This window comes from Telopea speciosissima, chromosome 10, assembly GCF_018873765.1.
Source record: "Telopea speciosissima isolate NSW1024214 ecotype Mountain lineage chromosome 10, Tspe_v1, whole genome shotgun sequence".
NCBI lineage: Eukaryota > Viridiplantae > Streptophyta > Magnoliopsida > Proteales > Proteaceae > Telopea > Telopea speciosissima.
The window spans coordinates 20761158-20833246 of NC_057925.1; the positions used below are offsets into that span (position 1 = coordinate 20761158).

The following is a 72089-nucleotide window of genomic DNA, read 5'->3' on the forward strand; positions in this document are numbered from 1 at the left end:
CATCAGAGAAGCTGTTGAATTTGTTTATCTATGTTTCTTTTTCATGGTAGGATCCTATACGAGGTCAAATATATATATTAATAGGATTTAAGTCCAAAATGTAGCTTTTGGTGAAGCTGGCTGCAGAAATTTGAGTAGTTCCCCCCCTTCTCTTTATGCTTTTTATTTCTTCGTTTTTTTGGTTTAGTTTGGATAGAAGGCAAAGTAACTTGATCATGCAGACATAAAGGTGGATCTTTATCCTCTCAGGTTCTCTGCCTGGTATAGTTGTCCGGTGCCTCTAATAAGAGGGGGATGGACCCCACCTAGGTAGTGTGTTTGAGCAGGGGGTTAGGTTGTCATTTCCACCCCCTATGAGAGGAATCAGACAACTGTACCGGGCAGCGAACCTGAGAGGATAAAATTCCATAAAGGTACCTTTATTACCATGACTTCCAACTCTATCTTGTTTAGTAAATCCAATAGCAGCAACGGCGATGATAAAGATACTTCGTAGTCTGTCGAAAAAGAAAGGGATAGGGGGAGATGTGTATGGAATGTTGGTTTTGGGGGAGATGGGTTTGGGCTATGGTTATGTTCTATAAGATTAAAATTATCCATGGCAAAAATTGAAGGCTAATATAGTTATTTTCAAATATTTAACTAGACCTAATGATTTAAACTTAACAGTAAGGGCTTATTTGTAAGCCTCCCAATCATCCAGGGGGTGCACATAAAAGGTGAAACTACGGGGGTTGTTCTGTTATTGTTTCAAACACCAAGAGGATGCATGTAATTTGCTCCAAAAATAAAATTAATGCTTGGCCATAAAATTGAAATGGGCCACAAAATTTTACATTTGGCCCATCCAAATATCAATATCAATCCAATTATGTCGCTGAAATGGTGCTCCATGTGATCACCCTTAGATCCTAAACGAGCCTCCCGTTTGGTTGCCAAAGTAAGTTTGAAGGCCCATGACAGTCAACTTTGCTAGGCTTGAATCCATTGGACTAGGAGCATTTTCAAGGCATTGAGCTGGGGTAATATTTTAAATGGAAAAGGAACGCCACTTGGTCATGTGCTGTGGCGTATACTTGTGTCTAGACACAGTCGATTAGGTGCGAAATAACTGACACCCCCTGCCTTTCCAGTGGGGCAGGGCAGTCATTTTGCGCCCAACTATGTCTAGGCGTAGGTACACACCACAGCATACGACCCGATGGCGTTCTTTCTCCCTATTTTAAATGTAAGTTTAATTCCTCTGGTACGATGCTTATGTTTTCAAGGTTGTGATTTTCTTTAGTAAAAGACATTGAAAATAGGGAGAAAGTTCTCTGTCAGGGAGTGTGGCCTACACCAGCACTCCCATGAGTCTATCTCTCTCCTCCCCATATGAAAAGACACATCTACCCCCTTGTTTTGAGGAGGACAGAGATAGACACATGGGAGTGTTGGCATAGGCCACACTCTCGACAAAAAACTACTTCCCTTGAAAATAATATACTTTGGCTAGGACCTTTGTGGTGGATGAAGAAGAACAAAACTTCATCCTCCACAGAAACTACTGGTGAAAATGATGTGTTGGAATCTCTTGTTTGAAAAAAACAAAACATCGAAATAATCCTGACACTGGTTTAGGATACTATCCCAAACAATTTAAGGATGATGATATCATAAATAATTATTTAAATAATGAAAACAAATCTCGAATGCCATCTCGATGTTTTGAGTTTTATTGAAAAATTAAGTTTCTCAAATAGATTCGTCTCAACAAAATCTGGTGACTCGGACGAGTCAAATTTTGAAGGGAGAATAATGTTTTCACATTTTTAAAATACAATAAATATACATCCATTATTAAAAATTCATAAAAAACAATCAAGAAAAATGTGGGAAATTCAGAAAAAAAAATATGAGACAATCACATATGTATGAATTTTGATTGTTCAATCAATGGAAAAGACAAGAGTAACTATACATATAAGTGCTTTACCTAAAAAACACACTATACATGTAAGTGCTTATGTTTGTTGTGGGTAAAAATAGCTATAGCTAGCCCAAGGGCGACTAAGATAATCCCCCATCGGTGAGTACAGGGAAAACTGTGGTTCTTATAAGATTGGAGTCCTCACTCCCTCATGAGCCCTTTTAAAATCGTGAGGGTGACATTAAACATTTATTTTTTTTTCTTTTTTTGGTGAAAGACATTAAACATCCAGAGCGGATAATATCATCAGGCGTATTCCCTGACCTCATCATTGACATTGTCGGTGGGAATCCTTGCTTAGGCCAGTAAAGCAACAGATACTCTTCCCTCCACTGGAAAACTATGGTTCTTATAAGGAATGGAGTTCTCACTTCCTTATGAGACCTTTTAAAATCAGGAGAGGTGACATTAACCGTCTGGAGCGGTTAATATCATAAGATGTATTCCCTAACCTTATCATTGGCATCGACTTTGGGAACCCCTTCTCGGACTGGTAAAGCAACACACAGTCTTTCTTTCATTGGGGGGCCGCTGTTGAAGGTAGAAGATAACCATGGACAACTAAGATAATCCCACATCGGTGAGTGAAGGGCAAATCATGGTTCTTATAAGGATTGAAGTCCTCACTCTCTTCTCAGGTCTTTTTAAACCGAGAAGTGTGACATTAAAATGACTAAACTCGGCAAATTTTGGTTGACTAGAGTAAAAATGTATGGTTTACAACAATAATTTTAAGTAAAATCAGTTGAATCCACCGATTTGGTTTGATCAACTCCAACCTAATCCAAATACGATTCAACTCAAAATCAATAGAGACCGATCCGTCTACTCATATCCATTTGTTTTGGTAGAGAGAGAAAGAGCATTTTAAAATGTAAAGCGATAGAAGATTGAAGTTTAGAGATGTGGTTTAAGTTAAAGGTAGATGTTACCCATCCGTTAGCTAGCTTCCCCGCCGCCACGGGCTCTGAAACAACATTCATGGATGAAATAAGATGGGTTGTTGGCTTGAATTTTAAACCACTACTTCTACTTGGGTCAATGTCCCCATCCATTGCTTTACGTTAAATACTTGGTTTTCACTTGCAACATGCCCTGTGGCGACTTTTCATGTGGAAGAAGATATGGCGAACGTCAGAATGATGTGGGCCCTTGTATAGAGAAGTATAAAGTTGTCATGTTCCACAGGAATCTTATGGAGAATTTCTAATACAATAATTTTTTTTGGGAGAGGATTGCTACCAAGAACCATTTCCCACCAATTAGGTATTTTGCACACGAATCATTTAAAAGGAGGGTTTTAATGAGGACAGTGAGTGAGGTTCACAAGTAGGCTGTGAGAGGAGGGTATGTATAGATGAATTTTTTTTTTTTTTTGGTGAAGAGTATAGATGAATCTTTATCCCCTGCAATTCACTGTCTGGTCCAATTCCCCTAGTGCCCTTAACAAGGGGGGGGGGCACAATGACCATTCCACCCCTGTCCGAACACTCTGTCTAGGTGGGGTCCACCTCCTCTTATCATACGCACTAGGGAATTGGACTAGACGGGGAATTGCAGGAGATAATTTTCTATGCATAGATTTTTTGTTTTCAATTGAAACCCTTTTAACATCGAAATTAGCCTTTGAAATAGCTATCCAACCCCATTATACAAATGAAGTCCCATCAAAGTGAACTCTCCATTGAAACCCTTGATTTCATTGCTTAGATCAGACCCCCAAGGTTCGCATCCCTTCCTTATATGGTTGGTTGGCCATGATTTACAGAATAAGTAGATAATGAAAGAGAATACCAAATCATATTAGTTTGTTAGGGATTTTAACGTACAAAGTTGATGAGGTCCTTTGATAGCTAAAAATGTAGCCAATAAGGAAGAGAAGGCTTCCAATAAAGAGTTGTAGGTTGGGATGAAAGGAGCTGCCACTAAATCTTCACTCCTACTACAAGTTACAGTTCAAGAGGATGAATCGGTGTACAAGCTTACTGTGAGGTCATTGTCAATGGCGGGGAAGATGAATTACAGGTGTTTTGTTTGGAGATGTTCATGTATAGATATGATGTGCCTTCAAACCTTAAACATTGGATTGTGTTCTTACGCATAGATCATGTCATCATTTAACTCTATCAAGAATATATTGATTATAAAATGACTAAAAAACCCTTACCGTTCGCAACCAACGGATTGGAAAGTAGGGGTATATAAATTCCTATAGGCTTGATTTTCAAACCTCATTTTTATTACCTGACAAACTTTCTTTGGGTCCATTGGATCAATAAGCAAATAGTTGGACTGGTCATTTGATAACTTTATCCCTTATGGCTATGTTTGGAAGGCAAGAAAGATCTTATCAAAAGAAAAAACAAAAAACCGTGGTTAATGTTGATAGAGAGGCAAACCTAATCAAAAAATTTTTTTTCGGTAAAGACAAACCTAATTAATTAGGGTAATAGATGTTTCCCTCTTTTAGTTTTAACTATATCTGTTTATTGACGACTTTGACTTAGGCATATCTACTAGCAAATATAAAGAAAGCACGTGGCTTTCGCCGAACATTTGATAGTGACTTTTAAAACGCTTTCCTCCACTAGCCAGAACGTTCCATATACCCGAAAGTCCTTTTCGCTGGAACAATTTTGAACCAAACCAGAATGAAATCCCAAATGAAATCCAAATTAAACTCTCCTAAATGAAAATTTCAAATCAATTTTTAACCAATCACCTTTCAGTATTTGATAGTCTCTTCAACGCCACAACCTGAGAATCTGAGATACGCACTATCCGACCTGGCATTACAGAAACATGCATATCTTACCAATCACCTCCTTTCACATCATGCCACGTGGCACCGGCCCTCCAATCCCAACTCCTTCCTTCTCTCTCTTTCTCTCCAGTCCCAGTGTCTCAGAAAACCTACGTCAAACGATTTTACTGTGGAAAACCAAATTGAACCCTTTTGTAATCCTGCACTTGTTGATGCTGTCATCGGTGTTTTGGGCAATCTTGGGTTGTGGAAATTTCAGGGTGCTCTCATCGGTGTTTCGGGCAATATTGGGTTGTGGAAATATCTGGGTTGTGAAGAAAGTGATCATTTTTGGTTCGTCTCTGCAGATTTGGCAATGTTCAAGCGGGACTCCGAGCGCTTCATTGGACTGGGTATTGGTGTAGGGATCGTCTACTTCTTCATCGGAAATGTTTGATTGGAACGAAGAAGAGGTAAAAACTCTACTGCCCTTTTGGTTTTTATCAGTTGAAATAAGCGAATCCTATGAAAATTAGCTTCTTCTGTGTATGTTCTTGGTTTTTGGGGCGTTCCTTAATGGTTTATTGTTTAAAGATTCGTGGGTTTCTGATGGGAAGGGATAAGTGTACTGTAATTGTGATTTTCTTTAGTTCTTGGGCGTTTTCTAGATAGAGTTCAATTAAGAGAATGTTGAGACTTGAGGGTAGAAAAATATAGTGAGAGAGGCAAAGAATCTGCTAACAGGGGGAGAGCTAACTACTGTTTATTGGTTTTAAGTTTTGATTGTCAATTGAAACTAAATTTACAAGAACGTGGTTAAACTGACTCAAAAAGACTCTGATGCGTACCTACCTTAAATAACAATTTTACCTTCTGTTTAGCCCCTTTGAATACATCTTTTCTTCTTCCGCTGTATACTGTCTTTAACTCTAGTGTACAAGATAGGAAGAGGCTTAAGAGCACGGTGTCAGAAGACCTGAAGAATACCATCAAATAGAGTGGTCCACATATTTTTAAGGTATGGTCTTCTTAAAAGTAAGAAAAGGGGCTAATAGAACCAGGTAGGAGTTAAGTATATATGTAAAAATATTAAAGTTTCATTAGATCATATTGATTCATCTAGTATATTTCCTTGATTAAGATAGTTTAGCTCAATTTTCTGTTTAGTTAGCTATTACTGAAGCTCTAGCTATTTTAGGATTAAGAAATTTTTGAGAGAAGTCTCTATCAAGAAAATAAGAAAAATGCTGAGGAAACGTACTTATATTTAAGACCCTTCTGTTGGGCCTATTTTATTCATTCTAATAAAGTATCGGTAGCAAAAATAAAACAGGGACTGGGAATTTAGCATGAGTATGAACAGGAGGTGCAGGGTTATATGAACAGAAGGTGAAGGGTTAAATGTCTCAATTCTTTAATTTGAGGAGCCATATAAAAGTGTTCTTCCTCCTCTCCATACGGCTTAGTTGTACTTGAAACTATTATTTATGACTTTGTTCCATCTTGGACAAGGATAAGATTTAAATAATCCATATCGGTCTGCAGAGTGACAGTGATAAGATGATATCAGGATCCATATTTTCCAATTTCAAAACATCCTGAAATTTTTATGAGATAATATACATTCAAAAAAGATCGTACCATCCAAATTTCTCAATAAAATTCTCTGTACAAGGCCAGTTCTAATTTTCCCAAAATCAGGTTCCAGTCTGTGATCCCAGTAAATCAGTCTGAGTTCCTATATTTTACTACCCTATCAAATGAACTCAGATTGATACCAAATTTGGCAGAGACATTCCTTTAAATGTCATCCATGTTCTATAAAAATTTCACTTCGAAATTATAAGTCTATATGGAAGTACGAGCAATCTCCCATGATCAGACAGAATCTGCCTACACAGCGGAAGAATCAAACCCTAACTTTTCCCCCTTGTACGATCAATTTTATTTAACAACATACCTACTGTAATTTAATCTTAGACTTAGGATTGAAGTACTAACCTCGGTAAGTACTCAAAGAACCTCGTATTCCTTCTTCTGCTTCTTCCTCGGACCGCTCTCTCTTTCCCTTCTTCCTCTCTCACGGATTCTGTTTTCTTTCTTTTTTTCCTTTCCTACCCGCAAGCACGCTCTTTCTCCACCTCTTGGCCTCTTATAGTCTTCCCTCTCTTCCTTCTTCCCGTAAACTCTCTCTCTCTCCTTCCTTTCCTTATTTCACTCCAACTCCTTCTCTTTCCTTCTTTCTCTCCAACTCTTACTCACTTTCGATCAGTCTTTCCTTCTCTCTTATCGAAATCAAATTGGAGAGGAGTTTCACACGCACAACTCCCTCCTATTTTCTTCCTTTAGTTCCTTCTTTATCTCATATTCTTTCTTACTTACCTCCTTTCATCCTATGTGGAGTGCCCCAAAAATTTCTTTCCAGATCGTTTTGGACAAGGATCCTCCATGTTGTAAGAAGGAGAGAGAGAGAGAGAGAATATAGGGATAGAGAAGATGAGAAGAAAATAGGAAAAGGATTGGGCTCCCCTCTATTGTGTGAACAACCTTGTGGAGTTTTACTTGGAAAGAAATTCTTGGGGCACTCCACAAATGATGAAAGGAGGTAAGTAGAGAGAATATAGGATAGAGAAGATGAGAAGAAAATAGGAAAAGGATTGGGCTCCCCTCTATTGCGTGAACAACCTTGGAGAGTTTTACTTGGAAAGAAATTCTTGGGGCACTCCACAAATGATGAGAGGAGGTAAGTAGAGAGAATATGAGATAAATAAGGAACTAAAAGGAGAAAATGAGTTTGAGAGAAAATAGGAGGGAGTTGTGTGTGTGAAACTCCTCTCCAATTCAATTTTGATAAGAGTGATCGAAAGTGAGTAAGAGAAAGAGGAAAAAAAAAAGAAAACAGAATCCGTGAGGGAGGAAGAAGGGAAAGAGAGAGCAGTCCGAGGAAGAAGAAGAAGAAGGAATAGAAGGTTCTTTGAGTACTTACCGAGGTTAGTACTTCAATCCTAAGTCTAAAATTAAATTACAGCAGGTATGTTGTTAAATAAAATTGATCGTACAAGGGGGAGAAGTTAGGGTTTGATTCTTCCACTGTGTAGGCAGATTCTGTCTGATCATGGGAGATTGATCGTACTTCCATTTAGACTTATAATTTCGAAGTGAAATTTTTATAGAATGTGGATGACATGTAGAGGAATCTCTCTTCCAAATTTGGTATTGATCTGAGTTCGTTTGATAGGGTAGTAAAATATTGGAACTTGGACTGATGTACTGGGATCACAAACTGGAACCCGATTTTGGGAAAATCAGAACTGGACTTATACGAAGAATCTTAGTGAGAAATTTGGATGGTATGATCTTTTTTGAATGTATATTATCTCATAAAAATTTCAAGATGTTTTGAAATTGGAAAATATGGATTTTGATATCATCTTATCACTGTGTTGAGAAATAAACTGATTTCGGACATTGTCCCTTAGTGACTAGCACTGCACCATTATACATATCTTTAACTATGTCCACATATCTACTTGAAAAACTTTTATTATGTAACATTTGGCAAATTCTCTCTCTAAGGACTCTATCATAAGTTTTTTCTATGTCAATAAAGACTATATGGAGATCCTTCTCACATTATATAGATTTTTCTATTATTCTCCTAAGCAAATAAATAGTTTCCATGGTTGAGCTTTCTAGCATAAAGACTATTGCATATATCTTTAACTATAGTCTCATGGGCGGAGAAATCTCTCTCCCCCCCCCCCCCCCCAAAAAAAAAATATTGACTGCTGGTTTTCAGACAAAATTCTCCTATATTTGAGGCCAGTCTCTATCCCTATTTCTCTCCATTATGGCACCCTTTTTACCTCCTCTTTTCCCCCGACGATATTCCTATTTTTTCTCATATACTCTTTTGATATCCTGTTTCTCCCCTCCTTTCTTGCACTACTGATTTCTACTTTCTACCACTTTATATATCACATAGATACAGAAGGGAGAAATCAAGAAAGTTCCTTTATCTGCAAGGTTCTAAAGATCGGTTCCAGATTGCCCCAAATGGATCAGTCTTGTTTTGGGGATGATCTGATCTGGGATGGGAAAGGATCACTGATCTTTATTATTTTGTTAATATTTTATTAAATTGATCCAATCCAGTGGTCTGGATCGTCTGGATCTGTATTTCCAGTGAATGATTCGACCTCCGATACCAATTTTTATGTCCTTGTTTATTAGAGTGGTGAATGAGAAACTCCCTGCGCAATTGGATAAGACCCTGTATGTACTCTCTCTTTGAACCCCTTCCCAAGCTAGCCCATCTGTTAAGGAATTTGCATATCTAGGTCGCCACGAATATGAGATGCTCTTCTGGTTACATGGAGCTTTAGCTTTCCAAATGAGATAAGCTAGCTTGCTGAGCTTTAGCTTTATGAAATAATAATTAGCATTGGAATAATTTAAATTGACAAATAGAGGAATTCAAAGCCTGAGACAATGGAAATATTTTTAGAACTTGTCTTTCACACTTGATTGAATGATCTCTTCCTGTACTTCTTTCTTCGTTTGTAATGCTTATTGAATTCTTATATGATACCAGAATAGAGAGGAGGGAAAGGGATGGAAGAAGCATTTAATGTTTGAGGGGGTCGATAGGGGGAAGAGGGGCATGTGGATAGATGTATAGAAAACTTTACTTTTAACAGTTATCAACCTATCCCAACATATTTAAAAAATAAGAACTTTTATCCCCTTATTAGCATATTGTTTTAATTTACTGTCTGTATCCCTAATCTTAGCAGAAGGTGTAGTATAAGGGTGTAGTCTCTTCCTGGAAAAGTAGTAGAGATTTTTTTTCAATATTTTAGTATAAGGATTCGTTTTAGAATTTTATCTGGAGTAGGACTGCTGGAGTATATTCAAGATAGGCTTCCTTTTCTTATTAACAAGATAACATAACTCTATTCAATAGGCCCAAATGTCGGATGCAGGAAAGATCTATCTCTCAATATATAAAAGGATGTACCCAGTGCATGAGGCTCCTGCCACTGCAGGGTGTGGGGAGGGTCATAATGTACGCAGCCTTCCTCCCGCTTCGCGAAGAGGCTGTTTCCAATTCGAACCTGTGACCACTAGGTCACAATGGAGCAACCTTACCGTTGAACCGAGGACCTCATGGCTTTAAATAATTGAAATATGAATTTGTGTTAATCTGCTTCTTGTTATATTGTTATTACCCTTGTGGGTTTGAGTGGTTGTGTATATTGGATTTCGTTTGTGCATTCTAACTGAATAAAATGATTTTATTAATTGGTTTAGTGGACATATTCTTATTTATTGGTAAATCTTTGCCCCTTTTTTTTTCCTGGTAAAGTACTCCTATCGACTAATATGTTGGACAGACCTCCATAGTCATCCTAAACTAAAGTGATGCAGTGGCATTGTCGTGGCTGGACAGGTATGACCCAATTTGGAAACCCAGACCGAGGCGAACCCGGCGCAAATCGGGATTTTGGCCTAATAAGGGTTGGTAGAGGATAGCATTGTAATCTTTTTTTTTATTTTTTTATGTGTTATTTTGGTAGGATTTAGCTATTTAGGAGATTAGATTGACTAGTTAGCTTCCTAGTTTATTTCAGTTTCTATTTTCAGATTAAGTAGGAGAACATTTGAGAATTGAATGAAAATTGATTTGCCCGCATGGTTGTGAGCAGTGAGTGACCAGGTTGGTCGTTTGGTCTTCCCTTCCTTTGTTCTTCTGTGTTTTCTCCCGTCATCTTCCTTAGATCACGGGTACAATCTTCTTCCTTCCTCCCTTATTCTTCTTATCTTTCTTTATGTTGAGAGGATCAGAATTAGAGCTGAATGCTTGGATGGTCTAAGGTAGACCCCAAGCCATATATTTATAATAAGGAATGAAAATTACGTGGACAGAATTGTCCCTATTATAGCCGACATGGCTGTACATGAAATAAAACAATAAAAAGTCCAGAATACCCCCCATAGTATTCTAGCCCATACAATCCAACACTCCCCCTCAAGTTGGAGCATATATGTCGTGTATGCCCAACTTGACTAAGATAGGAAGAAACACTTTGCAACTTAGCCCCTTAGTGAACACATCGGCTAACTGATCAACAGACTTCACAAAGGGATCACAGATGAGTCCGGCTTCGAGCTTCTCCTTGATGAAATGTCGGTCAACCTCCACATGCTTAGTACGATCATGCTGGACAGGGTTATGAGCAATGTTAATGGCTGCTTTATTATCACAATAAAGCATCATAGGAAGATGGATAGCAACACCAATATCCTGCAACAATCCTCTAAGCCACAAAACTTCACAGATACCTTGTGCCATTGCACGGAACTCTGCTTCAACACTGGACCTTGCCACAACATTCTGCTTCTTGCTACGCCATGTGACAAGGTTTCCACCCATAAAAGTACAATAGCCAGAATGGATTTTCTGTCAGTAGAGCCAGCCTAATTGGCATCAGTATAAGCTTCAACCTTTAGATGACCATTGGGAGATAAAAAGATTCTTTTTCCTAGAGCAGACTTCAAATATTGCAAGATGTGAAAGACTGCCTCCATGTGAGAGGAATAAGGATCATGCATAAACTGGCTCACCAAACTTACAACAATGGCTATGTCTGGTCATGTGTGAGAGAGGTAGATTAGTTTGCCCACTAATCGTTGATAACGACCTTTGTCAACAGGTTCACCTTCTTTCTCCTTAAGTCTTGTAGTAGCTTCCATAGAAGTATTTGAAGGATGACAACCTAGCAACCCAGTTTCAGACAACAGATCTAGGATATATTTTCTTTGAGAAAGAAAGATGCCCTTTGAAGATCAAGCAACCTCTATCCCTAGAAAGTATTAGACTTCCCAGATCCTTTATTTCAAACTCATGGCCAAGGAAGATCTTCAACTTGTTGATCTCATCACCATCATTTCCGGTCACAACAATATCATCAACATAGACTATGAGGATAGTTACCTTATTACCAATATGTTTGATGAACAAGGTGTGATAAGCATTGCTTTGCTTGTATCCCACAGAAATCATAGCCTTTTGAAACCTGCCGAACCAAGCTCTAAGTGACTGCTTCAACCCATAGAGAGCACGCTTCAATTTATAAACTTTGCCCCTGGCAGTACTATCAGAGAAACCTGGTGGCATGTCCATATAGACCTCTTCCTCTAGCTCTCCATGGAGGAAGGCATTCTTTAAATCCAACTACTAAAGATCCCAGCCAAGATTCACAGCACAAGAGAACAATACCCTTACTGTGTTGAGTTTTGCTACTGGTGCAAAGGTCTCCTTGAAGTCAACTCCATATGTCTGAGTAAAGTCCTTTGCAACCAAACGTGCCTTGTATCGATCTACTGTTCCATCTGCCTTCTGTTTGACCATAAACACCCATTTACATCCTACTGGTTTTTTCCTTAGAGGAAGAGCCACAAGATCCCACGTATTATTTTTTTTCAATGCTCTCATTTCTTCCAACATTGCTGCCTTCCACTTTCCATCTGTAGATGCTTCCTGCCAATTTTTAGGAATTGAAACAAAAGAAAGAGAGGATACAAATGTACGAAAGGAAGGAGAAAGAGAACTATAAGAAACAAAGCGGGATATGGGATGTAGAGTACAAGTCCTAGTACCCTTGCGATGAGCAATAGGTAGGTCGAAAGAAGAGAGCCTACTAGGAGAGGAAGGATCTGGATCTTGAGCTGGCAACCGGATGGGTATGGGTGCTACAGTGGATAGAAGTTGCCCCCTTTTGGTGCCTCCCATTTTATAGGTGATCATATTGGAGTTGTCAATCCGCTTCTGAAATTCACCAATAGTTCTCTGGATTGGAGTCAGCTCCCCCTGAATAGGAACATCAACAACACTATTTTCCATGGTCTCCCCCTGTAAAGGATTCCCTTCGGATGAGGAGAGAACAGCTAGAGGAGTCTGGGCAGCAGCCAAAGGAGGCTGGGCAGCAGCCATAAGTGGCTGGACAACAACCGTAGGGGGTAAAAGAGGAGGAATCTCAAAAGATAACACATCTTCACTAGAACTCTCCCCTTGAAGAGGTGGTGAAGAATAATAGGAAAGGGTTTCATGAAAAATAACATCCATACTGACCAAAGTACGGCGGGAAGGGGGATGGTAACACTTATAATCCTTCTGGCTTGGAAAATAACCCAAGAAAATACAACGTAACCCTCAAGGTTCAAGTTTGCCTGGAGATTTTTCATCTTTAGCATAACACACACAACCAAACACTTTGGGAGACACAATAAAGGAGGAATTCCCTATTAAAACTTCAGCTGGACTACGAGAGTCAAGAACCTGAGAAGGTAATCGATTGATGAGAAAGGCTGCAGTGAGGACAACATCTCCCCAATATTGAGAGGGAATATGTCTAGTGTTAGAAGTTGTCGTTAAAGGGGGAGGGAAGTCGTGAATTAGCGCTAGAGCTAATTCACGATTTCCCTCTTAGGGGTATTTTAGTCTTTTGCTGTTTACCCTATTGTTATTTTAATATATTGAATGTTTTGGGGCAGGCCTTCATACGGCTGTGACTCCCAACTTGTTGCAGCACTTCTTCTTCTCCTCCTCCTCTCTTCTCCTCTCTTTCTCCTTCTTTCTCTTTAATTTATTAACATCTAGCAAACATCAAAGCTCCGGCCACCTCTAACAAGTGGCGGTTTTTCTTTCAGTCACACCATTCTGGGTAGGGGTGTCAACACAACTAGTTTAGTGAACAATGCCATGGTCAGCTAGGTATTTTTGAAATTAACATTCTTTATACTCTGTTCCATTATCACTTCTCAATATTTTGAGAGTAGCTTGGAACTGAGTTTTGACCATTTTATGAAAATGCCGAAAACATTCATAAACCTGATTTTTTGTGTGTAAAAGATACACCCACGTGTTCCTAGAGTGACAGTCAATAAAAGAAACAAATCAACGATGACCAGAAAGAGATGTGTTACGACTAGGGCCCCAAACATCATAATGCACCAATTGAAAACAAGAACAACTCCGTTTATTTGATAAAGAATAAGTTGAACGTGTCTTTTTGGCCAGAACACAAGCCTCACAAAAAAAGTCATCCTTATTATAGTGGGTGACCAAACTAAGAAATAAATGTGCTAAAACTCCTAATGAAGGGTGACCTAATCTAGAGTGCCATTGGTAAAGTTCAGAAGAGACCAAGGAGTTCTGGTGTAGCGGAGAAGATAATGATGGTGGAGAGGGACGACCATCTTCAAGCAGGTACAATCCACCATGTACTTTACCATAGTTCAGATCCTGAAAAACACAGGGGGAAGGGAAAAAAGTTACTTTACAATTAAGATCACGAGTAATACTACTAATGGAAAGAAGGTTAGTAGTAAAATTAGGAATATGTAAAACAGAGGACAAAGGAAGAGAGGAAGTGCAGTTGATGATTCCTTTTCCAGATATGGAAGAAAGGGAACCATCAGCTACTTTGACCTTGTCTTTCCCAGAAGTGGGAGAATAACGATGGAACAGGCTAGAGGAACCGGTCATGTGATCTGTAGCTCCAAAATCTATGATCCAAGGAAGGGAAGCTACAGAAGCACAGTGACCACCAAATGGAATACCTGACAGGGCAAAGTGTGAACCTGAAGGAACAGAAGAATTGGCAGTAGCAGTGGATGTAGTAGGGGTAGCAGTAGCAGAAGACCTTAGCACACGTAGGAATGCCTGTAGATCATCCTGGGATAGACCAATGTCAGTAGCAGGGGCTGTGGTAATAGACTCACCAAATGGAATACCTGACCAGGCAAAGTATGAACCTGAAGGAGAAGAAGAATTGGCAGTAGCAGCGGATGTAGTAGGGGCAGCAGCAGCAGAAGACCTTAACACACGTAGGAATGCCTGTAGATCATCCTAGGATAGACCAGTGTCAGTAGCAGGGGTTGTGGTAATAGACTCAATGTGATGAGCTTTGTTCTTTGGCTTTTTCTTGGCAGCCCTCTTAGCTTCAAAGTCAGCCGGTTTCCCATGAAGTTTCCAGCACTTCTCTTTGGTGTGGTAAGGTTTGTGACAATACTCACAATCAACAGTACCAGTAGTAGAATCACAAGGAGAAGGAGTGCCAACAGGTGCAATAGTAGCTGGGGCAGCAGTCGGCTGATCTGTCAGTAATAGGAGGGTGCAACATAGCAGCCCTACGGTTTTCCTCAGAGGAGACCAAGGCATAGGATTGTTCAAGTGTGGGAAAAGGTTTATGGCCCAACACCTGAACACGAATCTGGTCATACTCCACATTCAAACTAGCTAAAAAATCATAAACTCTGATCTTGTCCACATGCTTCTTGTATGAAGTAATGTCAGCAACTGTAGTGGGGTGATAATCAGAGAAGTGATCCAATTGCTGCCAAAGGCTGCGCAAAGTAGCATAGTATTTGGAGACAGATAATTCTCCCTGAGTAGTGTGAAGGTCCTTCTTCCTAAGTTTATACACTTGGGCATCATTGCCAAGCTGCCCATAAGTCTCCTTGCAAGCAGCCCAAATTTGAGAGGCTGTAAAGGAGAAGAAACCCATGCGCAAGCTCTGAAGTCATGGAACCAATGAGGTAGGACATGAGCACCCCATTGTTGGCAAGCCATCTGTCTTGAGCATGACCAGTCTCAAGTGGCATAACACTGGTGCCATTAATATGGCCAGTAAGGCCACGGCCAGCAATGGCAAAGGAAGCAGACCGAGACCAAAGCAAGTAATTAGAACCATCTAGTTTGATTGGATTAGGAGGAAAGGTATGCAAATCTGATTTGCCTTAGCCATCACCAACACAAGTAGCAATTGAAGTAACTGAGTCACCCATAATTGCAACAGAGAAGCCCAAATCTCAGAGATGGGCTGTGGTGCTGAGAAACCCACAAAATACTCTAATATAATGTCCAAAAAGAAGAGGAGAGACTCTGTAAAAGATAATCAGATGTATCTCTAAAGATCAGCAGGAACAGAAAGGTAAAGCCTTGAGATCGACTTTTTCAGGGTTTTGAGAAAAACCCTGATTTTGTTGAGATTGATTGAGGGAAAAAACAGCAACAAAAAGCACTGGATGAAGCTGAAATTGGGATCGAGTGGGCTTGGGGAACTGCTGAATCACCCTTCCAAAAATCAGCACCAACTGAGAGCAGTACCCCAGAGATCGATATTTGCAGGTTTTGAGAAAACCTGAAAAAAAATATCGATCAAGTAGGAAGTTTTCAAAATTGCTAGCTGGAGATAGAGGCTTGGCTTAAAAACTGCTGTAGGTCTTGATCTTCAATAAGGTGAAGTGATTCCTTGTAATTGAGATTGAATCAATCCAAAAAAAAGAAGTCTTCAAATTTCGCAGGCAGAGAGCAAGCCCTTATCGATAAGATTTGTAATAGCATGGAATGAGGTGAAGAGGGCAGCAACTGGATCTATGGATCACCTCATCAGTGCTGTCCTATGGAATAATAAGGAATAAAATAGAAAAAAGGAGAGGAAGGTGAGATCGAGAGAGAGGAGAGAAAGAGGAGATCGAGAGTGGAGAAGTGGAGAACCCTAATTCAAAACCTGCTCTGATGCCATGTTGAGAGGATCAGAATTAGAGCTGAATGCTTGTATGGTCTAAGGTAGACCCTAAGCCATATATTTATAATAAGGAATGAAAATTACATGGACAGAATTGTCCCTATCATAGCCGACATGGCTGTACATGAAATAAAACAGTTAAAAGTCCAGAATACCCCCCATGGTATTCTGGCCCATACAATCCAACACTTTATTTTATTCTGGTTTCTATTTCCTTCCATGATACTATCGAACTTACTAGGATGATAGAGAATTATTGTTGTAATATGGGTATAGGGGTAGAATTGTCCATAGGGATATTTCTATACTTGTAAACTCTTTTATTGTATTATAAATATAAATAAATCCTTGATTGTATCTCATTGAAACAAGTTAGATTTCCCCAATCAACATGGTATCAGAGTGGGGATCCCAACCCTAATTCCATAAGCTTCTCTCCTCCCTTCCGGCTCACTCTCTCTCTTCTCCTTCTCGGTTTCATCACCTACCATCTCTCTCTCTTCTCTCTCAATTTCATCACCTATTGCCTCTACCGTCACTGCAGCCCTCGGTGGTGCTTCTCTAGACCACCGAGGGTCCTTGATCCTTGATTTGTTGATGTCTCTCAGGTCCTACACAGCCATGGTTATTGATCTCATGATCTGAAAGACATATCAAGTTCTTTACAGGGACCAATCCCTGCTTTTGGTTATCGATTCTTATAGGGCCAACCTTGTATGTCGATTTTACAAGGCCAATTCCTGATTGTTTGCTGATCTCACCTAGGGCCAATCCCTGATTATCGATTTCACAAGGCCAACCCTGATTATCGATTTCACAAGGTCAAAACCCTAATTTTCGATCTCACAGGGTCAAAACCCTGACTTTCTTGATTTCTTCATGATTCAGGGACTAATTCCTGGTTGCGGCTTCTACTGATTGTTGCAGTTTTTGGTGATCCTCTACTTTACCCGGTGTACTTCACTACTTATAAATCTAAAAAAATTATTTATTAATTTATATATAAAAAAATAATCAAATATTTATTTCTATTTATATATTTATCTTATCCTACTTGTTGTAGAAATATAATAGATTTTAATGTCAAACCCTACCACCACGTCAACTAGAACTGAAGGAATGCGTCTGTGGTGATTTTCCTTCATTCCCTGTGAACTCCATCAAATTGGATGGGAGTAATTATTTGATGTGATCTCGTTCTTGTTACTTGTCCATTGATTCCCACGAGTATGCTGGGTACCTCACAGGAGAAACTAAGAAGCCTACCACTGCTGGTTTAACCTAGAAAAAGTGCAGGTTCAGATAATTCATTGGTGATGTCGTTTCTCATCAACTCTATGCAGCCCCATATTGCTAGGGGTTTACCTTTTGGATACTGCTGCTAAAATTTTGAAGGCTGCCCAGGATACCTATTCCTAGGTAGGCAATTATACTCATGTCTATGAATTGCGCAAGAAGATCCACGAAATGAAGCAGAAGGAGCTCACTTTGTCATAGTACTATTTTGAGCTATGTGGTCTGTGGCAGGAGTTAGACTTTTATTAACAGATTTAGACTACTTGTTTTACTGATGCTACCAACTTTAAGAAAACGTGAACATAAACTCCAGGTTTATGACTTCTTGGCTGGCCTTAAGATTGAGTAATCGGATTCGTGCTCAAGTCCTGAGTCGTGATCCCTTTCCTTCTCTAGAGCAGTCCTACTGCCTGACTCAATTGGAGGTAAAGTTACATACCATATATTCCATCTTCATTCTACTTATCTTAAAACATTTTGATTCCAAGGTTGATCTCCATAACTCTAGTTTGACAATAATTCTCCATCTTTTGTGTCATCTACCAAATCAATGTCATCAGCAAAAAGCGTGTACCATGGAACCTCATCTTGGATGCCTCGGGTTAACTCATCCATGATAAGAGCAAACAAATAAGGGCTTAATGCTGATCCTTGATGTAACTCAATTGTAATTGGGAATTTATTTCATTGATCCCTCACGGTTCTTACACTAGTCACCACACCATCATACATAGCTATAATTATGTCCACATATTTACTTGAAACATTTCTCCTCTCTAGCGCATGCCAGATTAAATCTCTAAGAACTCTGTCATAAGGTTTTTCTAGGTCAATAAAGACCATATGGAGATTTTTCTTGCTCTCTCTAAATTTTTCCAATAGTCTCCGAAGTAGGCAGATAGATTCTGTCTTCCTAGCATAAAACTAAATTGCTTCTCCGAAATAGTGGTCTCTTTTCTCAGGTGTGTTTCAATAACCCTCTCCCCTAATTTCAAAGTATGACTCATTAGTTTTATGCCTCTATAGTTGTTGCAACTTTGGATATAACCTTTATTTTTGTAAATCAGGACCAAGGTACTGAAACTCGGGTCTCGGTACCAACTCGGCCCTTGGAAAAACCGAGTCTAGTCAAGATCTCACCGAGTTGGTGCATTTTTTTTTTCGACTCGAAGCCTCAACTCGGTGGGTTTTAGACCTAGTTTAAGTTTGAAACTTGGTATTCTGCCTATTTTAGGCCATTTAAACACAATGACCCTATCAGATTTTGCAAAAACAAAGTCCAAATATGAGTTTCAATTCGGACTATAGGTTGGTAGGCAATGACGTACTACAATACCCTACTCTACACATAATTTAGTAATAGAAAGCAAGCAAAACATTCAATTAATAGGCTAATAGCTAAACAACTTAAATAAGAATTAGAAATGTTAAAGTGATACATCAAACTATTTAACAGTGTTACAACTATCATCACATAAAATGACTTTGAATCAAGTATTTAGTCCCCGCTAGTGTCACATAGTCTTCCCATGACATAGTGTTGCTGTAATGTTGCATATAGTGCTCCACAGCAAGCATATAAGAGTTCTGTCGTGTTAGGTAAGTAAATACATAGTAGATGTGTCATTTCCATGGGTCAACTCGAGATCTCGCCTGAGATCCGAGATCCCGGTGAGATCTCGCCGAGATATGTCGAGTTCTGTCGAGTTAGGTAAGTAAATACATAGTAGATGTGTCATTTCCATGGGTCAACCCGAGATCTGAGATCTCGTCGAGATCTTGTATTATTTTGTATCGTATCCCATCTCGTCTCAGTTTCTAAAAAAACCGAAAAACTCGCTGAGATCTCGCCGAGATTTCGCGAGCTCTCGAACTATGATCAGGACCACCATTCTTCTCCTTCATTCATCTAGCATTCTCTCAGTGCATATAATCTTGTTAAACAGCTTAGTTAACCAAGATAAGCCACAAATTCCTAAGCTCTTCCACACTTCTTTTGGGACCCCATCAGGGCCAGGATCCATGGCTATTTTCATCATTCTTAGTGTTTTTTTTAGTTCAAAAACCCTAATTTTATGTATATACCTCCGACAAGTGACTTGGTGTGTAGTGACTACGTCCAGTCCACTATAACTCGGATTCTTTTCATTAAGTAGGTTGTAGAAATAACCATTCCATCTCTCCTTGATGTCCCCATCCCTTGCTAGAACTTTACCATCATCACTTTTAATGCATTTAACATGGTCGAAGTCTCTACTCATCATTTCCCTCATTCTAGCTAGCTTATAGATCGCTTTTTCCCCTTGGTGTTCAGATTGTTATAGAGATCTTCGACTTTCTTCGCCCTTGCATTCCCCACAATCTTCTTAGCTTCATTTCTGGCAGATTTATACCTTTTTAGGTCTTCTACATCCTTAGTCCTTGGCCATGCCTTGAAACAAACTTTCTTAGTCTTGATGGTTGTTTGGACCTCATCATCCCACCACCAAGTCTCTCGAGGAGAATGATGTTTTCCTTTCGGTTCCCCTAGGACCTCTTTAACCACCTTCTTAAGACATATAGACATCTCCTTCCGCATCATATTAGTATCTCCCTCCAAGTCCCACTTTCCTTGATTGACCACTTTGTCAGTAAGTGACTTTCAAAGAGTTTCCTTTCAGATTCCACCACCTTACCTTAGGGCAGATAGGATTCTTCTCCTTTAGGATAGATAGATCGTCGTTGGTCCTTCTTTCACTTGCTTTTTTACCAGGTCCGATAGGTCGGTCGCCCGGTAGCCCCTCCACTATGGAGCTACGTGTACACCGCCACGTCGAGACTCTCTTTCGAAAGTGAGATCACTACCGGCTTGTTGAAGAAGCCCTTCGGGCTCCCTCGATCATGCATGGTGAGGCACATATCCATGACCATCAATCTATGTTGAGTGGTTAGGCTCTCCCCTAGGATAACTTTGCAGTCCTTACAAAGCAACCTGTCAGACCTTCTAGTTAGGAAGTAATCTTTTTAGCTATTATGATGTCCATTTAGTTAGGAAGATCCATGTGGTCGACTCCATTTAGTTGTGATGCTATCGGTGTTTTACACTCCTTGTTTGAGGCCTAGAGCTGAATGTTGGGCAGTTAAGATGCGGTACGTAGCTAATAAGGGCCGATGCCCTAGAGTTTGTGTCGATGTTGATTTCCACTTCCCTTTACTTCTATATTTTTAATAGTTTGTCTTTTCTGGATCCGTGTAGCCTACCCCATTAAGTTGGGATTAGGCTGAGTTGTTGTTGATGTCCACTCTATAGGTGACTAGGTGCTCCTCTCTCTTTTCAAAGTAGGTGTTTACAATGGACAGATCATAAGCAACCACAAAATCCGAAACAGAACCCTTCTCATTCCTCTCACCAAATTCATAACCTCCGTGCCCATTTTCATAGCCTCTACGATCTCTTCCTGTATGACCATTCAGATCATCCCCTATAATAAATTTTTCTCCTTGACTAATAGTAATCTTTCTTCTCCTCATCACATCAATCAATTTTAGACTCTTACCTGTTAAGGAGCCGATGTTCTAGGATGCTAATCTAAGCCTACGCTTATTGGATAGCTTCTTCACCTGCATATGACCACAGTACAAGAGCCCTTGACTGCTTGTCACCGCATACGGGCTCCAATGCGGCGTGTCGCTTACAGGGAATGCCCTTACATACGGTTGCACGGTAGCTGACATAAAAACTAAAAGGTAATAAAATACTCAAGGATCTGTTAGATGTTGTGGGTGTGAGGGTCTATGGTTCTCCATAGACCCTACACGTTATAAGGGTGTTATGCTTTTCGTTTTGTTACCTTTTCCTTTTATGTTTTTGTTTCCTTCTTTGTTTCTGATTCTGAGGTTTGCTTTCCTACTTGTTCTAGGAAACTATCCTCTCATCTATGTAACTCTTTTATTATATAAACAGGTTATGAGAGGCTGGATAATTAAATTCCAGTTTTCCTCTCTTTTCTCTTCATTCTCGATCTCTCTTTCTCTCTGCTGCTCGATTCTCTCTTCAGTTTGGCTACATGGTATCAGAGCTTCTCTTTTGAGAAGATTTGCTATCCTGCGATTCAGGTTGAAGAATATTACAGGCTTCACGTGTTGGGTGCAGCACCCTATGCTGCTTGTGTGTGATTAAACCCTAGTTTGATACAGAAGTAAGGACAACTAGGGTGTTTCTCCTTCACGCATGGAGTCTGATCTGCAATTCTAGTTTCTCTGCTTCTGCGATTCTGGTTTTTTAATCTGCAATTATGGTTCTCATGGAATCTGATCTGCAATTCTGGCTTCTCTGCTTCTGCGATTCTGGTTTTTGATCTACAATTATGATTTCTCTGCATCTGCGATTCTAATTTTTGAAGATCAGCGAATTATTGTGTGTTTGCCAGATTGATTTCAACTCAATCTGCTCCTTCAAGTTCTCGGTTTGTGTGTTTACTGCTTCTCCAGGCTCTCGGTTGGTGTGTTTCCTTCTGCTTCAATATTGAATCAGACTTCTTGGTTTTCTCGCTCTATACTCCTTCAAGGTATTCTCTGTTATTTATCTTCTACAGTCTTAGTACTTCTAGTGTTGACATGGCTGAGACTAAGAACAACTTTCATATTCAAATTACTATCATTAAACTTAATGGTGCTGGAAATTATCTCTTATGGGCACAAGCTGTCCGTGTGTATATCAATGCCCGTGGCAATTTAAAGCATCTTCTGAATGATCCTTCTGACATTGGTGATTCTAAAGATCCTACAACTATCAGGGAGTTTGAAGATTGGATGTGAGAAAATGACACAATACTTACTTGGTTATTGAATAGCATGGAACCCTCTATTTCAGCCAATGTTATGTTTCAACCCATTGCATAGGGGGTCTGGGATGCTTTGAAGCGACGTTTTTCATCTGAACAGAATTTAACTCGAGTCTATGAGTTGTATTCCACGTTGTTCACTCTTCAACAAGATGAAAAATCTCTTAGCGAGTATTTTAATACCTTACAAGGTATCTGTGATGAAATTCGTGTGCATCAACCGTTGACTCTTGATCTCCTTCAGCGCCGCGAGGAGGATTTCTATGTGTCCAAGTTTATAGCAAGTTTAAACTCTACTTATCAATCTGCTCGTGGACAGCTCCTTACTAGGGAAGCAGTCCCTTCTCTTGATGAGGCCTATTCCAGACTTCAGAGGATCATTACTCCGTCACGATCTGACCCACCTCCTAAGGACACATCTGCCCTCTTCACTACTAGCCATGGACGTGGTTCGAATCGGAGTCGTGTGGTCCAAGCAATCGTGGACGTGGTGGTGGAGGTCGTTGACAGCAAGGTGACAGACCACCATCAAAGTGTACGTTTTGTGGACGCCTCTATCATACAGTTGATCAATGTTAGAACAAACATTGCAAACCTGACTTTGCCAATACTGCACATTCTGAGGGATCTTTTGAAAAGGCCATATCGAATGAGCCATTAACTGCATCCACTTCAGTATCTGCTCCTGTTTCTCGAGATGAGTATCTTCAATTACTAAAGCATCTACAACAACTTGAACCACCTTCTCACACTACTGCTCCATCTTCTGTTGTAGCCCATACAGGTACATCTGCTCTTCTTTCTACTACATCTGCTCCTTGGATTATCGATTCTAGAGCCTCTACTCATTTGACAGGTAAATCCTACCTAATTGCTAACTCCCACAAGAGCTCCCATCCAACTAAAGTCATTCTTACAGATGGCTCCTCTACGGATGTGACTCTTATGGGGCCTTTTATTTTTCTTCTTTTTCTTCTTTACAGTCCATCTTACATGTTCCACATTTTCCTTTAAGTCTTATGTCTGTTAGTGCCCTCACCAAGTCTTTAAATTGTTCTGTGACTTTCTTCCCTTCTTATTATGTTTTTCAGGATCTCCAGATAAAGTAGACGATTGGTGGAGGGCGTGAGAAGGATGGTCTCTACTTTATTTTGAAGAATCTTCATCTCCAGTTGTTGCTACTACGTCATCTACTGTTTCTCCCTTGTTGTGGCATTACCGATTAGGACATGTCTCTATTTCTAAACTTCGCCAAATGGTTCCCAGTTGCAAATCTCTATCTCGCATTGAGTGTGAAGTGTGTGAATTGGGCAAATATCATCGGACTTCTTTTCCTCTTCGGACTGTCAATCGTAGTTCCTCCTTGTTTTCATTAGTTCACTCTGATATCTGGGGTCCTTGTCATATTAAGAGTCAGTGTGGTTTTTCTTACTTTGTTACATTTGTGGACGATTTTTCTCGTCTTGGTTATATTTGTTAAAGGACCAGCCAGAATTTCTATCTGTATTCAAACAATTTTATTCTGAAATACAAACTCAATATGGTACTTCTATTAAAATATTTAGATCCGTTAATGCTTTAGAATATGTTCAAAGTGAACTTTATTCTTTCTACGCTGATCGTGGGATGATTCATCAGACTAGTTGTTCCTATACCCCGCAACAAAATGGGGTTGCCGAACGCAAAAACCGTCATCTCCTCGATATAGCCCGTTCACTTATGATCCATATGCATGTTCCCAAATATCTGTGGGGTGATGCTATTCTTATGGCTTGTTATTTAATTAACTGTATGCCCTCTGATATTTTGGATGATGTTGCCCTCTGACAAGTGGCAATCAAAAGAAGGTTACAACTTCGAAGTTCACAACTTTTTTTGACAACAAGAAGCACCCATTAAGTATGTACACATTAACCATGCTACTTCTTTACTAGTAACATATTAAACAAACCTGAAGTAGTATGAAACTATTAATAATAAGTGCTTAGAATCAAACATAATTATACATTATTGATCACAAATCATTCAAGATGATCCAAATCTAGATCAGTTTTCCAGTTTAGATGGGATACATGACAAAAAAAAATGCAAGAATATTAAAAATTCAAGCAAAAAAAATATATAAATCTAAAATTTTATCATACAACTTGCGGTTTTGATGTTCGATCTCCATTTTGATGAGATTTAATGCAAATTTTTTCTTGTTTAATCATTCCTATGTCGTTTATGTGTAGATGGGATCCACTTAGGTTTTGACCAAAGAATCAGAGTAGGAAGAAGTTTTCTCTCAAAAACTGGGATTTTTGGGTTTTGGCAGCTTGTGTATGAAGTGTATCGCTCTGTACTGGTACCACATCGGCCATGTATCGGTTCAGTATATGAATTTTGTATGTATTGGTTCTGTATTGTATCAACATGGCTGATCTCAATATGCATTGGCCGTATCAATACTTAATACCATGTTCCAAACATTTGTTTCAGAGCCAGTACAAAAAAGTAACTGAGAAAGACCTCACCAAATTTAGACCGACTTATACAACAACAACAAACTCAGCCTTATCCCGACTAAATGGGGTCGGTTACATGCATCTTTTATAGACAATCTCAAATAGTGTAACATATAATATCCGGAAATTGACACTACAAGGAAAGTAAAGGACCTAAATTTAAACTGTGGTTAATTAATGTATAGATGATCACTAAAAGAACACATTCATCTCCAAGACGGTTGTGGGGTTTAGCAACTCTAAAACCTCAATGGATGGACACATTTCTTTATGTGTGTAATAATTATGTTCTTCTTTAGACAATCACTTAGGTGCAACTATATTATGTTCCACTTTCATGCTAGTGTGTACAACATATTTTTCTGTAAGCAAGATGCCCCCTCTCAGTCTCCTTTCAGTATTTCTCAAAAGAATTGACCATGCCTGTAGTGTGGAATGTGGATACTGACAAAAGAAAAAGGAATAATATGGGTATCATTGTTACATAGGTAAATATAAATTTGTAACCTTTTCATATGCATGGCAGTTTTGGATTTTATTATTAGATGATTTCTTGTTTTTCATGAATTTGTTTGGCCAAATACATACTGCTTGCATTTCAATTTCTTCTAGTTAGATCTACTAGACCATTAGGTTGATTGCTTTTTTGTGTATATCTCCTGGATCGGCCCTGAACAATGTTGAATTGTTTGTTTTGTTTTTATTTCAAAATTGAGATGTTTAGTCTGTTATTTTATATTTATTTTTTCTACTAAGGGAGATCTGATTGGCTTCATCAAATAAGATTCAATTGTCGTTACCTCTATCTACATTGGTTCCTAACAAAGTTCTGTTAAACTTCCAGCTTGCAGATATAATATGGGGTGAGGCAAGTGAGAATGGTGACCATGTTGTGCCTTATCCCAAGGAAAATGAACAGAAGCTTTTGGTTTCACGTGGAGATCAAACCAAGAAACAATGGGATCAGGATGCTAACACTGTTAAACCTGCAGAGCAGAAGACACCCGCACCTAAAAATGATTCCCCTAACCGTAGATTGGAAGGCAGTTCCCAATTTAACACAAATGAAGGATTTTCAGCTCAAGGATTTGACTTGGATTCTTGGCCTGATTTGCCATTATCAATTGCTGAATGCGATAAAGGATTTGGTGATAGAAATGATCAAGATTCTATCAGTGAAATCAGCAATTTCAACTCAGTAAAAGGTGATGTTCTTTACAACTCTTCTTCGTGTAGATATAACATGCTTTATAAAATTAAAGGTATGTTGTCTCTCAACAGCTGATGCAGCTCAACTAGATAGTGAACGTGAATTGTTTGTGGACGAGCATGTTGATAAAGAAGGTGGATTTCTCGACTATAGTTGGGCTAACATAGGGAGTTTTGATGACCTCGATAGAATCTTTAGGTAATGCAGGATTTTTACATGCTTTTCTCTACTCTGAATGAATCGTCTTATATAAACCTATCAAGTTGAGGGCTTGGAAAATAGAGTAATCATGTAAGAATGTTAATCCTTCTGTTATTCTTTCTTTTTGTAAAATTTGATGATATCTGTCTGACCCATTATTCTCACAAGTGATATTTTGCAGAAATGATGACTCAATATTTGGACATGAAAGTCTTGGTAATGCAGATGAACTATGGTCATCTACAGATGTAATTAGCAACCCAGCTAAATCCTTCCCCTTGTCTGCTGGTTCTCCAAGTTCAGGGTTAGGAGCATTGAAGTGTACGTCTGAGCAATACGAAGTCGAAATGGCCTTCGTACCACACAAGGACCAGTCTTCTACCCCTGGCAATGGGAAGATGAATGATCATGATTATCATGGTTTACACAATTTGCATCCAAGCAAAGATGAAGTTACTGGAAAGCAAAGCTGCTCATCTATTGACTCAGTAGTTGAATGTGCTGGAGGGAGAAGTAAGCCCTTATTGAAGGAGAAGGTACGACTGCTAACCCTTTTGTTATTGTATTAAGTAAATTGTTTCAACAGTGAAAGAGAATCAAATCACTTAAAGAAAGTGTTTTGTTTCACAGAATGCTCCTGAGGAAATTGGAAAGACAGAATCTTTAAAGTCCCAGCCTCCTAGTGAAAGTAGTGCAATCCAGAATGGCTCTGCAGACAAGGTAGTTTCATGAGAAATCTTTCATCCAAGTCATTCTAACTATAAGACCCAGGAGTAAAAAAAATAGTCAAAACAAAACAAAAACAAAAAGAAGCTTGCCTAAAACTGATTCTCTTCGACATGAATGTGGACTCTTGTTTGGGCTGCATGAAGCAGCAATGCTATTTTAGCATATACTAGAACTTGATGCAAATCTTTCAGTTAGATTTTCTTTGCACCAAAAACCTTGCTTAAGATGTCATGTTAAGCGATTGAAATTACCATGTTTTATTTTTTTACCGTTATGCTAGTCTGTAACTTGATTGCACTGGAATCTATTCATGCTTTTGTCATTGTCATTGTAAGAATAGTGTCACAATTTTCAGTGATGTATAAAGTAGGAGGTGCAAGTCAGGCAGGCTGGGCTTGGATTTTCAAAAACCCAGCCCTGCCCGAGGTCTCAAACACCCAGCCCTAGCCTCACCTAGCCTGCCCAGGCTGGGATATCATAAACATTAAGTCAGCTGAAGATCGGCCCTAAAGCCTGACTTCGGGCCAGGCTGGGTTGTGCAGAACCCAAATTCAACATTAGTATCCCCTTATTTTTATTTCATCAGTGATTGTGTACCTAAGATTGATATTAGTATGTAATGAATCTGTCATATCTAGTTAAATCTCTTCTAAATAAACCAAATTGATGGCACATATTTATATGTACATGTCCATATACTATACTAGGATGGCCAGGCTGAGCCCAATGCCTCAATCCTTACCCAGACCAACTTGGCCTCAGGTTGGGATTTCTCAACAGAAGTCTGACCAATGGATTTCCAGCCCATGCCCTGGAACCCAAAAAAAGGATGGGTTTCGGGTTTCCCGGCCCAAGTTGCACCCAACAGTATAAGGTTTACATGTTCCCTTATATTCACTAACAAACATAATTCAAAAACTCATCTCATGTCAGTGTCACGACCAGGTTGAGACAACCGAAATCTTGGCAAGACTGTGCCTTTTTTTGTTGGGTTTTGGTTTAATGTTTCGGTGGGCAAATGGTCATAGTTGGCTCAGAAACTTTAGGGGAAACTTGTTTTAGGCTTAATAAAAATATTTAAATCTTCAAATTGTAAAAAAAAAAAAACACCCAATTTGGTGTTTTGGATTTGCACCCTTGATTGGCAGTAAATGTCGAACTCTTGTGTAATATTTGCCTATTCTACATATTGTTTGAGTGCTATAAGACATAATTGGCAAGTAAAACAAGTAATTTTATGCAATAATGGATGAAGACACATAATATTGAATAATTATTTAGAAATTAGACTTAAAGTAGAAACTATAAAGTACAGTGAACAATGCATATTAGTATTACATAGACACTAATGTAGTCCTAGATAGGTAGGAGACCAACTAGGAGCCAGATAACAGGATCAATAGCAAAAGGGGTTGCTGGTTCGAATGGACAGCACTAGGTTTTAGGTTAATTCTAGGGTTTAGGATGGGAATTTGGGAATGGGCCTTATATGACTTTAATATGCAGGTCTAGGGGGTTATTATGGGATAAAAATAATTGGATTTGGGAAGGTTTTAAAATTCTGCAATTTTGGATAGAATTGAGTTGCAGGTTTTGGGTTTAATGGAGTGGGGGAATGGAGGGGTTGTAGTGGAGACTAAGGGCTAGGTTTAAGGTCGAGTGTAGGGAGAGGTGTGGGGGATATAGGCTGGAAGTATGGTTCGAAATTGATGGCCAGATCTATAGTTACAAGGGAGTCCTAGTTGAAGTAAGAGTTGCAGGTTTAATGGAGATGAGGGTTTGATGGATGGAGGGGACTGTGGATTAGGTCTAAGGGAAGATGAAGGATGATAGAAGAAGGTTTAAAATAAGAAAACAGGTTCAAACTCACCGTATTGCAGGACAATGGCAGCAGCTTGATGACTTGAGAGAATCTCCCGATCTTCACAATGCAAGGAGTCCACCTACCCTTTACCACCTTGAGATCCACAAGGATATCCACTCACAAAGAGCAGTAGTAATGGCAGCAAGCATAAAGCTAATTTTTATTAATCAAATTCGTATCTAATGCTGGCCTCCCTTACAAACTTATATAGAAGACTCAAAAATAGACTTAGACACTAAAAAGGAATGGCCTAACCTTATCCCTAACCTACTAGGTAACTTAAACTTACTAGGAAACTAGAATACTAAAGGAAATAGACTCAAAACATGGCTGAACGTATAGAGTCCTAATCCAGCCCAACTTACATCACATGACCACTTAACCAAGTCACATGATCACTTAAATTGAACCAATTGGATGCAACCAATTTGAACCGGTTCAATTAAAAAACATAAAAATAAACTAAGTATTGGGCTAATCCCGTATGCAACCTATGTACCCATATTTTAGGCCCATAAAAGTGGCCTATTACATTAGAAACCCATGGGATCAAAGGCCCAACATGTATGTAACCCAACCCTAGACTTATTCCCAATGAAATAAGCCCTATTTGGTGATGAATCTGCATCAACTCTCCCCAACTTGAAAAAATTCGTCCTCGAATTTTGTAGTGATGAGGAGGAATCAACATGTGATCACTAGCTTTGACCATCCTCAAACAGAATTCCAGTGAAGCAGGAACATTGGGGATAAAATCTCCAAGGCGTGGAGCTTTCTCTGCGAAGAACCATGGTGGCATAACAAACTCTATGTGTTCGACCTCTGAATCAATATCAACTATGTATGTCGTTGTCATAGAGTCTTCAGCAGTGGTAACCTTCTCACCTAGGACTTGAGGCACAAGCTGTACCTCTTCAAGAACAGCATCTTGAATGTCGATGATTTCTTGTGGAGTGTTCTCAACCACCATTTCATCTTCCATGTCCTCAGCCTTGTATACTTTGCTCTCTTCAGTGTAGACCTCTTCAGTAGTTTCTTCTACCATTGTGTTTTGGACCTCCACATCAATTTGATGGCTGAGCTTCTCAACCATGATCTTAACTACTGGTGCAGCTTGGTCTACTTGAGTTTCTTTAGATATAGATTCTTGAATCTCTTCAACACAAACTGCCATAGTAGAATCTTCTGTTGGTGCATCCGCCATTGGTGAAACTTCAAACACGATCGATGCCACTTGCGTTTGAGTTGACATGTTTGGCAGTCCCCGTGGGCATCGGTCGATGTGGTCACCTTTGGTTGTAACCCTTTTAGAATAAAACAATGGTATAGACCGTGTCGATCAGGTAGGACACACGAGTTGTTTTCAGGTTCAATCCAACCTTATCGCGTGTCTAACCAATCACTACCTACTACAATAAAACTCTTTGAATGTGGTACCGGCTGACACCAAGCACCATCATGGTATGAAGAACACCCAAATTCAATAAAGACTTTACCTATAGGCATGATGCAAATCTCTCCTGATTAGGACAACATATCCACCACGGATTGTGAAATAATGTTGTTACGTCGCCTTTCATCAACAACTAATATGGTTGTGCTCCTATTGGGTAGACGAACTCAGGTCTTGAAACTGAATGGAGGTGGGTCTTTTGAAGCTTGGTTGGAGCTTCCCTCCGCCATAGCTCTGATACCAATTAATGTAGTCCTAGATAGGTAGGAGACCTACTAGGAGCCAGATAACAGGATCAATAGCAAAAAGGGTTGCTGGTTCGAATGGACAACACTAGGTTTTAGGTTAATTCTAGGGTTTAGGATGGGAATTTGGGAATGGGCCTTATATGACTTTAATATGCAGGTCTAGGGGGTTATTATGGGATAAAAATAATTGGATTTGGGAAGGTTTTAAAATTCTGCAATTCTGGACAGAATTGAGTTGCAAGTTTTGGGTTTAGGGTTTAATGGAGTGGGAGAATGGAGGGATTGTAGTGCAGACTAAGGGCTAGGTTTAAGGTCGAGTGTAGGGAGAGGTGTGGGGGATATAGGCTGGAAGTATGGTTCGTGTAGGGGATATAGGCTGGATGTATGGTTCGAAATTGATGGCCAGATCTGTAGTTATAAGGGAGTCCTAGTTGAAGTAGGAGTTGCAGGTTTAATGGAGATGAGGGTTTGATGGATGGAGGGGATTGTGGATTAGGTCTAAGGGAAGATGAAGGATGATAGAAGAAGGTTTAAAATAAGAAAACAGGTTCAAACTCACTGTATTGCAAGATAATGGCAGTAGCTTGATGACTTGAGAGAACCTCCCGATCTTCACAATGCAAGGAGTCGCAGGAGTCCACCTATCCTTTACCACCTTGAGATCCACAAGGATATACACTCACAAAGAGCAGCAGCAATGGCAGCAAGCATAAAGCTAATTTTTATTAATCAAATTCGTATCTAATGTTGGCCTCCCTTACAAACTTATATAGAAGACTAAAAAATAGATTTAGACACTAAAAAGGAATGGCCTAACCCTATCCCTAACCTACTAGGTAACTTAAACTGACTAGGAAACTAGAATACTAAAGGAAATAGACTCAAAATATGGCTGGACTTATAGAGTCCTAATCCAGCCCAACTTACATCACATGACCACTTAACCAAGTCATATGATCACTTAAATTGAATCAATTGGATGCAACCAATTTGAACCGGTTCAGTTAAAAAATATTAAATTAAATTAAGTATTGGGTTAATCCCGTATGCAACCTATATACCCATATTTTAGGCCCATAAAAGTGACCTATTACATTAGAAACCCATGGGATCAAAGGCCCAACATGTATGTAACCCAACCCTAGACTTATTCCCAATGAAACAAGCCCCTATTTGGTGATGAATTTGCATCAAACACCCAACCCATTCATGTGACCAATACATGTCATAGACACCATAGTCGAGATCTCTGAAAACTTGATCAAAATCTCGGAAAACTCGACCGAAATCTTGGAAAACTCGATTGAAACAATGCAGGTTTGATATTTTGTGTGCAGTTTCTTGTCGACCAGGTCAAGATCTCTGAGATTTTCGAGATCTCAACGGGTTTTTGAACTATGCTAACAAAGATCATTGGCATGCTTGAACACCCACATAGTGAATTCACTTGAATTTTGTATCTTTGAGAATTATATCTTGATTGTATCTGTCTTCTAGTGGTCCAGAGGGAAAGGGATTAATAATGGTGTATCAGTTATAAACCTCAGCACTTTCATGTGAATGAAATGAGACTGCTGACATTGTTTGCACTGCACACAGAATTTTCATGCCTCCACCTGATAGAGGTCACTTACTTCACTGGTCAAGTTTCTGACCCAAATGAGCAAGGAAAATGGGTTGAAAGTCAATCCAAAGTTTAATAGAATCGCAAACTGCCATATGATACAAGGGGATACTACTTGTATGAATGGTTTAAAGTATTGGTATCAGGTATCGCATCAGAAGGGTGATGTTTGACATATCGTATTGGAGAAACACAAGATACCCTTAAGAGACACATAGAATGATCAAGAAATGCATGGATGTGCTTAGGATACATACAAAATACAGTTTGAAGCAGAAATCTCTTTTTTTTTTTTGGGGTGAATAAATTCATTACTAAAAGGAGAGAAAGATATAAGGAGCCCCAAGAAACTGGGGAAAAAGAAAAGACTTTACAGGAAAGACAAACCAAGGAAGAACTAGGCCCAAACCTCAGATAGGGGGGAGGGGCTGAAGCAAGGTGAGAGGGAGACCCCAAGAGATAATAATAACTTGTTCCTTAGGGTGTGAGCATACCTAGAGGAGACCATAGAGGCCTTACTAAGAACATCAAAATCTATAGTTGCAAATATGCTGGAAAGATGGCAGCCCCAAAGGCAAACTTGCCCACCATGTTGCAGATAGTCTTGCTGGCAAAAGTCATGTCCACTTAAATCCATTCCCTTGAGAAGGGTAGAATCCTCCTAGGCCAAAACTTAACCAAGAGCCCATTCCAAACTGAAGAGGAGAACGGACAAGCGAAGAAGAGATGGTCCACATCTTCAATAGCAGTCCAGCAAAGGCAGCGGGATGGAGAACCAAGGATATGCTGGTGAATGAGGATGGATTGTGTTAGGAGGCAGTTGGAGAAGGCCTGCCAAACAGATTGGTGGCAGGGAATGTGGCCTTCAAACCAAACCAACTTACATCAAGGAGGCATAGGGCCACGAGCTCTAATGAGGTCCCCTGCCGACTTGGAACTAAAGAGGCCAGAAGAAAAATGAACTAAACAACAATATTTCCAGAACCAGTGGGCCTTCTGAGGATGGAAGAGCATTCTAAATTGCGGCCAATAGGGGGAGGTAGAGGGAGGGGGAACCCAACCATCTCTCTGAATAATGTCCGCAACTAAGTACGGTTTACAAAAGCCCATACTGTAAATGGCTCTGGCTTTGACTGAGTGGAGGAGAACACCATTCGAGTGCCAATGGTCAAGCCAAAGACTTGTAGAGGCACCATCATCAATCTAGGAGGTAACATCCCCATAAGCAAGAGGGTGAAGCTTCAAGATCTTTCTCCAGACCTAGGAGGCATCAAGAGAAGAGGGCACAATCCAAATAGAGTCATTTTGAAGCAACCTAAAGTAAATCCAATCTAGCCAAACACTTTTTTCTTAGCCACTATCTTCCAGATCAGCTTGAGGATACCGGCATTGTTCACCTCTTTAATTATTTGCAAACTAAGGCCCCCCTCATCCTTAGAAAGGCAGACGGAAGCCCAATTGATGGGGTTGAGGAATCTGGTGGAGTCAAAACATTTTTAAATGAAAGCACACATGAGGGATTCCAGCTCCTTAATGGTGGACTGAGACAACCCAAAAATACCAGACCAATAATATAGGAGGACTGTGTTAAGAAAACAATGCCCAGAATGGCGATTTGCAGAAGAAATACGAAAACCAGAGAAGAACAAGCACACACAAACACATAGGATTTATGTGGTTCACCCCCAAGATGGGAAGCTACATCCACGGCCGAGCAACAGAACGAATTTCACTATTCTCTGGAAATGTTACAAACCACCCTCACTTATAGCCCTCTTAGAGATAAGAACATTATATAGAGAAGCCCTAACTCGAGAAAGTACAAAAATGCCCTTGGACCCAAAAATTGCCAAACCGGACAGGGTCGGACCAAAACATAACATATATCCCAAAATATACCGTTTCGAAGGTCTCAACGAGCCCAACACAGCTCATGTCTCTGGCGGTAACGTATGCCATTTTTTGGCAATCCAAGATCGTTTCGAGGCCGAAATGGCCCTCCGAAGATCTCAACCGTATATTCTGGACCGAAATCAGGCTTTACCAATAACAATCTCCCACTTGAAGACTGATACCAACACTCTAGAGAAACCAGAACCCTTAACACCTATTGCTTGAGCAACATCACCAACCATCATCCATGAAGATTGATCAAAGTTGAGCAAAGTCCCAACTTTTCCCTGTTAACTCCCTTTGTCAACATATCAGCAGGATTCTTACTGCCATCTATCTTGTCAAGCTTCAGCCATGCATCCTCTAAAACCGACTGAATGAAGTGATACCTCAGCTGAATGTGCTTTGTCCTTGAATGAAAGGTTGAGTTCTTTGCAAGATGAATAGCACTCTGACTGTCACTCCATAATGTGCTATTCTCTTGCACTCTACCCAACTTCTCCATAAACCTCTGAAGCCAAATCATCTCTTTGCTAGCTTCAGTTACAACAACATACTACCATCTTCTGTAACTTAGAAATCCAACTAACTGTTGTTCCTCCTACAGTAAAAACATAGCCTGTGGTACTCCTTCCACCATCTCTGTGTCCTGAATGATCTGAATCAACAAAGCCTTGTACATCAACATTAGTACCCCCAAAGTATAAACAGTAGTTAGACTTAGATGTACCACTCAGATACCTAAGTATCCACTGAACTGCTTTCCAATGCTCCTTTCCTGGGTTTTGCAAAAACTTACTAACAACTCCCACTGCATGTGCAATGTCCGGCCTTGTACTTACCATTGCATACATCAAGCTCCCAACTGCTGATGAATATGGCACTTTTGCCATGAACTCCTCCTCCTTTGTAGAAGGACACAAATCCTTTGAAAGCTTGAAATGAGCTACCAATGGAGTGGTCACCGGCTTCGCCTTGTCCATGTTGAATCTCTTCAACACCTTCTCCACATACCCTTTTTGGGATAGCCACAGCTGCTTCTATTTTTTGTCTCTCCTTATTTACATGCCAAGAATTTGCTTTGCTTCACCCAAATCCTTCATGTCAAAAACCTTGGACAGATTTTTCTTGAGATCACTTATTCTTTGCATGTTATTTCCTACAACCAACATATCATCTACATACAATGCAAGAATAATAAAATATCCATTTTCAAACTTTTGAAAATAAACACAATGTTCATATTAACATCTTGCAAATTTTCTGTCCTGCATAAACTTATCAAATTTCAAGTACCATTGCCTTGGAGCTTGCTTGAGACCATACAAGCTCCTTTTTAGTTTGCAAACCAACTTCTCCTTGCCCTTCACTTCAAATCCTTCAGGTTAATGCATGTAAATCTCTTCATCTAAATCTCCATGGAGAAATGCAGTTGTAACATCTAATTGCTCTAGATGTAAATCCTCTATAGCTACAATGCTCAACACAATACGGATTGAAGTCATCTTAACAACAGGGGAGAAAATTTCTTGAAAATCAATACCTTTCTTTTGTGCAAACCCTTTCACTATAAGCCTTGCCTTGTACCTTTTTGTTCCTCCAGCTTCATCTTTCACTCTGTACACCCATTTATTATACAATGCTCTCTTTCCAGCTGGCAGCTTCACCAAGTTCAAAGTTTTATTTTTCTTCAATGAGTTCAACTCCTCATTCATGGCTTGCTCCCACTTGACTTCGGACTTATCCTGCATTGCTTCATGAAAACATTCTGGCTCACCAGAATCAGTATACAAAATGAAATTTAAAGAAGGCGAATATCTTCTGGGAGGTCTAATTGTCCTTACAGATCTTCTAAGAATAGGGGTTTCTTATTCCTGCTCTTGAAGATCATCATGATCATCATGATCATCATCATCATCTCTGCTCCCAGTCTCACCATCTAAATTTCCAGACTCATCATTCAAATTTTCTGGAATTCTTTGTACACTAGGTGTGGTCTCACCTACAATCTCATCAAGTTCAAAGAACTCTATTTCTTCTTTTCCCTTCTGTTGTTGCCTATCCTTGTACATGCAATTTTCATTGAATACTACTTCTCTACTCCTGATAATTTTGTTATGTTCATAATCCCATAAACAATAATCAAATTCATCTCCACCATATCCAATAAAAGCACACTTCACAGATTTAGAATCTAATTTCTGTCTATTTTCTTTATTAACAAGAGCATTGGCTATGCAACCAAAAGTTTTCAGAAAAGAATAATTCACCTATTTTCCAGTCCATGGCTCCTCTGGAATCCCTCCATCCAATGCACTAGATGGGCTTCTATTTATCAAGAACACTGTTGTGTCAACAGCTGCTGCCCAGAACTGTAGTGGCATTCCCGAATGGATCCTCATACTCCTTGCACGTTCCGAAATTGTTCTGTTCATTCTTTTTGCAACACCATTTTCTTGTGGTGTCCTTGGAACTGTTTCTAATCTTCTGATTCCATTAAGAGCACAATATTCTTTGAATCCTCCATCATGGTATTCTCCACCATTGTCACTCTTAAGACACTTAACTTTGTTCCCTGTTTTAGATTCTGCAAGGGTTTTTCACTTCTTGAAAATATCAAAAACATCAGATTTATTTTTCATAGCATAAATCCATGTTTTCCTGGTTGCATCATCTATAAACAAAACAAAGTAAGATTTACCACCAAAAGATTCTACCTAAGCTGGTCCCCAAACATCTGAGTGAACAAGCTCCAACATTTCTACTTTTCTTTCTCTTCCTCCTTTGTGGAAGCTGACTCTCTTTTGTTTCCTATACACACAATCTTCACAGAACTCAAAGTCAAAATTCTTCAGGTCAGGTAATAGATTTCTTGAGTGAAGCTTCTTCATGCCTGTCTCACTCAAGTGTCCAAGTCTGTGATGCCAAAGTGTGGTACTCTCATCTGCAGAAGCTACTAAAACAATATGGTCATTAGTACCAGTAAACATATTCAAAGTACCATGCAAATTACCCTTGGCCACAATCAGAGACCCCCTTGTAATTTTCCATTGGCCATTACCAAAGCCAGTACCCTTTACTGTCCAACTTGCTTGTCGAGATGAGGTTCTTCTTCAAATCAGGGACATGTCGTGCCTCTCTCAATTTCAAGTGTCCACCATTTGACAATTTTAGTGAAATTGTCCCTTTTCCTGCAATCTTACACACTTGTCCATTTTCCACAGTAACATGTCCAAAATCACCATAAACATAATCACAAAAGTAATGCTTGTGCGAAGTACAATGAAAGGAAGCTGCAAAGTCAATAAACCAAACCTCAAATTTAACATCTACTGATGCAGATAAACATAAATCACTGTATACCGGATCATTTGTAGAAACCAAGTTTGCTTCTTCCTCATTCAACTGCTTACCCTTTTCATCCTTGTTCTTCCCTTTCCAACAATCCTTTTTCATGTGACCCATCTTACCGCAAGTCCAGTACTTCCCATTTATCTTTCCATCATGTTTCCCTTTTTCTCTTCCTTTCAACTGTGATCTTCCTCTAGATTGGGACTTTCTCCCACTCGAGCCATTTCCTTTTTCTTGCTGTCTGCCCCTTGTTTCAACTGACAGTGCAGTAGTAGATAAGGTCGCCTCAGAGCTCTTTCTGCGCATGTCATCACTCAGTATGCAACTGACAACATTATTGAAAACTAAATTTCTAGTGATAGTATTACTCACTGCCATAACCAAGTTGTTCCAACTTTCTGGCAGAGAACACAAGAACAGTAAAGCCCTAAGCTCATCATCAAAATTGACATCAACAAATTGCAATTGACTAGTGATCATATTAAACTCATTCAACTGGTCAACAACAGATCCAGAATCAAACATAGTCATATTAAACAATTTCTTCATAAGAAATACTTTGTTAGAAGCAGAGAGTTTTTCATATAACTTAGCTAGGGCGAACATCACTCCAGCAGTAGTTGTCTCCTTTGTAATGTTGAAGGTCACCTGCGACGTGAGCGACAACCTCACCGTAGCCAACACTTTCCGATCAAGAATCTTCCAATCTTCGTCCTTCATCTTCTCTAGTTTCTTCCCTTCCAGTGGTTGATACAAATCCTTCTAAAAAAGATCTTCCATCTGCATCGTCCGCCACTGAAAGTTCTGACCGTTGTACTTCTCAATCCTCGCCTTTCCATCTTCTGCCATCGCTCCCACTCAAGCCAAATACGAAAAACCTTCGATTTGCTTCCTGAACCGAAGCTCTGATACCAGTTATTAAGAAAACAACGCCCAAATTGGCGATTTATAGAAGAAATACGAAAAATAGAGAAGAACAAGCACACACAAACACACAGGATTTACGTGGGTCATCCCCAAGATGGGAAGCTACATCCACGGCCGAGCAACAGAATGAATTTCACTATTCTTTGGAAATGTTACAAACCCTCACTTACAACCCTCTTAGAGATAAGAACATTATATAGAGAAGCCCTAACCCAAGAAAGTACAAAAATGCCCCTGGACCCAAAGGGTCGGACAAAACATAACATATATCCCAAAATATACTGTTTCGAAGGTCTCGACAAGCCCAACACAACACACTGCCTTTAGTGGTGACATATGCCATTTTTCGGCAATCCGAGATCGTTTAGAGGCCGAAATGGCCCTCCAAAGATCTCAACCGCATATTCTGGACCGAAATCTGGCTTCACCAATAACAGACTGGAGGACAGATCTAATCAACTCAAGGCAATCAACATAGGAGAGAAGCTCGCTATTCCAAAGCTACAGCCTCTTGTACAAGAGGTCAAGAATGGGAGTGCAATAGTGAGCAGACAACTTGGTAGGGATCAAAGGTAAACCCAAATACTTTATCGGAAGACAGGCTAAGGAGAATCTGGTCTTCTCTTACAGACTCTTCTCATCATCGGATACACCCGATAAAAATAGGACAGATTTCAAGAGATTGATCCGATGGCCCGACAACCCTTAAAAAAGGCGCAAACAAGACATTAATAGACTCAATCAAAGGATATTTGCTTTGGAGAAGATGATGAGTTCATCTGCAAAGGCTAGATGGGAGATCTTAAGAGCCTTACGCTTGGGCATGGGAGTGTTGAGCTACTGGTCCATGCAACAGTGGATACTTCTAGAAAGGACTTCAAGGGCTAGTGAAGATGAAAGGGGAGAGGGGACACCCTTGGCAAATGCCAACAGTGGAGGCGAAGAAACCAACAGGGCTACCATTAACAATATGTAAATCACTTTATTATGCAATATGTAAATATATATGTCAGTCAATCAGTTTGATGTAAAGATTTGAGTCGTCTTTTCCTAATCTAGTGATGCATAACCAAAAAAAAAAAGAACAAAAAGAGATATTCAACTTTACCTCTTTTCTCCCAAATCTGTTTCCATCCGTGCTTTGACCACTATAAATCTCCAAAACTTGTTGAAATGATGAAGACCAGGGTCGTTTTTATGCGAGATGATATCCCCCAACTTGGATTGAAGAGAAAGATAACTTTTCAAGGCCTTTGGTTGCTCTCAGTTTCATATCTCACTCTTGGTTTCTGTTTTTCGGGTTTAAAGGAGGCATACCAAGTGTAGCTTACTTGTATCAATCCGTATCGGATCGTATTGGCCCATATCAGTTGATACAAAAAGATACAATTGTGTTTTGTTTTTTAAGTATCGTATCAAAAACCACTGATACCAATACATACTGGCCGATACAGTACGATACACACTGATACATAAAACCCTGCTTGTATAGGCTGAAATTGATTATTGAGATCTGTGTCAGGTCCACTATCCCATGGATCCACTCCTGGATTTATACTCCAATCAACTTTGTCCGTTTATGCCAAAAGCTGGATCTTTAAATTCCACAAAAAACTCGTTTCTTTTTTAGATATCTACCAATTGTGTAACATGAATAAAGAATCTCCATTCAGTGGTTCTCAAATACTCAGGTTTATTTCTGTGCGAATACCCTCTATGATAGTATGTGGGGGCATCTTATATAGAATATAACCCTTGTGCTCAAATATGATCCATGGCCAAACAGGGGACATCATTTTCACATCTCCTGAGTGAATCCATCAATGCTAGAGAGAAGAACGAAATAAGACAAAATCTGAAGTGCTGTTTCTTAAAGAATGAGAAGAGTTTCTTGATCATTACAAATTACTCATCTGTTTGCAAACCTCCAACCTCTTCCTTGCAAATGGTCTCTATTAGCCATAACCATGCTAGCATTTCCACCCCCTGAAAGAGCTGATGAGCCCAAATATTCTCCAAATTACTGCACCCCTTCAAATGTTGAACTAGCAAATCATCCTAAGAGTGAACTTTAAAAGGGATTAAAACTATCACTTTCCTATTTATCCTTTTGGTTGTGTTATTTGTTTGATTGTGTCTGTGCCCCTAATATAGGATAAAGATGCTGTTTTTTAATTTAGACTCTAAATGACCAAAAACATACTTAGTTAAGTGTTATAGTCCATGATTTAGTCCAAAAATTGGAACCGCATTTCTAGTTGTTCGATATGCATCTATGAAAGGCATCGAAATAATAATGTGAGGGGATGGATGCAAGCTATAAGAACATCGGAATAGAAACAAATACTTGAAACAGTGGTACAGGTGCAGATTGCAGAAGGCCCAAATCCTGGTTCCACATCCTCTTTTCTTATATATGTAAACTAGTGCATTCAGGATTATATGCCAAGAAAGTGAGATAGATGTGTGACAAAACTAACCATCTTTACAGTTTGACTGGGAATATGACAGAATGAGTCCCCTTCTCAGCAGAACCTGGAATTTCCTAAAGCATCTTGGAACTTGGAATTGTTTTTATTCCTTGGATCTGTTTGACATAACATGCTCTTATCCTACTTCGTTCTTCATGCTACAGGGAAGTAAGCAAAGAAAGTTGTTGTCTCAGATAAAAGCAGAGGAAAAAAGTGAAGAGAACCTATCTCAGATAAAAGCAGAGGAAAAAGGTGAAGAGAAACTATCTCAAGAATTATGTAGTGCCTGGTCACCCACTGCAAACCAATTTCAACAATTTGGGAATCAATTTGCAACCTCTACTGCACAAACCTTCCCATCTTCAGTTCTAAGTCCGCAAAGACAGATTGGTGGGCATGATTCTATGAGATACCTTCAAACCGCCCATTCATATTTTCCTGCTGGGTATGAAAATCAAGTGCCTTACTATCCATTCATGCCTCCATTGCAACACATTCAACCTGAGAGGGACAAGCACCATCAGGTTCAAGTTGGTCATGAATTTTCTCCCAGATCATCAAAGCATGCCAACGCATCAAAGAAATCACCACATGTTTCAACCAATTCTTTGATCATGTCACCTCAGGAAAAGATTGAAAAATTAAGACGGCGGCAGCAAATACAGGCAATGCTTGCCATTCAGAAACAACAGCAGCAATTCTCTCATCAGGCTACTTGTACTGACCAGTCTATTACCCAAAAGTGTCAGCAAGCGGTTCAAAGTGAAGATAAGGTGGCAACTAACATTGAAGTTGAAGAAAACTTAAAAATGCCTCCATCCCTGGACCCGACCTCACCTGTTGAACAAGATGATTCCAATACAGTTTCTATGGTGATTAATGAGAGTTCACTGGAGGAAACAATACTTGATCACCTTCAAGAAGTAATTGGAAAGGTATATGTGACTCGTTTGGTAATTTTTTCTCTATGGACTTGGTTACAACTTATGAATGATTAAAGTAATATTTTTTCCTGCAGTTGGATATTAGAATAAGACTTTGTATTCGAGATAGCTTGTACCGTTTGGCCCAAAGTGCAATGCTAAGGCATAATGCTCCAGAGGCAAGTAGTACCAATAAAAGTAGTGGGGATGAAAATGAGGCTGCTACAAAAGAAGAGTCAAAGAATCCCAACAGGTTCAGATTCTAAAAAGCAATTCTGATATTACATTTGTTGAATTGAAGATGTTGTTCGTGCAATCTCGGAATATTTAATTGTGATATATAATGAATTTTAGAAGAAAAAATATTTTACATATCTGAGATTTTTAAAATAAAAAGATAAGACCATGATTTGTTAACTTGATTGATGGCTTTTAGTGTAATCTCATGTACTTCAACTTAACCCTGCTAAAAGTAATTCTCATGATGTTTATCATATTCTGTACACTTGAGATCTAGACCCTGGTTCCGAGCTCAAATCCAGATTTAATCGCATGTAAGCTAACCCTATAATAACAGTCCATTCCACTTTTAATATGTTTTAATTCAGATTACACTTTCTACTTGTTACTACATGAATTAATGTCTAGCTTAGCACTCAATTAGCAGGGTCAAACTGCAGCTTTTTTCAGTCTTGAAATCATCTAATGACCCAACTCACCCAAGTGCTATATTTTCTGTTTGTCTTGTGGAGTTTAGATTTTAGATTGCTGGTTATTGACTTTCTATTGATATTTTCTGGAGAATTTCCAGAGAGATATCCATATATTTCTCATATTGCATTAGTGACAAATTATCAAAGCGATAAAGGAACTCATGCAAGGGGCCACAGTCCCCCCCCCCCCCAAAGAGTACTAGAGAAGTAATTTGTCTGGTTTGAAATGTTGACAGCTACACTATCATTAGTAATTGCAAAGCAGAGCAAGCAGATGTTGGACGAAAATACTAATTAGATTTCTTTGTGTCATGGTTCTTTTCCTACAATCCTATTTTGTGGTGTTCTAGAGGTGGTTACCATATATAGGTTTGGTAGATTTTGGGAGTCTCAAGCTGGGGGCAGTGCTGTAACTTCAGGGTGAGCCAGGGTTATTTTTGTGGTTCCTCCATTGTTGGATTTAGTTCAGGTGGATGGGAGAAATAAGTTGGAATCTGAACCATTATTGGAGACTTAGGAAATGCATGAGAATGATGAAATTGCCTGGATAAAATTCAATAAATGATGGAAGAGGCACTAATACACTCTGGAACCACTATAAAGCTAGACAACTATCTAGAATGGTCTAAGGTGATCAATATATATTGAGATACGTTCTCGTGCATGTCTAAAAGAACAAGGTTCATTTTTAGATGTTCCTCTATTGCATTTCTAATAGTCCCTAGTACACCTGATCCTTTAACATGACAATTTGTTCTCAAACAATTTTGAAGTAATGATGTTTCCTGCAACCAGGATGATAATGTTGCATATCAATATTCTGTCAGTTACTTGCAAACGCATGTGTGAGTCCTTTAACTGTCTTTTGTTTTGTTCTATCTTGTGACTTCCGTCATTGCAGGTCTATCACTATGAGTAGGCTGGATGCAGAAACTGAGACAAATCCAATTGATCGTACTGTGGCTCATCTTCTCTTCTATCGGCCTCCAGAATCATCTGCAATTCCCATCCATGATGGTGAGATACCCAGACCACCTATACCTAATAAACTTTCATGTGAAGCCAGAATAGAAGGTCTAGTGAACCTACCCATGGAATGCCTATCTGAGAACTCAACTGAAAAGCAAAGTGTCTCTAACCCAGGGACTAAAACACCAAGCACATTCCCTGAGCCCCAGCATGAGGACAAGTTTAGAGGCAGTCCTTACATAAACACTCCAGTGGACACATCGAACAATGAACCAGGATATGGTGGAGTCATGGAGGTTGAAGCCTCGCAATAAAGAAAATGAATTGAAAACCATTATGGGTAATTCCTTCCTTTATCTCTTCCATTAATATTTTTTTTTTCATGCATCATTTACGGATTTGCTGGTAATGAGGAGGTTTTCTTTCATTGTCAGCCAACTCTATCTTAATTGAGTAAAGGATTTTGGTGGCTCAAATTTGGCTTCAGCAAAGGTTTTCATTTTCATATGTGCATCAAATGGTATAGACTTGTTATTTGTATATGTATTCTCTGTTATGTATCTTATGTCCAAAAGAGACTGACTTCGGTTCTTAACCATTGCACTGTGGGTGGTTATGTTGTCCGAGTTCTACTTAGGGCATCCAGAATGCGAACATCAACTTACCAGACATGGCATTTTCTATTTTATGTTTTAGACGAGTCCCTTTATGGCCCTTCTGAGCACTGATGATGCTGATGTCTTATAATACAGATGCTATTTGTGAAATGCTATGATATCCGTCATGTTATTAGCTAGGAAAAGACTATTGATATTGACGAAACCAATATTGTTGTTTCAACCTTTACCTATTTCATAATGGGGATTGGGGAAGAGGTAGTTATCCCTAGGAACGGAAAAAACTGGAGCCAGATTTCTGCTTTACACAATTACTTTTTAGATCACCTGAACTGTTGATCAAAATCACAGTATTTTATCTTCAGTTTTCCTGAACATTACTGTTTTATCATTGAAAATGTTCTCTAAAAATTTCTTTTAAGTTATTTTTGCAAAGTTTGATTCTATATTTTCATCTTTGGTCAGAGGTTTATAACAACACTTTATTCTCTTGTTATCCATCAAGGTGTTAATTCAAAATTTTTAACTCCAATAAAATTCCCTTGTTGGTGTAACAACAAAAAAATATTTAATTTATTTTGTTTTTCAGTATCAGTTTATTTCAGTTAAGGATTGATTGTATGAAGAGAGTTACAGATTTTGGTAGTTGTCATATTAAGTATGGCCTTATTTGTATCCTTAAGAGTTGTTGCTTGGTGCGGTGCTAAAGGCTTGTGCTGCTAATGTGGAGACGGGTGTGAGTCTTAGAGCAGGTGCTTTATACAATTTCATGTCCACCCTTTCTAGGATTCTGCAAAAGCAGGATTCATCACAAGGTCATGGCCTTTTAGGGCTGATGATGTCAGTACATTGAGTTTGATCTGCTAGACGCATTTGTAGGTGGTTCTCCTCAGTCAGTGGGTGACTACTGATCGGATGGATCAGATTAGGTATAGCCCTATTGATAATCTGGTAAGATTGTGTTCTACCATTCAACCTGTAACTATTCCTGGCAATCTGGATTTGTTCTATCTAGGGAATGACTAATACAGTGATAACTGATTGCTTAAGGCTAAAAATTCAGCTTCGGTAGTGTTGCAGCTGGGATCCGCCGTGCATGTGCCTTCGATCTGCACACACAAGAGTCAGGAGACAGAGCGGAAGAGTTGGCCGGAGCGAACTCCGGCGGAGGACTCTCCGATTCCTAAGTCAGATCCCAAAGAAACAGAAGTTGCGGGGCTGGGGACGGAGGGTGCATAGCAGAGTTCTCAAGACAAATAGAACCTGAGTTAATTGGAATGGAAATTGAACCCTTTACCTTGACCACTGTCGTTCTATTTATTTGGTCTGAAGGAATGTCCCTTGTTCGCATAAGCCTCTGTCTCCTGGACCACGTGTTCTCTGGATTTTTTTGGAGGGAGGTCTGAGCGAGACCAGTTAACGGAATTTGTCCGAATTGGCAGCTGGCGTTGTGGAGAATCTCCAGGTGGCTTACCACGTGTAAAGTTTCCTGCTCATGCCTTTGGTGTGAGGAGTCGAGAGTTAACGGTTTTCTCTTGTCCTCATGCTTGTCACTCGTGTGTTGCTTTTGCTTTTGGCCTGAGTTTAGTACATGTGTCGTTCTAAAAATAAGGGTGGAGGGGGGTACACATGGAAATGACAATAATTGCATCGAAAAAACCAAGAGGACAAAAAGTGGATTTGTATTGATAAAGCCTTAAATCCATCTACCAATAAATCTAAATCAGTTGTACCATAGATTTTTGAGAACATGTAGTGGCTATTAAATTTCTGTATGATCAAAATACCATATGGAGGAGGGTTGAGCAGTCGAAATTGAAGCCAAATCTGTTCCACTAGGCTTAGGAACATGGTTTTAAGAATCAATATCCAATATCGATACTTGGCCAATATTGAATTTGTGCTACAAATTTTTAGGAGGCCAAAATATATATATGTGTGTGTGTATATCAAACTTGGGGGTAATATCGTCTGATCTGGTCTGATATGGCCTTGGTGTATACCCTAATTTTGGCCAGAAGAGGAAAGGCTATCTGGATTTGGGCCCAAGTCAGCCAAGGTTAATTGGTCCTAATCTGGCCGGAATAAAGTACGTGGATGCGTGACCGATTCGTTACGTCTTCAGTAGAGAAGTTTTGAACGGTTAAGAAAAAAAGTTATAACCACCCATTGTAGAGTATGGGTAGGTGGTTCTAAGAACCGTCAAAGTATAAATAGGGCAGCAAAAAGAGAACGGGACATCATCAACAGAATCAACAAAATTTGTATTTTCACTTTTGTAGGAGTAGGAGTAAATTAGTATTAGCTTAGTTTCTTCAATTGTTATCTCTTTCAGGAGGTTTTATTATGTACTTATATTGTTCGACAGAACAATTAGTCATAAATTTCAAGCACCTTCAATTCGTGGTTATTTTGTCGTCTTCTATCTCTCTGTTCCAATACGATAGAAAGTTCTTGGAATACCAAGGCAGGAGTAGAATCCATTGGTCGCCTAAAGCAAACAAGAATAGTTTCGTCAGCCAACAACGGTCTCTAGACCGAAGAAATTGGTGGAAACAGGTCCATACATCTCAATATTGATACCCGGTCCAATACTGTTAACTAAATCTCTAATTAGTAAAGCCCAGGCTCATCAATCGAGATAAGCATGGATTTGCCATTTGTTAATGATTTATCTCAATCAAGATCGTAGTATCCAATTGCCACATCAGCTATTTTTCCATTGAATTTGATTTTTGTTGCTTAAATTACTTGTACATCTCTTGTACTATGGCTCGATTGCTTGGCACCCCCAACATGTGAAACTATTACTTGAAACCCCAAGAAGCCTCACAGTGTTAGTCTATTGTTAGTGGTTAAATGGAAAAATCCATTTTATCCTTGTGAGTTATTCAATCGAAACTTGTGAAGTTAAAATGACCAATTTACCTTTTAAAGGTTTTAAACTAACAAAACCCAAATCGATTAAATCCATCGCGGGCGAAGGTCAAGGTGAAGAAGACAATTGGAATTTTCGTCAAAGCTCACCATTGCAACCTTCGGCGACTAGTTGAACCAAATGCAATCGTGAATCCTTGAAGATGGCGAAGACCTGTAACCATTAGCCCTTTACCGAAGCTTTGTCGAGACGACCCAGAGACACCACTTATACGAAAATTGCATTTGGGCTTCGATCCTCGGATGGGTTTAGCGTTGGTAATAAATATCTGGGTTGCGACACTATTTACAGAAGCCATTGCTGGCTGAGTTCGGGAAGAACAAAGCAGATGATAAGACCTAATTGTATCATACTCATCTGTGCTGAATCAATCCCAAGCTACTATCGCTCCATTGTCCGATTTGCAACCCCATCGCTCTACTGCACTGCAACCTCAGCACGTTGCACGCCTTGCTGCAACCTCACCTTGCAAGCTCCGTTGCAACCAGAGCCCTGAGGCCCTGCTCAACGATCCAGCCTCACACGATGCTACCTATGCATCTCTGCATCACCGCCCTGCTAACCTCGTCTTGCACGCTCTGCTGCAACTATAGCTTGAGGCGTTGCTCATTGACCCAGCCTCACACCGCTGCCTGTGCATCTCTACATCACTGCCTTCTTGTTGCACGCCTCACACCAGAACCAAAAACATAAGTCCCACCAACCTCATCGATGCACCTCAGCCCCACATCAGCGCCATCACCGCTGCCACATCTCCACTCTCCAGGTATTCGCACCAGCCCTACAAATGGAGTTGGAGGTGATTGGAATGGGCTGAAGTAACGATTGAAGTCACTTAGAAGTAGGGGTGTCAATAAAGCCCGACTGGCCCGAACCCGCCCGAACCCGCCCTGAGCCCGGCCCGGGCCCGACCCTGATTTTTTGACCCTGAGGGCGGGTTTGGGTTTAGTTATAGTCTGACCCTGGTAGGGTCGGGTCGGGTCGGGTCGGGTCAGGGTTTAGATCCTCGGCCTAGCCCGGCCCGGTCCGACCCGACCCTGTATTAATTATAGGTATGTAATATTACATATATATATATATATTATATACTTAATATAAATATTTTCTTGACAAAAAAAAAACATAAGAGAATTGTACAGAGATAACTACTAGCTTTGTCATCATCATGAAGTGGGAACCCATAAAAAGAGTAGATCATCTACTATTTTGATCGGACCATAAAAAGAGTCACTGACATGATTGTTATTTAGTTGTAGCCCTATAAGCTTCCAGGCCTATTGAGGGGACACGATTACAATTGTAGAGAGAGTTTATACACACGCCATTTTTTTCAACATATTTATTAGTTGTCCCATAGGTTGAGATCCTATGTTACAAAAACATGGTCTAATGAGACACGTGGACGGTGCCATAAATCAAGACCAACCCGATCGGCCCGACCCGGCGGTGGGGTCAGTGGTGAGAGTTTCTTGACACTGACAGGTCGGGTCGGGTCGGGTCGGGTTAAGGCCTCTAGGGTCGGGTCAGGGTTTAGGCAGGCCCGGCCCAACCCGACCCATTGACACCCCTACTTAGAAGAAGGCCAATTTGGTGAAAAGGTGAAGGGTCAATTCACCATCCTTAAAGGGTAGTTTGGGTATTTAAGTTTTTTCTAACCTATGATGATGACATCACTGAACTGATACTATCTAGGGGTTAATTATAAGAAATCTTCAATGTAAGGGGCTTCAAGTAATAATTTCAAACTTTAGAGGTGTCAAGTAGTATATTAATTGTCACCCTTGTTGTAATGGTTAAGGTTGTTATTATGACCAAGTAGTCACAGGTTTAAGTCTTGGTATGAACTTTGCTTAATTTTACCTCTATTTTTTGTAGTCTGGGCTTTATTAAGTGGGTTGTGATTGGGCATTTTTATTTTCAAAACTCAATGGACCTGTTATTCAGGATCAATCAGGGTTGGGCCAGGCTTGGAAAAACCCTGCTAGGGTCGGGTTGGGTTGAGGGTATGCTTGACCTTGGCATGGCCGGGCTGGGCTTGGGTTTAGTTTAAGGCTCCTAGGGTTGGGCTAGAGTTTAGGTCAAGCTCGGCCCAGCCTGGCCCGTTGACACCCCTAATAAACAGTAAGATGCTAATTTTATTTCGATAGATTTGAAAATTCATTTCCCTCCAAATGTAGTCAATAGTACTGGAGAAGGCTAGCTTGAAAATACTTCATATCCGACCTCCTTTGGATGCTCTCTCCACCCTCTTAGCCTCCAACACCATACTTATTGCAACACCCCTCAAGGGCGAGCATATCCTTATGATTATTCCCAAGATTTCGAAGGTAAAAGGGCGTTCGAAAAAATAGATGGTCCCAACTTTCCAAGCCCATTCAACAAAAACAACAATAGGGAGGAACTTGAACAGATCGTTTCTAATGTTGGTCCTTGGTTAGAAGGGAGAAGTGAAGGATTGATACAATTATGTAACCAAATGGAAGATGTCCAAGGCAGCTTAAGGTGGGGGCTTCACAAAAGCTCTCAGACCGTTTTAGAGGAAAACAACCAATTAGAGTCTGTCTCACAAAGGCTACGTTTGGTAAATGTCTGAACAAAGAACGGGCGTTCTTTGTTTAGAACAGCGTTCTGAGACCAAAAATGACTATTTGGTAACGGTCTCAAGAATGCCGCTCAGAACGAAAATGGTGTTTGGTAAAACTTGTTCTTCCCTATTTGATGTTAATTACAATACTGCCATTTCCTTCTAAATTACATCAAAAAATACTTGTAAAATTCTTTTCTCTCTTACCAACCTTAGCATATTAAAATATCTCATTAACATAACCAAAGTAATTATAAAAATATGCCAAATTTAGAAAATGCCATTAAAATTGTGTTCTTGTGTGTATTAGTGTCATAACTGACAATGCTATGAATAGTTGAATAAAAATTGGGCCTTGGTGGATTCGAACCACCATCCCCTTGGAACATGCTCATGTTCCAGGTGCTCTACCAATTTGAGCTAAAGACCCATCAAGTACTCATTGATTAGGGGACACAGGATAAAGTATTGTTAATTAATTTACTGTGTTCTTTCCAGTGGTACTTCCTAGCTAGGACCACCAGTCTATACATGCAAAAAACATACAATCTGTTCAGCCTGTAAACAGAATGGATCCATCACAACCCTATATTTCGGAAATCACTGATGATGGTGGCACTGCTGTCTAACAGAATGTATCCATCACAGCCCTATAATTCAGAAATCATCCATTAGGCTTAGTAGGAGAAGAAAAGAACTATATGTATAAAAGAAACAGTAAAAGGTGGTGAGGTGATAGCAATGAAGTTATGTTATTAGTCTTCTAGTGACACATTTAGTGTGGATTATGAAGAAAGACAGAACCTTAACAAAACAGTCATGAAAATGGAGTCTGAGCAATGAGGCAGCCATCCAAGTCTCTTTTGCAACAGCCTTTGCAACAACTGACTTCACAATCTCTTGGGCTTTTGGGCATGAATGGTCATAGAACTGTGGATACAGGTAACCACCATTGTTCTTGTGGGAGAAGCATAATGGAGCAAAGGCAAAAAGTGAAAGAAAGAGTATAAAGCTCATAGACAGACATTGTTTTGCTTTGTTTTCCCCTCAATAAGCAAACCTTAACAAGTGAAAGGAGACTATCTCAATTCTCCTGGCTGTTTGTTATGAAAGCAAAAAAAGAAAGGTTATGTTTTAGTGTAAGGATGACAGTAAGATAAAAGAGCCATTGCCCATGCATGCCAAGATCCAACTCAAAGCATGGGCAATGAAGTAAAGCCAGTGGCAAATTCTGACAGATGAAATACAAAAATGAATCCCTACCATCTTTTAACCTCCCTCATGAATTCTTGACAATGAACCAATTCCAAATAAAAAATATGGAAAAAGCAACTAAGCAAATTAGACCAAAGGAACTTTGAGTAGCATAACTTATTCAGGGTAAAAAAACAACATTGTCCTTTACTAGTGCATTATTGGAAAATAAATGGAATGCAGGCTCTCATTTCTGTTGATCTCCTTTCATTGTTATAAAATAGTCCATAATTAGCCTTCCTCATTAACTTTTGCCATTGAACCAGGTATAAATAAAAACTAAGGAAGTAAACAACTACTTACAAATTAGAATATAAGGAACTTAAAGGAGCACAACTTTTCGAAAGAAAAATAATGTGTAATTTTCCAAGTGTTATGCGCAAACAAATGGAATGAAGGACCAACTCAGCCAAAACTTCTTATTGCTTAAGATCTCAAAATTGTAGTTGAACTTTCGTGAACTATAGCATTATTATCAAAAGCTGAAAATCTGAGATTGACCATAGAATTATTATCAAAAGCTTCCATGACTGACTGGATTTCCACAAATATTTTGGTTGATTTTGCAATAGTGTCGTGTGCAAAACCAGAAAAGGGAGCTTCTATACCCTGCCAGTCTGTCTCCTTTCTAATCATTATCTAAATCTCTCAAATCGTTTCATCCAATGCCTTCTATTTTCATACTTCTGTGGATCTATGCTACCTGGAAATTTCAAAATGAGAGCTGAAATCATCTCTTACTCTTCACAAATTCCTAACTGTCGCTTTCAGAAAGCTTGTCCAAAATCAAACTCCTAGCTGTGATTTGTGCCCTAGTTTGAATAAAGGAAGTAATACTAAAATCTTTTTGTTCCTTCTCTTTCTTTTCTGTTTCTTATCCATCTTACTAAATCATCTTCTCTGTTTTCAATTTTCATCTCTCTTTGTCTATTACTTCCTGTTTATTTCCCATCCAATTTGAAGAAAGACTGTTATGTATTTTGTTCCAGTCAGTCTCATAAATGAAATGATACTGCTTGATTGCAGAATCTGAAGGTATATCCCATATACCTTGTTGTGAGACCTATGTAGGAGATAAGAAGAAGCAGAGTTGGAGAACAAATAAATGAAGAAGAAAATAGAAGGATTTGAGAAGAAAGGCTCAGAGATAAGATCTGTCATTGACCGTATCCCCTCAAGGCCCTTTCTCTCCACCTGCAACTTGTTTCTCCAAGTTCAATTAACCAACAAATCCATCTCTCTCTCTCTCTCTCTCTCTCTGAGACACACACACACACACACACAAACACATACAAAGCAATTTTTGCAATATATTACCCATAGAACGTACACCAAAATATCAGGTAAATAGAGAAAAGAAAGAAAAATAAACCCAACTAAATCAAGTTTTATTATTTCAGAACAAATTCTAGAAAACAAACAGCCATTACAACAGCTACTGTTCATCATAGTTAATCTACTAAAATCGGAAAGAAAAACGAAAATCAAAGATCTAATTACAGAGAGAGGGAGAGAGGTCTCAAGTCACCTTCGTTGTTGTGAACTTCAGTTGCAGATAGGGTCGTGCTAGGGAGGACCACTGCAGCAGAAACCTTCAATTGTTAGGGTTGTTGCTCCAAATCCTGAGACAAAGGAGAAAAATCCGTAGTTAGGTCTTCATCCCAACAAACGACCGAGAGAGAGAGAAACAGAGAGAGTGAGAGAGAGAGAGAAAACAGGACAGGGAGAGTGAGAGGTAGAGAGAGCAGAGAGAGGAAGCGAGAGAGAGAGAGGAGATCTACCTGCAAATTCGCCTCCTCCTCCTCTTCCTTCCCTAGATCTGCCTTTTGAGTTTGCTTTTTTGTCTTCGAGGCTTGCTCACGGGTTTTTACTCGTCAATCGCGATGCATTTGTTCTTTGTTCTTTACCTCAAAGATTCCTTTGGTTCGTTCTTAAAGAACAAAAAAACGAATCGTCAAGGCAAACGCAATTTCACCTTTTTTTGTTCTTAAAGAACGAAAAACCTGTTCTGAACGCTGTTCAGACATTTACCAAACGCTGTCTAAGTCTATCATTGCTGCCCATCTGATCTCAAACACATAGAAGGTCCACTGAGGAAGAGAGTGAGGGTCCTACCCACGCTACCTGAGAATGGAGCAAACCACTACTAACCTGTCTAATCCGACATCATAATGAACACGGGCGCCATAGGACATAGACTCCAACTACGAGTTGACACCCTAGGATACCAAATAAACCTGACCTATATATGTAACCACCTTGCAACACAAATGAAGTGAGTTGGGTCCTTCCACCCTTCTAGTTGCTTCTTGACAAAATAAGTAAGAGGAATACACGCAACTTTGAACTTGCCCGAAATTAAGGGGACTCCAAGGTACCTAATGAGAAGCTCTGTGTAAGAAAAGCCTTTGAACTCCACCAATTGATTCTGTAAATGGGGTTGAACATCTCCAAGACTATTATAGGACTTAAAATTGTTCAGTGAAAATTCTGATATAAGGGAGAACTCCAACAAAGTAACAATGATTGAAGACACTGGCCTACAACCAGCCTTCACAAAAACCATCAAGTCATCTGCGAATACCATGTTAGACAGAGTTATGGGCTTGCATCTAGGGATAAGCTGGATTCTATGGTTTTTCACCTGACCATTCAGCTTGACAAAGATGTAAGGGTATTATGATAATATATCTCTGTATATGTTCTAATATAATCCTACATGTATTATGGCTCAGGCTATGAGGGGTAATCTAGTAATTAGTCCATCTGACCTAAACCCTAGTTTCCCTATAAATACTAGCTGGAGGTAGTAGCCTGGGTATTCCAAACTTGATACACAAGGTGTAATGCTTTAAGCAACCAGTGCTTAAAACCCTAAACCCTAACAAAAGAGGCTTTCCATAGTTACAAGAGATAGGGGATATTAGATTTCCTTATCGAATGCCCCTACCCCCAGAAAAATAACTAGCAGGGCTTCCGTTAATTCTCTTCAAAGAGTTATAAGCCTTATGGATGTCCACCTTCAAAATTGCTGATGAGTAAGAAAGATTGCATTCATTACACCCCTTGTCACATCATAGCATACCAAGATATTATCAACAATGGATCGCTTTTTTATAAAGACAATTTAATTTTTGGAAACCAAATGATTCACCACTCTTTGGAGTCTATTGGAAATTATCTTGGAAATAAACTTGTAAAGTAAGTTACATAAAGCAATAGCCCTATATCCACTAAATCCAACAAGCTGATTATATTGAAGAGTAAGGAAAATAAATTTTGAATTCATTGATCTAGGCATGTAAGAGTTGGAGAAGAACCATCTGATAGCCTCCAACAGATTTGAACCTAGATTGTATGGACTTGTTTGATTGTTTCAAATTAAATTGTTATGTAGATTATCTGTTAAATAGCCCAGCTAAGGATTTCGGGTGGCATGACCCTGGCTACATCCATTCAGCAGTGATGACCGGACTCCAACCTGCAACATCTTATTACTATAGATATGGAAGGTAATTTTTTTTTTTTCCATTTTAATGTTATGTATTATTATTATTATTTTTTTGTCTAAACATACCAAATATTTTGGAAAATTATGTTGTAATCCTACATTACAAATACGTAACTATTCTCATAATGCAGTGATTCTATTGGTTGGAGTGATAAAATTCAATTTAGAACCCCACCAGCAGGAGGTCACCTGAGCTCAAATTTCTTGCTTTTGGGGACTTGGGAAAAGCCCCCCATGATGGCTCCGTTGAGCACTACATTCAGGTAATAATCTCAAAAAAAAAAATCTTCTATTCCCTTAAGATAATTACTTATTCTATAAATGTTTGTACAATCTTCTATTCTAGTCCATGTTCACGCAATACATTCTATTATTAGAGGTTATATTATCAAATGATCAGCCAGGATCAATATCAGTGGTAGATGCCATGGCCCAAGAAGTTGCATCAAGCAATGTTGATTCCATTTTCCACATTGGAGACATAAGCTACGCAACTGGATTCTTAGTGGAATGGGATTACTTCCTTCACCAAATTGGCCCTTTGGGATCTCATGTTTCATACATGACTGCAATAGGAAACCATGAGAGGTACCGGACCTGAACCTTCACCTGCATTTATGTTATCTTCTTCAAACTAGTTGCAACAATGGGAAAATGTTTTTATCCAATGCTCCTCTGTTTCTATCTCTCTCCTCCCTTTATGAATCCAAAGGGGAAGTTAATTATTTCATTTCCTTGGTTGCTAGCTTTGTAGCAGCAAAATTTTTTCTCATCCATGTGGATTACCTCTTGAATGGCAATAGAGCTTTTCCAGATGTTTAGTAATTTGTGGTCTAAACAGACAAGAAGTTGCTTCCAACATAGGGTCTCAACAGGAATGCACCAACAAAACTGCCCTTCCATATAGATTGTCGCGGCATGAACTCAGAATTTCTTCTCTTTGAACTAGGCGCTTTTAGCCCACCTCCTCCTCCTCCTCATAGGCACAAACCATGCCCTTGGTCCGATCTTTACTCAAATAGGGGCTGCTTCAAATGTTCGGTTTTCAACGGCTTCTATAGCTGTGCTGATTTATCTAGCAGTTCACTACATGCCGAATGATTCCTACCTGTCTAATCTTGTATTACAGAGGCTCTTTTGACCGGTCTAAGGCTTTACCTCATCCTATCTCACTTACTTCTTGTGGTTTACCACAACATATACCTAATTTTCCCATAGCCTTGGGATTGTGTCTCGATCTCCTAAGTGTGAAATCTAAAGGATTAGTTTCTAAGGAGATTCAATTCCCCTCTTTCAAATTCCATGACGGACAGTCTGCGTGGTGTATACAGTGATTTACCCTTGATGAAGATCCTTACCAATTGAGGACTGAGCAGTTGTTATTGAAATTCCAATATTCAAAATTCTCCGCTACCCTTCGCCAATCAAGCGTGGGATGTACTACTGATTGATTTCGGAGAAACCTTCCTTTCCCGTCCGGGTGGATGGGAATGATTAAAACATTGAATCTAATTCAAGCACCACATGGGTTCTTTGAACAGAGGACAAAATCAATCATTGGAAACACTCAAGCTAGGCTAACAACCTCAACTGCACTACCTAGCCAACCATCTTCGTGCAATGTTTTCCCCTATAGGGCATCACGTTTCTCAATGGTCAATTAGGAGCACGGAAGTGATGTATATCTCCCTATTCCGGTCATGGAATAGATGAAATAAATAAAAATGGATTTCTGTTCAAGAATGAACTCTAATAGAACTGTCCATATCCGGTTCTAGCTATGTTTCACTGTTCTCAAGGGTTAATGTATGTCTTGGTCATTTTTAGTGCTTTAAGTGCTCTTACAGGGTATATTTCCCGCATTAAGGTCATTTTGGTAATTTGTTGGCTCAATCTCCAAAAAAATATGAAAAATCCCCCAAAATTACATAAGTTACTTTTTATGCATTCCATCTTGTTTCTAAATGAATTTGGAAAAATCTCTGTGCTTGTGCATTCCTTTTCTAGTTTTCCATGCATAAAATTGTATTCCGCCCCCCACCCTAGTGGCATTTCAGTAACTTTGGTGACACCGGTGTAAAATGGGATTTATAATTTGACAAATTTCTTTTAAGGCATATCAAATTATTTCAAGTTTGTTTAGGCATTACAAGGACCCCTCTTGGATAAAAGAATGTTTTTGGCCAACCTTTGCCATTTTCTCTCTTCAAGGGTATTTTGGTAATTTTCATAAAAAATATGCAAATATATTTTTCTCCCTCCCCTTATATTATTTTGATGTCAACAAGGTGTATTTCGGCATTCTTGAGGATCCAGGTAAGGTTCCATGCATCTTCTTACATACTGGTCCCTTTAGGGCAGTCTAGCTGTTTTGCGTTCGTAGGCGTTTGTCGCATATTACATGCTTATTGTGCCAAACACAGTATAAGTTTAAATCAGTCTTGAGGGGTTCACCTCAGCGTTGGCTAGAGTTAGGGTTTCCAACTCATGGTAAAATGCATTAATTAGGTCAACTAGGTTGCATAATATAGTTAATCACATAATTCAGAATTAATAATTAAGATTAATACATTAATTCCAATTAGATTAATCGGGTGCATTACATGTATAAACAAGTATACAACTAGTGTATGGTCTAGGAAGATCGCTTCCTGCCGGGCATTTTGGGGATACCTAACACCTTCCCCAAACGTAACTTTATACTTAGAGATCTGGGGCAGACCAACTATTGATTCTTTGAATTAACTTAGTGCCTCTTCTACAAAGGAGGGGCACCATTTATGGATCCCTAAGCCCTAATCTAGGTGGCGACTCTATTTTTCCTTTTACTCAATGCACTTTCCTATGACAAGAGTGAGTGTATCACCGGAAGGCATTTTAGATTGCAAATCCATTTTTGTCCTCCCCCTTGGGTATAGCAGGACGCCCTCCATCTTGCATACCTACACAAGGCAAGTTCAGAAGTCAGGACCAAAGATTGGTTAGACAAGAAATGGATGCCTGTAGTAATTAAGTTAGTGGGTCACTTTAGGATTATCTCCCAAGCATATCAAATTCTTCTAGATTGGCTCACTTGGAAATGTTTTATGAGAACAGATCGATCACCTATATGATTATTTATGCTATGTGAAAGAATTAATGATGTGACAAATTTGACTCAAATTCAATCATATACCTCCCGTGTATGCGTATGCAACTATCCATTTCTTGCCTTGTACCCACTCTTTAGTCCTTAATTTTTCAATACTTGATTTTGCCGCATGGTCAACTCCAACTGGAATGAAACCTGATAAACAAACATTTATGCCTGAGCTCCACATGCCCCCACAATTTGCATCTTGTATTACTTACAATATAAAGGAAAACCATAAGATTTAACGACATAATGTCCTTGCCTACAAACTGTACAAGTACTATGCCTGATAGTGATATCTGTTGGCTATAACAATTTTACAGAGATTATGTAGACTCAGGATCGGTTTACATAACACCAGACTCAGGAGGAGAATGTGGAGTAGTGTATGAGACATATTTTCCAATGCCCACAACTGAGAAGGACAAGCCATGGTACTCCATAGAGCAAGGTCCTGTTCATTTTACTGTAATTTCTACCGAGCATGATTGGAGCCCCAATTCTGAACAGGTAATATATTAGATAATCTTTCTTTCTCATGATGTTTTATTCCTTAAATTATTTCATTTTAATCACATTCTAATAAAATTAAAAATTGTTACAGTACCAATGGATAGCAAAGGATTTGAGTTCAGTTAATCGATCACGAACTCCTTGGTTAATTTTCACAGGGTAAACATGAACAAACCCCCCATCTCTCTCTCTCTCTCTCTCCCTATTTCTTTATCATTTGATCATCTTTCAATCAATGCTAAAATTGGCCTTACCCTAAATAAAACCATGTTGACTCAGAAGAAAAACATGTTAAAGGGCATTCCCTAGGCATTACTTTAACTTATAATGGATGATTTGAAACCCCCTCCCCTCCTCTCAAAAAGTTTACAATGGAAATTGAGCTAATAATAGAGTAGAAAATTGAAAATTGAATAAACTTCACTGGAAATTAATCCTAATTGATTAATTAGAGATTTTTAGCCAAAAGAAAAAATGACAAAGTATGGAAACTTAAACCAAACAAACCTAAAATAGATAAACAATTGCATAAGGAGATTATTGTCAACCACGATATTACAATCATTCCATGTCATTCCATACTTGAATATAATGCATATCCTAGAATCTTTATCCCCATAACTTGTTTGGCTTGTTATGCACACATCTATTAGTCTCTATCTATCTGATGAAGTTTTGGGGATTATTTAAATGATCTATAATAAGTCAAAATTTTGCCGTAGCAATTCACCTAACCATAGTGTTTCTGGGTCTTAGATTTTAAGAAGGTAGGTGGCATAAAAATTATGAAACAACAGAGTAAGAAAAAATATTTCCTTAGGCTAACTTCTGTTGTCTACAAACAACAGGAATAAGAACAACAATAACAGCAGCAACAATAACTAGAAACAATAATTTACATTTTCTGATCAAATAAACTAAAATGTTCCAATTTGTATATGTTGTCTTTTGATTATTGATTTGATTAGTTATCTCTGTCTACAATTTTGATTATTTCAAGTATTTCTTGTTTTCATAGGATCATAAATATTATCTATTGAAACATTTGCTGATGCAGACACCGACCTATGTATTCATCAGTATCAGGAGGACTACTTCCAAGTGTGGATACAAAGTTTGTCACAGCGGTAGAGCCTTTACTAATGGACAATAAGGTAAGTAAACTGTTTTAATTTGATACATTAGTAGTAAGGTGATCCAAGATTGGGGAGTTCGAATTTTTCAAGAAATGTTATAACTTAAAATCTACATTAACACATGATTTTAGATACTCAATATAATCTAACGCGTCTAATTAATTTAGAAAATTAATGACTCAGTTGTCAACATGAATCAGGTGGATCTAGCTCTCTGGGGCCATGTTCATAACTATGAAAGAATGTGTGCAGTTTATCAAAATGACTGCAAGGCCATGCCTACGAAAGATACCAATGGGACTGACACATATGATAATACTAAGTACAGTGCTCCAGTTCATGTAGTCATTGGAATGGCAGGATTTGAATTGGACAACTTCCCTAGCAAGGCAAGTAAATGGGTTTCCTCTCTTCTTTCAATTCTTTGGTTTGATTTTCTTTTTCCTAGACCCTCCTCAGACCCTACAGTGGCGGGAGCCTTGTGCACTGGGTATGTCTTTTTTTTTTATGCTAAATAAAATAAGAATGCTTTGTATTTTATGTTAAGTATGTATGTTCTTTGGTTTGAACAGGTTGGTAGTTGGAGCTTAGTAAGGGTTCCCGCATTTGGGTATGCAAGATTTCACGCAACAAAGCAAGAGATAAAGGTTGAGGTTAGTACATTAAGAACCAAATCCCCATTCTTACTAACTGAAAACCAAAGAAGCGTATATGACAAGCATATTTCACACTGTTTCTTGGTAAATTTTTAAACAGGTTTATCTTTAATTTTCTTGATTTCTAAGAATATAAATTTTCAAAAAAATAAAAAATAAACAAGGAAATACATCATCAAGACAATCCAAGAGAACTAATTTTTTTACCAAACAAAGAAAGGGAGAATTAATTTTAGATGTATATAAATGATGACTCGTAACTGTTAGGGATTAACAAAATACTAATCACATTTCGTAAGCCATCTAATGAACCAGTGTTTGTGATCCAAGTCAAATTTCTTTATCCGTATTTAATGATATTATATTTCTTTCGCTCCTTATTTATAAACTTAACTGATTCTAACTTCTCTTGCCACGTTCAGTATGTGAACTCAAAGAAAAGGATGGTTGAAGATAGCTTCCGCGTGATCAAAAACTAAGGACGTACTACTAGGCTTCTATGCTCAATAAGATTTTCAATCTCCAATATACCATTATGGTTGAGAGAGAGAGAGAGATGCTACTTCTAGTCACCAAAATATGTAAAGGTAAATTTAAGGTGATAAATAAAATTTATGCGGAAGCACAACTATGGACGTCAATGAGTTCGCAAGAACAATAATCAATGAGATTGGGAGGTGTACTTGAATCCATGTTTTGGTGTGGAAAAGCTTCCCTTTGCCTTTTGGTTCCCTTCACAACATCTCTCTTGTTGGTCCGATCTATCTTCTTCTCAATTTCGCTATGCTCCTCATTTAATGGGCCAATGTGAACTATATATATGAGTGAGGGTAGGGACTAACCCTGAAACACAAATTGGCTTCCTTTACCATTAAAGGAATCATACTATAGGCCCACACATAAAACTAAATTTCATACCATTAAGGTGTACTTAATGTGACCCAATACTAAACTAATGATCACTTATAAGTATTGGATCATGCTCACCCCACCCTTAGTCAACACCTCTAAACTGGTTTTCGAAACCAAATATTGGACTTTGCTAGCCCACCTAATGAAAATCTTACATTCTTACATAAGATACCATCGAATAAGAGCTTTTTTTTTTTTTTTGATAGGTAAATAAGAGCTTATTATATGTGAAATTACTCTTGGACTAATCAACAACTAAACTATGCCAGATTTGTTGCCCTTACGATATTTCAAGCACATTTGGGAAACATTAACTCCGTTTTTATGGTAGTGGACGATTTTATATTGATGTGGACCAAAATCCACTACCACTCAATGTGCACCATGTGGTATGCCCATAAAGGAACATATAAATATAACTGTGTGCGCAATTGGAATTCTTCTCAAAGAATGATGTGACAAATTTGACTCAAATTCAATCATATACCTCCCGTGTATGCGTATGCAACTATCCATTTCTTGCCTTGTACCCACTCTGTAGACCTTAATTTTTCAATACTTCATTTTACCGCTTGGTCAACTCCAATTGGAATGAAACTTGATATGCAAACATTGATGTATGAGCTCCACACGCCCCCACAATTTCAATCTTGTGTTACTTACAATATAAAGAAAAACCATAAGATTTGAGGAGATAATGTCCTTGCGTACAAACTACACAAGTACCATGCATGATAGTGATATCCGTTGGTTATAACAATTTTACAGAGATTATATAGACTCAGGATCGGTTTACATCACACCAGACTCGGGAGGAGAATGTGTAGTAGTGTGTGAGACATATTTTCCAATCCCCACAACTGATAAGGACAAACCATGGTATTCCATAGAGCAAGGTCCTGTTCATTTCACTGTAATTTCTACTGAGCATGATTGGAGCCCCAATTCTGAACAGGTAATATATTAGATAATCTTTCTTTCTCATGATGTTTTATTCCTTAAATTATTTCATTTTAATCACATTCTAATAAAATTAAACATTGTTACAGTACCAATGGATAGCAAAGGATTTGAGTTCAGTTAATCAATCACGAACTCCTTGGTTAATTTTCACAGGGTAAACATGAACAAACCCCCCATCACTCACTCTCTCTCTCTCTCTCTCTCTCTCTCTCTCTCTCTATTTCTTTATCATTTGATCATCTTTCAATCAATGCTAAAATTGGCCTTACCCTAAATAAAACTATGTTGACTCAGAAGAAAAACTTGTTAAAGGGCATTCCCTAGGCATTACTTTAACTTATAATGGATGATTTGAACCCCCCCCCCCCTCTCAAAAAGTTTACAATGGAAGTTGAGCTAATAATAGAATAGAAAATTGAAAATTGAATAAACTTCATTGGAAATTAATCCAAATTGATCAATGAGAGATTTTAAGCCAAAACAAAAAATGACAAAGTATGGAAACTTAAACCAAACAAACCTTTGTTTTTTATCCCGAATATTACCTGGGACCTGGGTGAGCCCCTATCATTTTATTGATCTCCAAAAAAGAATCAAAGAATACACAGGGGGGACATTCCGCCTTACCGCAACCCTTGGAAACGACCTCGCACGGTCTAAAAACCACTCAAAACCCACACAAAGCGAGCCAAATAGCAATTCTAGCTCCTAAGGACTGGCAACCCAGCCTTGTCCTCCCTAAGGATCACCTGAAACATACCTTTGGGAATATCATCCTGATGGAAAGTGTAAGACAGACCCGAGTCACAGGCTAGGTTAGCTAGCCGTCAGCAGCCCTGTTGCTTTCCCAGAAAGCGAAGGCCACAGAGGTCCGGCCTTCCGCGACCAAAGCCAAAATCTCCTGAAACCAATACCAACCCTTCCACAAGTTGCACCTTTTCTGATTAATCATTCTGACCGTGGAAACAGAGTCCGAGTGTACCACCACATCACTGTAGCCTAAGGCCTAGCAAAGGGTTAAGCCGTCTCTCAGGGCTCTCAGCTTAGCAATCAAATTTGTACCGATACTGTAGAAGTTAGAGAAGGCTGCCAGAGCTTCTCCCCTCGAGTTCCAAATGACACCCCCACCCCCTCCTGGACGACCGGGGTTACCCCTGTAAGCGCCGTCCACATTGTGCTTAACTGCGGCAAAAGGGGGACACCAATACACCAGGGTGGCGTAGGACAGTTTGCGAGCGGGGGCCCCGAGGCCAAAACACTATAGAATCAGGCCGTTTCTGACCGAACCTTGCCCACCAAGCTTGGGAGGGAACTGAATCTCCTTAACCCAGGCTTTAATGCACTCAATCACCGAGTTATCAGTGCGTCGCTTTTCCCCATGCCTTCTAGAGTCCCTTTCTTTCCACAGCTCCCAAACAATCAGGGAAGGGAGTATGCGAGTAATAAAAGCACAGGCACTGGTACAACTAGCCGACTCGTGCCAAAGTCCAATGCGATCACGGACGCCCTGGGAAGGGATCGTGGGGATGTCAAAGAGCCTAGAGAAATACCCCTAGACCTTGGCAGCCGTACCGCTAGACACAAGACAATGGTCGGAGGTCTCAATCCTTGGCCTCCCACAACAGTTGTATTTGGAAGCCAATGGAATGCCCACCGACATTAAGGAATCATCTGTGGGGATCTTTCCATTGAGGTGCTATCAAGAGAAAACCCCACTTTCAGGGGCACCGCCTGGTTCCAGATCCACCTCACATAAGGAATCACTGTATAAACACTCCTCACTTCATTCCAGGCCGATTTGGATGTGAAGTTCCCATCAGAAGAGGGGGTCCATACGAGCACATCACACCTACCAGAGGGAGCAAACTTATGGATAGAAACAGTATCCCTGGCTGCCACTGAGTCAATGACATCAAGGATCTCTTGCCTCCAAACTCCGTCCTCCACCAACACATCCCTGACTCTCAAGTCCAGGTCCACCTGCAGCGCGGTGTCAACATGATCAAGGAGAGGGCCAACACCCGTCCAGTTATCCAGCCAAAAGGAGATGTTACCCGAACCCAGCAACCATCTTGACCTGTGAAGTAGAAAATCCTTAAAAGCCAATGTACTATGCCAGGATTTTGAGCCCAGTCTTTGACCACCAGCCAGTACAGCATGTGAATTCCTAAAGAACTTTGCCTTGAAGAACTCACTCCAAAGAGAGCACTCAGTGAAGACTTTCTAGAGGCCCTTAAGCCGGAGCAAGAGACCAACATCTTCCAACAACCGAACCCCCAAACCCCCTTCTTGAAGGGACCTGCAGACCTTCCGCCAACACACCCAATGCCTTCGCTTCCCCCATTCAGAGCAGCCCCAGAGGAAATCAGCAAAAATCCCATAGAGCCTTTTAATAACAGCCTTAGGGGGAATAAGTGATGCCAGAACATGTATGAGGATAGAGGAGAGAACATGCTTTAGGAGTGTGACCCGACCTCCAGCAGAAAGTAGCCATCCCTTCTAGCCTGCCACTGTATTTCTTATTTTTCCAACCAGACCGTCAAAGAAGCAAATTTTAAGCCTGCCAGCATAAAGAGGAGCTCCCAGGTAAGTGATTGGGAGCGTCTTTCTAGAGAAGCCAGTCACCACCCCAATCATATGGGCCCTAGCCAAGGAGGCTTTACTACCCAACACATAGCAACTTTTTTGCCTGTTCACCAGCTACCCTGAGAAACCTTCGTATTTGCCTATGAAACCCATGATTTGCTTGAGCGAGTTCTTCAGACCCCTGGTGAATATAATAGTGTCATCCACAAAAATGCTATGCGAGATTCCAAGACATCCCCTTGGTAGCCTGAAGTAAGAAGCGTGCCCCTCCAAGAACAAATTTTTAATTCCCTTGCTGAGCACTTCTTCTGCCAAAATAAAAAAGGCTGGAGACAATGGATCCCCACCTCACCCCCTAGAGGATTTGAAAAATCCGGATTGGTTGCCACCCAACACAATAGAGAACCAACAATTCTCCACCGCCTTCCTGATCAATCTGATCCAAGCCTCACAAAAGCCAAACTTGGAGAGGACCCGCCAAAGAAAGCTCCATTCTAACCGGTCATAGGTCTTGGTCATATCAAGTTTGAGGATCACATTACCCCCCCGAGCCTTCCTGGTAAGGTCCTGAGTAACCTCATGGACCATGGAGATACTGTCATGGATGCACCTGCCCTGCACAAAAGCACCCTGTTCCGCTTCCACAAGAGACGGTAGCAAGCCCGCCAACCTAGAAACAATAATCTTGGCAATAATCTTGTAAGAAAAGTTGCAAAGACTAATAGGGCAGAGATCAGCCATTACCTTAGGATTCTCCTTCTTGGGGATGAGCACGAGGTTAGCCGAGGTGTAGCTTCTAAGGAGGGCCCCACCCTCTAAGAAGTCCACTACTGCTGACCAGACATGAAGGCCCACCACCTCCCAGCAAGCTGTGAAGAAGTAACCCGAGAAGTCATCGGGACCTGGCGCACTATCACAAGATAAAGAGAAGACGGCCTGCTTTACCTCCTCCAAGGTAGGCAAAAGTAACATGCCAGCATTCACATCCTCCGTAACAACTTTGGGAATCAGCGTCAAAAGTTCTTCGTCCACCAAACTGCCCTGAGAGGCAAAAAGATCTGAGAAGTGGCGCACTGCCTCAGCCTGCACCCCATCAGGGTCGCAGATCCATTCCCCGTCCTCTCCTTTAATCCTATACACTCTGGCTTGTCTTCTTCTGATATTAACCATGGAATGGAAAAATTTAGTGTTGTAATCCCCCTCCCTTAGCCAGGTTACCCTGGACTTTTGTTTCCAGAAAATTTCTTCCTCAAGAAGCACCCCTTCCAAGGTATTCCTAGCCTCCACAAGCTCCTCCTTTGTCCCCTCACTTGGGCTCTGGTCATGGGTAACCTCCAATCTGCTAACAGTATCTTCAGCATCCTTAACCTTCTGGTGAACATTCTCAAAGACCTCTCTGTTCCACTTTTGGAGAGCCCCCCGAAGACTCTTTAGTTTCAAGAACAGGACAAGGAGTAGGGAGCCAAGCACCGGTTCTTCCCAAACACCTTGACAAATTGAATGAAATTAGGATGGAGCAACCACATTTGCTGGAATTTAAAGGCCAAGGCTGGACGGTTGCAAGTTGCTAAAAATGAGAGCCACAGAGGAGTGTGGTCAGAGCATGTCCTGTTAAGATGTGACACCTCACACCTGGGAAAGGCAGCCAACCATGCTGGATTCACCAAGAAACGATCCAATCTGGCCATAACTCTACCCACACCTGAGCGGTTGTTTGTCCAAGTGAAAATATTGCCTGAATAGCCCTCATCACTGATAAATCTACCGAACTCATCCAACGTTAACGAGCAAGCAGGGCTGCCCCCTATTTTCTCCAAGGGGCACACCACTGCATTAAAATCCCCTCCCACTGACTAGGGGAGAGCGTTAGCTGAAGAGAACCTCACCAGTCTCTCCCACACCTCTCTCCTTTCAACCATTAAGCAGAGCCCATGAGGGAAAGTGACAACATAAGTCCCTACACTGACATCCACGCACTTCAGAGTCACAAACTGGCTATGCTCCTCCAACACTGTGCTCTGAACCGAAGCTCTCCAAAAAACCCAGATATGCTCACCAGTGTAGATTGAGTCCAACCCAATTCACCTTAAGATCACCCGTGCCTTGGAGGCTTGTGCCTTGGGTTCAGCTATAGCCACAATGTCCACCTTATGCATATTAATCAGTGTTTTCAACCGCCTAGTAGAAGGCTTATTCCCAATACCATGGGCATTCCAGAATAAACAACTCATGTAGGAAAATTCCAAGAGGACCCTAGCGATCTCATCGATTAAATAACATGCTGCGAGGGTCCCTCTTTAGCCAGTCTCCCCCTTTTGCTCTTCCTGATTTTCTTCCGTTTGTAGACATGGGCAGCACTTAGAAAGAGCGCCCGAGAGGCCCGTCTCCTCCGTCTATGTGGGTTTGTCGGTGAAGAGGCAGATTCCTCCCTCAGCCTGACCAGCGTTTTGAGTATCCGACCTTCAATAGCATCATTAAACCTCCTAAAGCTTTCAAGCACGGCTTCGCGGCCTAGGGAAGGTGTCTCCGACCTATAAGGCACATGGAAATCATCCTTAGCTCTTACCCTAGAGGCCGCGCCTGCAAAGAAAGGGGAGTGACCATCGGAAAGGGACTGCGAGCAGCCATCCACTGAGACGACGCCCTCTACATCCTCAAAAGCAACCAATTCCCACCCTTTAACACCTGGCGCCACAAGTTCTTCAGCCCTGCCAAAACCAGCCTGAACCGGAGGTGCTAACCTCCTAGAAGAAATTTCACCCTCCTCTAAAGTCAACGAAGGATCCTCAGTAAACGAGAGGACCTCAGTCTGTGAGATCTCCTGTTCCAAAACAGTCGCCAAGCCACAACTCTGTTCAGGTGGGGCAATCATTCCCAAGCCCGTGCCTGTAACCTCAACGCAGCAATCCAAACCAGCCAAGTCCATCGACTGTGAGCCACCCTCCAACGCAGAGACGCCAGCAACTCCTTCGATTGATCCCTCACAAGTCGTCTGCACACCTGGGACCTCGCCTGACTTCCCTATAGGTGGTTGCCTCTCTAAAAGAGCTTGACTCCCTGAAAAGTCTTGCCTCCCTGTAGGTCTCCAACGCCTCGATGCCCTTGACGCCGAGTTGCAGGCTGCTCGCGACCCACCGCTGCAACCAACACCACTGTATCAAGCGATGATCCTTCACCTCTTGGAATGAAAACCCCATCTCTGTTACGAGCCCCATCGCCAAAATGAACAACATCCTTGACTCGAGCTCCCAGCTGCCCACCGTTGCTGGGCTCCACTGGGTAGTCTTGAACAAGAGCCTTAGGCCCTTCAGTAGCGACAAGGAGTTCAGCGCCTCCTTTCCTATTCAATAGCTTTCTACAAACCTCTTGCGAATGGCCAAGGTTCGAGCACGCTGCACAGTAAGAGGGCAGCCGATCATAAACAACCTTTTGATGGAACCCTTCAGAGCCACAACCCACCCACACCCTTGAAGGCAGCGTATTCCTCAGGTCAACCTCAACACAGAATCTTGCCTCCACCGTACGAGAATAGTTTGCCGTAGCCCCATCTACTTTGAGAAACCTTCCGATCGTGCCAGGAATGGAAACTAGGAAGTTCCCCTGGTATAAGTTGATTGGGAGCCCAGGCAGCGACACCCAGACAAGGGCGAAAGGGGATTCCCAACCGGAGACAAACCCAGAAGACCAGCGCATGAAGCACAGGCGTAAACCTTGAATGAAGATCTGTTCTTTCAGCCACACCTTGACGAAGTCTACCGGCGTCGAGAATTGTAGGAGAACGTGTGGGGGATCCAAAGTGGATATCGCGACTTCTCCCTGAAGGAAGAGATTCTTCGAAAGGTAGACCTTTATCACATAGAGGGAAGGCCTGCCATGGCTGCATTTGACGATGAGTGTTGACTCAAAGGCTTTCTCAGAGCTCACGACCTCTTCCCTGGTGAAGAAGACTGCAGGTTCACCAAAGTGGGTGGAAGGTGACTTGATCTCGATAGCAACACGAGGAGGTGCCAAGGATCGTGATAGCACAGCCGCAAAAGAGGACCCACCTCCAAGAGATCCACGAAGGGATGGATCGGGGGGGTGCTCCTCCCGAGGGGGAGGGACCGCCATAGCCAAAACCACTCAGAAAGCGTCAAACCCTAGTGTGCGCCGCCAGAGCCTAACGTGCGCGAACTGATCTTGGCATAATTGTGGAAACCAAACAAACCTAAAATAGCTAAACAATTGCATAAAGAGATTATTGTCAACCAAGATATTGCAATCATTCCAGTCATTCCATACTTGAATATAATGAATATCCTAGAATCTTTATCCCCAAAACTTGTTTGGCTTGTTATGCACACATCTATTAGTCTCTATCTATCTGATGAAGTTTTGGGGATTATTTAAGTGATCTATAAGTCAAAATTGTCACTCTTTATCCCCAAAACTTGTTTGGCTTGTTATGCACACATCTATTTCCTTAGGCTAACTTCTATTGTCTACAAACAATAGGAATAAGAACAACAATAACAACAGCAACAATAACTAGAAACAATAATTTACATTTTCTGATCAAATAAACTAACATGTTCCAAATTGTATATGCTGTCCTTTGATTATTGATTTGATTAGTTATCCCTGTCTACAATTTTGATTATTTCAAGTATTTCTTGTTTTCATAGGATCATAAATATTATCTATTGAAACATTTGCTGATGCAGACACCGACCTATGTATTCATCAGTATCAGGAGGACTACTTCCAAGTGTGGATACGAAGTTTGTAACAGTGGTAGAGCCTTTACTATTGGATAACAAGGTAAGTAAGCTGTTTTAATTTGATACATTAGTAGTAAGGTGATCCAAGGTTGGGTAGTTCAAATTTTTCAAGAAATTTTTAACTTAAAATCTACATTGACACATGATTTTAGATACTCAATATAATCTAACACGGCTAATTAAGTTAGAAAATTAATGACTCAGTTGTCAACATGAATCAAGTGGATCTAGCTCTCTGAGGCCATGTTCATAACTATGAAAGAATGTGCGCGGTTTGCCAAAATGACTGCAAGGCCATGCCTACGAAAGATACCAATGGGACTGACACATATGATAATACTAAGTACAATGCTCCAGTTCATGTAGTCATTGGAATGGCAGGATTTGAACTGGACAACTTCCCTAGCAAGGCAAGTAAATGGGTTCCCTCTCTTCTTTCAATTCTTTGGTTTGATTTTCTTTTTCCTAGACCCTCCCCAGACCCCGCAGTGGCGGGAGCCTTGTGCACTGGGTATATACGTTTTTTTTTTATGCTAAATAAAATAAGAATGCTTTGTATTTTATGTTATGTATGTATGTTCTTTGGTTTGGATAGGTTGGTAGTTGGAGTTTAGTAAGGGTTCCTGCATTTGGGTATGCAAGATTTCACAAAACAAAGCAAGAGATAAAGCTTGAGGTTAGTACATTAAGAACCAAATCCCCATTCTTACTAACTGAAAACCAAAGAAGGGTATATGACAAGCATATTTCACAAAAACTGTTTCTGGGAAAGTTTTTAAACAGGTTTATCTTTAATTTTCTTGATTTCTAAGAATATAAATTTTCAAAAAAATAAAAAATAAAAAAAGGAAATACATCATCAAGACAATCAAAGAGAACTAATTTTTTTACCCAAAAAAAAAGAAGAAGAGAGAATTAATTTTAGATGTATATAAATGATGACTCGTAACTGTTAGAGATTAATAAAATACTAATCATATTTCGCAAGCCATCTAATGAACCAGTGTTTGTGATCCAAGTCAAATTTCTTTATTCATATGCAATGATATTATATTTCTTACCCTCCTTATTTATAAACTTAACTGATTCTAACTTCTCTTGCCCCCTTTGTGTGGAATTGGCCACTTCACAGACGCGCTATTTTGCTCCGTTCAGGTTCCAAAAAATGTGGATTCACCACCCGTCATTTAGAGAATATGTGGCAGATTGTTGGAAAGTGAGTTTTGATGGACCCCCCCCCTCTCTGTTTTATTTTTAAAATTGAAATTTCTCAGAGGCAAGCTTAAAGGGTGGAATAGGGAGTGCTTTGGAAATATTCACCAAAATGTTCGCAAAGCGGAGGATGCGGTGACCAGAGCAGAAGTTCAGTTTGAGTTGGATCCTTGTGAGCAGGCTGAGATTGCGCTACAGGGTGTGCGCAAACGTTTAAATTTAACTCTTTTGCAGGAAGAGATTTTTTGGAAGGAGAAATCAAGGGTGAAATGGCTGAAGGAGGGGGAAAGAAACACCAAATTCTTCCATGCAGTGGTCAAGGTGAAAAGAAAGCGGTGTGGTATTGAGAAAATAAAAAATGGGCAGGGGGAGTGGATTTTGGATAGGAATGGAGTACAGGCGGAAGCAGTTAGATTTTTCAGGGACAGTTTCACTTCATGCTAGACCACCAACAATGCCGAAATGCTGAACGCCATCTCTGCTGTTATATCGACGGAGGATAACTTGATGCTTTTTGTGGCGCCATGCTTTGAGGAGGTTAAGGAGGCAGTGTTTGCGTTCTCCAAAGACAGTGCTCTAGGGCCTGATGGTTTCACAGGGCATTTCTTTACGGCGTGTTGGGACATTGTAGGATTAGATGTTTGGGCGGCCGTGAAAGATTTTTTTGAGGGTGGTGAGGTGCCACGTAGCTATACATCCTCTCATCTTACGCTGATCCCTAAGAAGGAGGTACCTGAATCGATGGCAGATTTTAGACCGATAAGTCTATGCAATTTTTTATATAAAATTATTTCAAAAGTGATGGCTTCTAGACTGGCGTTGCTCCTTCCTCAGGTTATCTCTGAAGAGCAAGGTGGTTTTGTTAAAGGGTGGTGCATTCATGAAAGCATTGCCTTAGTTCAGGAGGTGACTCAGGAAATTAATAGGAGCACTCGGGGTGTTAATGTAATTTTGAAGTTGGATATGGCCAAGGCCTATGATCGTCTCGAGTGGGGATTTTTGGTGGAGGTGTTGCGCAGATTTGGGTTTTGTTCTGGCTGGATTCGTCTAATTGAGAAGACTTTGTAGAATTGCTGGTTCTCTATACTTCTTGATACGGGACCTACTGGGTTTTTAAATCCACTAGAGGGCTTCGGCAGGGAGACCCCCTCTCTCCCCTCTTGTTTGTTTTGGCAGAAGAGGTCCTTAGTAGAGGGCTTACCAATCTTTTTATTGCAGACAAAGCTGGCTTTTTTCACCTTCCCCGAGGGTGCCCAGGTATTACTCATAGCCTATTTGCTGATGACACTCTTATTTTCTTAAAAGGGAATAGTTCCTCTCTTCGCCAAGTCATGGGTTGTATCTCGGAATATGAGGCATGTTCAGGCCAACTAGTAAACCGCCATAAGAGCTATTTTGTAGTAGGATCCAAAGCTCCCCCAACGCTATGCAAGAGGATTAAAGACATTGCTGGTTTTGATAGGAGGACTTTGGCCCTCACATACCTGGGGCCCCCCCTATTTATAGGAAGGATTAAAGTGCCATTTTTTGAAGGTTTCCTGGCCAAGGTCAGAAACAGAATCGCAGAGTGGAAAGGAAAGCTGCTCTTGGCAGGGGGGCGGGTGACTCTCGTGAAATATGTGCTTTCCTCCTTCCCGATCCATATCATTGCTTGCCTAGATGTTCCTAGGACCATTATGCATCGATTTGATGCTATGTGTGCTAATTTTCTATGGGGAGAATCAAAGTTTGGAAATAAAAGGCATTGGGTCAGTTGGCAGAAAGTGTGTAGACCTCTGCAGGAGGGGGGTCTGGGGATTAGGCCTC

General features: G+C 40.0%; 1 protein-coding gene and 1 pseudogene across 4 annotated transcripts; both read left to right on the forward strand.

Annotated features, from left to right (window-relative positions):
* The first annotated feature begins 4997 nt into the window (after positions 1-4997).
* LOC122641542 (protein LNK2-like) lies at positions 4998-44275 on the forward strand. 4 transcript variants are annotated; one of them, XM_043834810.1, is made up of 12 exons: positions 4998-5185; positions 8504-8533; positions 25777-26137; positions 26214-26340; positions 26525-26879; positions 26974-27063; positions 41068-41116; positions 41156-41838; positions 41922-42079; positions 43441-43556; positions 43683-43848; positions 43943-44275. In XM_043834810.1, the coding sequence occupies exons 1-11, from the start codon at positions 5162-5164 to the stop codon at positions 43820-43822; spliced, it is 2133 nt and encodes a 710-aa protein (XP_043690745.1). In that variant the 5' UTR covers positions 4998-5161; the 3' UTR covers positions 43823-43848; positions 43943-44275. The 4 variants fall into 4 exon arrangements, with proteins under 4 accessions (XP_043690745.1, XP_043690744.1, XP_043690742.1 ...); XM_043834809.1 differs by having other exon boundaries at positions 26525-26822; positions 26856-26879; positions 43441-43848; XM_043834807.1 differs by having other exon boundaries at positions 43441-43848.
* A 6211-nt stretch (positions 44276-50486) lies between these two features.
* Positions 50487-60386, forward strand: LOC122643416 (annotated as a pseudogene).
* Positions 60387-72089: the final 11703 nt, after the last annotated feature.

What these genes read in the sequence shown, in the direction of transcription:
- LOC122641542 (XM_043834807.1), top strand. Translation starts at nt 5,162, where the DNA reads ATGTTTGATTGGAACGAAGAAGAG. An exon ending in TTGATTGGAACGAAGAAGAG is followed by an intron (nt 5,186 to 8,503) that starts GTAAAAACTCTA and finishes TATTGACTGCTG; the next exon opens with GTTTTCAGACAAAATTCTCC. An exon ending in AGAATGGCTCTGCAGACAAG is followed by an intron (nt 27,064 to 41,067) that starts GTAGTTTCATGA and finishes TTCATGCTACAG; the next exon opens with GGAAGTAAGCAAAGAAAGTT.